This window comes from Aegilops tauschii, chromosome 1 (genome assembly GCF_002575655.3).
Source record: "Aegilops tauschii subsp. strangulata cultivar AL8/78 chromosome 1, Aet v6.0, whole genome shotgun sequence".
Classification (NCBI taxonomy): Eukaryota; Viridiplantae; Streptophyta; class Magnoliopsida; order Poales; family Poaceae; genus Aegilops; species Aegilops tauschii.
The window spans coordinates 39,552,707-39,624,546 of record NC_053035.3 but is presented as its reverse complement, the minus strand read 5'-3'; the positions used below and the strand labels follow the sequence as shown (position 1 = coordinate 39,624,546).

Sequence of the window (71,840 nt, the reverse complement as noted above, 5' to 3'; positions counted from 1 at the left end):
AGAAAAAGCACTCTGTCGTCTGCTCGGTGGACTCCTCTCTGGCTCTCGCTAGCCCTAGCTAGGTATCCCCGCCCGGCACCTCGCCTCGCCGTCGCCGTGTTGGTTGGTTCGAAATCCAAACTGGAATTTGAGCGAGCGCCGGTTTGCGGGGGTTCCCCAAATTAATACGTAGAGCGAGCGAGAGAGGAGGCAGCTGGGCCTGCAGGAGACCCAGGAATATCGTCGTCGACGCACAATGGACCTTACCATGCCCATCCCATTACCAGGTACTCTATCGCCGTTTCATCCCTCCATGGGGCTCATTACTGGAACAAAAGAAATTTTTATAGCGACCTTGTGTTGATGTGCATCATATATAAATTAGATAGTGGAAACGAATACAATCTCTGTTTTTTTTACTGGATTGCTTTCTTCTAGTGTCTGCATAATTAACTCATGATATGTAGTAATTTCAGGTATACCGATGGTTTCATCAGTGGCTAAGACGACGAGGCCATCCTGTGAACAAGATGGCTTTTCTGAACGCACCAAAATAATGCGATATTCAGGGCCAGACCTTCCGGAGGTACGACATAGAATAAAATTCAGAAAACGCAATACTTGTACTGCTAGATATAGTATATGTTTCGTTACTGAAACCTTGTATTCGGTTCTTGCCATAGAAAATTCACTTAGGCATTTCTACCTTCTAGCACACCTTACAGATGGGATTGGTTTCGTCAGACAAATTCAGACACCAATTTTAATTCACTAATTCTCAGGACAGGTTTAGCCAAATTTCTTCTCCAAGATCGTTTATGCCAAAGCTTTTACCAATCCAATATTTAAACTCCCCTCTTAAATAAACAATTTGTTTAGGTAATTCACACACTTCAGGATCACAACTTTTCGTGCTTTTCACCCATCCCATACAAACGTCTTCTCTTCTGTTTTACAACATCCTCTACAGACTTTTGTTAGACGCGTATTTTTTTTTCATTGGCATTCGATCTTATCCGCTCTGAAATAGATAACGGTCTACAGTGTGTGCAATCAAACTTCTCTATGTTCGACAATGTTCTACAGTATGTGTTCTATAGTACTTTGCCCTTTTCTAAATCACAAAATGAAAGCCTCCCAGTTCAGCAATTCTGACAAAATCTTGGTCGATGAATAAAAAATAAACATGTCATGTAACCTATTTGAAGCTACTTCAGAAAGAAGAAATCAGCTTAGAACTGCAATAAGTATGCTCATTCAAACTAGCAATTGGTTAGCTTCGATAAATTTGAGCATAAGTCCGATACTTCAGTACATTCTTGAAGCATTGTACTTTAACCAAGTTTCTGCAAAGGTAAAAAGAAGAGACTCTGCTTCCTCTGTACTTTTCTGCTAGATTCAAAGTTCACACTAGAATATTGATTTCACTGTTGTGCATTTTAGGAATAAGTAATAATTTGTTTGGGAATCAGGTGACCTTTTTAAGAAACAACTAATGTTAATAAGTAATATTCCCACCACAACCGCATTCGACTCTGTGGCTATTTTACTTTATAATCTGTCACACTTTGCACTGAATGCCTGGTGTGTAATTTATTTCATCAATTAACTTTTTATTACATACTTTCTAAGGACATTTGGTGTCATATACATGCCCTACTACCACTGCCGGATGCTGCCCGAGCTGGCTGCGTGTCTCGTGAATTTTTACGTTGCTGGAGATGCCGTCCCAATCTCACCTTCAGTCAGGAAACACTGGGCATGAATCTCACCTTCTTTGAGAGACTACTGAGACTTGCATGTGAACAGGATAAACTAGCTTTGAAGTTCACCGAAATAGTTGACCAAATTATGAAAAAACACACAGGCAGTGGTGTGAAGACATTCAAGCTTGAATGCTGTGGTTCTCGTATCTACGCCAGTCGTCTCAAGAGTTGGCTTAAGATTGCTGTTAATCCACAGCTTGAAGAACTTGTAGTTTCGCTGCCTGTAGTATACGATGCAAAGCACTACAACTTCCCCTGCCCACTTTTATTCAATGGAAGTGGAAAGTCAATTAGCTATCTAAAACTCAAAGGATGTGCCTTCCAGCCCATGGCTGGACTTGGTTGCTTGAGAAAGATGCATCTGTCTGAGGTACATATTACAGGGGAGGATTTGGGGTGCCTTCTTTCCAATTCTTTTGTTTTGGAGGAGCTGGATCTTAGCAAATGCAATAATATCACTTGCCTGAAGATACCGTCCCTGCTAAACCAGTTCAACCACCTGACAGTGTCTAGATGCAAAACACTGGAAGTGATAGAGAACAAAGCTCCGAATCTTTGCACGGTTCGTATTGATACTACTCTCGTACGACTTCCATTTGGAGATTCATTGCGAGTGAAGAACCTAGAGATGTTGTGGCCCTTTGAGTATAACCTCGTTTATTATGCCCGTGCCGAGCTTCCACAGATTATGCCAAATCTTGAAACTCTTGGCATTTCTTCAGCTGCTGAGGTACATTAAACTCTATATTTATTATTTGAAGGGTAACTAGCACTATTATTTGATTAGCCATTGTTGATGTTGATGTTGCTGTTGTAGTAATAAGCATGTCTTAGAATATAATTAATCTACATGCTTTTATGCAGGTTCTTAATACACCAATCGTACCTGCCAAATTCCTGCACCTCAAGCTGTTGGAGATTTGTCTTTCTGTTGCAGAAGGGGCCTTTTCCCCAGCTTATGATTACTTGTCTCTAGCTTTTTTCCTGGATGATTGCCCTGTGTTGGAAACTTTCGAATTGTCTGTAAGTCGCTCTTCTGTCTTGTGAAGGTATCTTATACCTCCTCCGTCCCAAAATATTATATTTTGGGGCGCAGGGAGTATATGAGAAACCGGTAATTCATGTCTGTTTACCTGCAGGTATGCCAGACTCGCATGAAGCATGATTCTGTATCTGGAGATTACTCGCTTCTGAGAAAGATGCCAGAACACCACCACGTCAGTATCAAGAACGTGAAGATCGATGGCTTTTGCTCTGCAAAAAGCATGATTGAGCTAACATGCCATATTCTTGACAGTGCAACATCACTCGAGAATCTTACACTAGACACCATATATGGTGCTGATTATGAGCATGTTGATAGGTTGGCTGTCCACGAAATTGGTGGTTGCAGCTCTCCTATAGGAAAACGTATGATCAGAGATGCCCACAAGGCAGTTCTGGCTATCGAAAAATACATCGTGGGGAAGGTCCCCTCTAATGTTAAGCTAAATATCAAGAAGCCATGCAGTCAGTGTCATTCTGTCAAATGATTTGTGACTATCCAGTGTTTTTATATTATATATTGTTGTATGGGTTGCGCCTTTCCCCCCTCATTAGTTATATCAACTGTTAATTCTCAAGCCTTGTAATCATGAACTTTGCTGTATTTTTTCAACTATTAGAGTTGGCGGGTGTAATATGACAACATTTTTTTTGAGAAACCGTAATATCACAACTGACAGGTGTGAATGGTGCATCTTGCGGAGGCGCATGGTCAAAATACAACAGTTGTATAAATGGCTCTTTCTTCTCGACCTCCTAACTATGATTGCCAAGGATTTTTCTATTTTTCTATGTAAACTACAAAAACATCTTATATTTAAAAACAGAGGTAATGCGAAGTACACCGCACCACATATTCATTCAGTACAGTCCGTGACTGTCTAACTGTGGTTTGGTCAATCAAACCAAATCGAACCAAAGAGCTTTGATAAAATTATCCCAGCAACATAAGAAATTACCCGTCGGTCCACGGACCGGTCCGGTTGTCTGAAATCCCGCAAACAAGGGATGCTTTGCGGGAGTTCGGACATCCGGCACATCGAATTCCGATACCCCCTGCACACTCAAAAACAAGGCGGAGCCCGCGCATGTGGAGTGGCCGACTGTTTCTGCACCAACCCTCCTTTCTCCACCCTCTCCGCTCTGATCGTTGCCACTCTCCACCCAAATTCCCCCCTTTTTCGCTTTCCGCCGCTGCATGGACCCGCTCACGAGTTGTCGGACCGGCGGAGGTGGAGGATCCACAGAAAGCAGAGGCCTGGAGGATCAAATCGGGGACGCGACAAGCTCGTTGCCTAAAAAAGAAGGCAAAGGATCAACATGCTGACAATAAGAGCGGTGGGGGCGACCGGAGCTCGTGACGGGGTGCAGGGGTCGGGCATGCCTGAGGGCACGTGGCACCGTCGCAGCAGCCGACCATGCACACGGCGTCCTGGCCGGAACAATATCTGCCGCCCTACTTCTACGCCACCAAGCAGCTTAGCCGACAACAGTAGTCCCGGGACTCCGTCGTCGGGTACGTGCTGTTTTGCGTCGATGTCAACGTGGCGCGCTCCGTTTCCCTGACTGAACCCGCTCACGAGTTGTCGGACCGGCGGAGGTGGAGGATCCACAGAAAGCAGAGGCCTGGAGGATCAAATCGGGGACACGACAAGCCCGTTGCCTAAAAAAGAAGGCAAAGGATCAACATCCCGACAATAAGGGCGGTGGGGGCGACCGGAGCTGGTGACGGGGTGCAGGGGTTGGTGTGACGCCCGGATAATTAAGCTACAGTAATCCTCTACTAATGATGCCACGTCATCATGATTACTGTTGTTAAACTCGCGTTGGTTCGAATCCGGTCCCAATTCGAATTTAAAATAAAGTCAAATTTTAAAGTTTTAAAAATGTCAAAAATAAAATGTTTAAAGTGTGTAAAATAATCTCTAGTTATTTGCCATGTTGGAACCAACCTCTTTTGGATTCCCATGTGTCCCTGGAAATTTATTTAGTTCTCCAGCAACATTTAAAATTGGCCTTTCCAATTTTTAAAAATGGTTAGACAACTCCTTTTGACCCCATACTTTTTGTTACATCTCAATTTATTGCGTTTGATTTATGTGCCAAGTTTTGTTCAAAACAAAACTCATTTGGTACAAAAAGAAAATGCAAAAGAAAAACAGAAAAGTTAAAAGAAAAATAAAAAGCAAGAAACCCCTCTCCTTTGGTCCACCCGGCCCATCTACCTAGCAGGCCGGCCCACCCCCCATCAAACTCTCCCCTCTCCCCTGTTCACGTAAACCTGAACGCCGGCGATGGCCGCCACGGCACAGGGCGATGCCGTGGCGCCCATCCACCGCGCCCCCCTTCCTTTATCTACCCCGGCGCCCGAACCCAACCCTAGCCCTTCTTCCTAGCGCGCCCCTCCCTCTCCCTCTCTACCTCCCCTCCTCAGATCCCCTCCTTCCCGAGCTCCGCCATGGACGCGTCGCCGGCGTAGCCATCACCGCTGACCTCCCCGCTGCCGGAGACCGCGCCAGGGGCACCGACTTCGTCGCCTACTTCGACTACGTGGGCGAGCTCGGGCCGAAAGCCACCCGTGTGCCCGCTGCCTCCCCGTCCTCAACCTCCGTCCGCCCCGGATCGTCGCCGCCTTCTTCGACGCCGGCCACCTCTGCTGCTCCTAAGCCACTCGAAGGGCCTCCTTGTGCCTGCTCGGTGAACACCTCCTCTCCCCTCCCGTTCTTGCGCCGTAGGCCGCCGACCCCGAGCTCGTCCGAGTTCCCGCTTACGCGTACGCGTACGCGCGTGCATCCTGCTAGCTACTCCTGTTGCTGCGATGTTGCTACTGGTGCCACTACTACTCTGCGCCGTTGCTGATGCGCTGCTGCCCGCTCTTGTGCCCCGCTGCTCGCCTCTGGCCGCCCAGCTGCGCTCGTTCGCGCGCGCTACGTCGCGCCCGCGCGTCTGTACCCGCCTTGGCCGCGCCCCGTCCGCGTGGCTGCGTGCCCGCCCGCGCCTGCTGCCACTTTGCCGCCGTCCGCGCACGCCGGCGCTCGCCGCAGCTTCGGTCGCCGCTCGCTAGCTGCGGCTCCTTGCTTGCTGCTTGCCTCTGCTACTTTTCTGCCGCTGTCGCTGCTCGTCCCGCCGTTGCTCTGCTTGCTGCTTAGCTGCTGCTCCGCTGCCAACTGCTGCTGCTCTGCCTTGCCGCTGCGCTGCTGCTTGCAGCTGGCCATGGCAAAGGCCATGGCCATGGTGTGTGTGTGCGCAGCGTGTGAGTGTGTTGTGTGTGTGGTGGCCGGCCGGCCGGCTCTCTCTGAATGAGGCCGGGGCCCTTTAGTTAGCTATAATTAGCACTCCTATACTAGTTAGACTAATTAGTGGTTACATATAGTGCAAATGACATGTGGCCTCCACTTGTAGTTGAAAGATAAAGAAGTTTTAAAATATCTAAGCCTATGGCAGGTGGACCCCTCTCCTCTGTATATCCACTTAAAAGGATAAATGCTAAAATATGTGTGAATGACACTTGGGTCCCACTGGTCCCATTGACTAGTCAAACTGCTGACTAGGATAACCTAGTCAATGACATGCGGGTCCCCTGGGCCCTTTGACTAGTCAACGGTCTCAGTTGACTGCTGACTAGGCAGTCAACTAGATCCCACCTGTCAGCCACTAAAGCCACTGCTGTGTGCACTTCTCTGTGTACACTTGGCAATTAAATATTAATTTATTTTCGAATTAAAATAATTCTTAAATATTGCTAAAACTTTGAAAAATCATAGAAAATAATCCGTAACTCGGTTGAAAAAGTTTTATACATGAAAGTTGCTTAGAACGACGAGACGAATCGGAATACACTGTCCATTCATCCGCCACACATCCCTAGCATAGCGAACATGCAACCGTCCCCTCTCTTTCATCTGTCCGAAAAATGCCAAACTTCGGAAAAACACTCCCGGATGTTTTTCCCCTTCGCCGATATCGTGTAGCACCGCGTTAGAACACCCCTAGCCCTGCGTGTTATCGCCGTCATGCATCTGTGTTGCATCTGTTTGCATTATATTTACTGTTTCTTCCCCCTCTTATTCTCTCCGATAGACCCCGAGACCGCTGCTGATGCCCCTGTGATCGACTAAGTCGACGACGAACCTTCTTCCCTTTCAGCGGAGCTTCCAGGCAAGCCCCCCCTTTGATCATCCCGATATCGCCCATTCCATTATCTCATGCTTGCATTAGATTTTGCTACTGTAATTGATTGCTCCTATTCTGATGCATAGCTTGCTTTTGTACCTGCTATCGTTACCTACCTGCTTATCCTAAACTGCTTAGTATAGGTTGGATAGTGATCCATCAGTGACCTCCACCTTGTCCTTGTTGCCCCTGCTTCATCATCGACGACTCGATCAACGTGATCGACGACCAGAGCCTGACACCTCACACACATCACGCCCCTTTTTGTTGCTCGACTCTGCAGGGTTACCATCGAGTGCCGAGGGTGGAACCTTATACATCACTCCTGATGAGATCTCTGTAGTGTAGCTATTCGGTCGTGGTCATCGAGGGTGATTTCCTCCTTAACCACTTCTGATACGGCTGTGTCGTGCAACACCTCAAATGTGAACCTCAAGGGTGGTTCCTCTTACGTTCACCTTGATGATTACATCGAGTGGAATCCACCGGGGGTGATTCCTCGGGTTTTCCCCTTAATGTCTGGACACACAGTTACCTTGACTTTACTTGAGACCGTTGTGAAAGCCGGGCGGGCCCGGAGAGCACCCGAGGAGTTACGGTGGCGGCTGGCTGTTTAGCGGTATCCACCCCGCGAGGAGTTACGAGGGGTGATAGCTCCAGACTTGTCCCGACAGCCGTCACTACTTTAATTGTTAATGCACTAACAGGTTTGGGTATTTGTTCTGAGTTGGCCTCTGGCCTTTACGCACTAACCACCACGCGGGAATAGTTATGGGCCTCGACATCGCAGTATCAGCCGAAGCTTGTCAGACGTCCAGTTCAGCATGGCGGCACGGTCGGATCGTGCTGGCCACCCGAGGCGGTGCTGGTACCCACCCTGCGCGCAACGACCCGGAGTGCAACGGGCGATGGGCCCAAGACCCCGGGGCGCTTAGGATGTAGACCGACGGGGACCTCTCTGCTGAGCCTAGGTAGGGCTGCGACGTGTTGATCTTCCGAGGCCGGGCATTGACCCCAGAAAGGTGTGTCTGGCCAGAGTGATCGAGCGTGTTGGGTAACGTGGTGCACCCCTGCAGGGAAGACATATATTCGAATACCGTGTCGACGGTAATGGACGTTCAGACTTGTATCCGGATCTTACATAACTAGAAATTGATACTTGAGATATGTGATGGATATGTGGCTCCGGGATTGCTTTCTTGTAGGGAGTCGAGGAAGGATCTCTGGGCGTTAATACTACAACATGCTTGTTAAATATAAACTGCTATTCTTTACTCTTCTACATGCTGCAAGATGCTTGGAGCTGCTTGAAGATGCTAGTCTTCGATAGGCTAGACCTTCCCCTCTATTCTGGCATTCTGTAGTTCAGTCCACTGAGCCCTTCCATTTGATACCAATGCATACTTAGTATAGATCTGATGCTTGCGAGTACTTTGGATGAGTACTCATGGTTGCTTTGCTCCCCCTTTCCCCCCTTCTGATGACCCACAAGTATCGGGGATCTATCGTAGTCCTTTCGATAAGTAAGAGTGTCAAACCCAACGAGGAGCAGAAGGAAATGATAAGCGGTTTTCAGCAAGGTATTCTCTGCAAGCACTGAAATTATAGGTAACAGATAGTTTTGTGATAGGATAGTTGGTAACGAGCAACAAGTAAAAAAAGTAAATAAAGTGCAGCAAGGTGGCCCAATCCTTTCTGTAGCAAAGGACAAGCCTGGACAAACTCTTATATGGAGAAAAGCACTCCCGAGGACACATGGGAATTATCGTCAAGCAGTTTTCATCACGTTCATATGATTCACGTTCGGTATTTTGATAATTTGATATGTGGGTGGACCAGTGCTTGGGTGCTGTCCTTACTTGGACAAGCATCCCACTTATGATTAACCCCTATTGCAAGCATCCGCAACTACAAAAGAAGTATTAAGGTAAACCTAACCATAGCATGAAACATATGGATCCAAATCAGCCCCTTACGAAGCAATGCATAAACTAGGGTTTAAGCTTCTGTCACTCTAGCAACCCATCATCTACTTATTACTTCCCAATGCCTTCCTCTAGGCCCAAATAATGCTGAAGTGTCATGTAGTCGACGTTCACATAACACCACTAGAGGAGAGACAACATACATCTCATCAAAATATCGAACGAATACCAAATTCACATGACTACTAATAGCAAGACTTCTCCCATGTCCTCAGGAACAAACGTAATACTCACAAAGCATATTCATGTTCATAATCAGAGGAGTATTAATATCCATAAAGGATCTGAACATATGATCTTCCACCAAATAAACCAACTAGCATCAACTACAAGGAGTAATCAACACTACTAGCAACCTACAGGTACCAATCCTAGACTTAGAGACAAGAATTGGATACAAGAGATGAACTAGGGTTTGAGAGGAGATGGTGCTGGTGAAGATGTTGATGGAGATTGCCCTCTCCCGATGAGAGGAGCGTTGGTGATGACGATGGCGATGATTTCCCCCTCCCGGAGGGAAGTGTCCCCGGCAGAACAGCTCTGCCGGAGCCCTAGATTGGTTCCGCCAAGGTTCCACCTCGTGGTGGCGGAGTCTCGTCCCAAAAGCTTGCTTCTGATTTTTCTTCGGACGAAAGACTTCATATAGCAGAAGATGGGCACCGGAGGGCCAACAGGGGGCCCACGAGGTAGGGAGGCGCGCCAGGGGGGTAGGGCGCGCCCCCACCCTCGTGGACAGGTGGAGGCCCCCCTGACGTAGATTCTTCTTCCAGTATTTTTTTATTATTTCCAAAAATAACTTTCGTGGATTTTCAGGACTTTTGGAGTTGTGCAGAATAGGTCTCTAATATTTGCTCCTTTTCCAGCCCAGAATTCCAGCTGCCGGCATTCTCCCTCCTTATGTAACCTTGTAAAATAAGAGAGAATAGGCATAAGTATTGTGACATAATGTGTAATAACAGCCCATAATGCAATAAATATCGATATAAAAGCATGATGCAAAATGGACGTATCAACTCCCCCAAGCTTAGACCTCGCTTGTCCTCAAGCGGACGCCGATAACGATAAATATGTCCACATGTTTAGAGGTAGAGGTGTCGATAAAATAAAATATGGACATGAGGGCATCATGATCATTCTTATAACAGCAACATATATGGATATTGTCATATGATTTCTTATGCTCAAGTAATAATCTATTCACAATGCAAAGTATGAATCAGAAACTTTATTGAGAACTAACAAACTATAATCTCAGTCATTGAGGCAATTGCAATTTATCATAACATCAGAAAGAGTCTATGTCAGAGCTTTCTAGCAAGCCCACATACTCAACTATCATTTAGTCTTTCATAATTGCTAACACTCACGCAATACTTGTGGTTACGGAGTTTTAATCGGACACAGAGAAAGATAGGGGCTTATAGTTTCGCCTCCCAACCTTTTACCTCAAGGGTAATGTCAACAATAATAACTCATGCTAACTTACATCCAATTAGATATATATATATATATATATATATATATATATATATATATATATATATATATATATATATATATATATATATATCAGGATCTTTCCAACATACTGTGCTTGCCAAAGGATAAAATGTAAAAAGGAAAGGTGAAGATCACCATGACTCTTGCATGAGGTAGAAGGTAATAATAAAAGATAGGCCCTTCGCAGAGGGAAGCAGAGGTTGCCATGCGCTTTCAGGGTTGGATGCACAAAACCTTAATGCGAAAGAATGTCACTTTATATTGCCACTTGTGATATGAACCTTTATTATGCAGTCCGTCGCTTTTATTTCTTACACGTCACAAGATCGCATAAAGCTTATTTCCTCCACACCAATCAATCATACAATTTAGAGAGAAATTTTTATTGCTTGCATCGATGACAACTTATTTGAAGGATCTTACTCAATCCATAGGTAGATATGGTGGACTCTCATGGCAAAACTGGGCTTAAGGGTATTTGGAAGCACAAGTAGTATCTCTACTTGGTGCAAAGAATTTCGCTAGCATGAGGGGGAAAGGCAAGCTCAACATGTTGGATGATCCATGACAATATACTTTATCTCAGATATAAGAAAACATAACCCATTACATTGTCTTCCTTATCCAACATCAACTCTTTAGCATGTCATATTTTAATGAGTGCTCCCAATCATAAAAGATGTCCAAGATAGTATATCTATATGTGAAACCTCTCTTTCTTTATTACTTCCTATTAATTGCAACGATGACCAAAGCTATGTTTGTCAACTCTCAACAATATTTAATCATCATACTCTTTCTATGTGAAGTCATTACTCTCAATAAGATCAATATGATCTCTTTGTTTCTTTTTATTATTTTCTCTTTTCTTTTATTCACTCAAGATCATAGCAAGATAATCAAGCCCTTGACTAAACACTAATCTTTATTATATAGCTCACAGACTCGATTACATAGAGAGATCATAAAGCAAAACTCAAAACTAGATCACACTAAAACTTTATTCTACTAAATCAAGATACTACTAATAGGATCGAACTAAGAAAAACGGTAAAGATAGGAGTGTGATGGTGATACGATACCGGGGCACCTCCCCCAAGCTTGGCAGTTGCCAAGGGGAGTGCCCATACCCAGGTGATTATGTCTCCTTTGCTGGTGAAGGGATTGTTGATGATGTAGGCTTGTCGTCCATCTTCCAAGGCATAGGCTCACCATCATAGAAGGATGATCGAGTCTCCGGGATCCTTAAATCTGCAGCCAAACTCATCCTCTTGAATCTATATTCATGCTACCTCTTGAGCACTGTGTTGGTTTTCCCTTGAAGAGGAAAGGGTGATGCAGCAAAGTAGCGTAAGTATTTCCCTCGGTTTTTGAGAACTAAGGTATCAATCCAGTAGGAGGCTACGCACGAGTCCCTCGCACCTACACAAACAAATAAATCCTCGCAACCAACGCGATAAGGGGTTGTCAATCCCTACACGGTCACTTACGAGAGTGAGATCTGATAGATATGATAAGATAATATTTTTGGTATTTTTATGATAAAGATGCAAAGTAAAATAAAAGCAAAATAAAAAGCAACGGAAATAACTAAGTGTTGGAAGATTAATATGATGGAAGATAGACCCGGGGGCCATAGGTTTCACTAGTGGCTTCTCTCAAGAGCATAAGTATTTTACGGTGGGTGAAAAAATTACTGTTGAGCAATTGACAGAATTGAGCATAGTTATGAGAATATCTAGGTATGATCATGTATATAGGCATCACGTCCGAGACAAGTAGACCGACTCCTGCCTGCATCTACTACTATTACTCCACACATCGACCGCTATCCAGCATGCATCTAGAGTATTAAGTTCATAAGAACAGAGTGACGCTTTAAGCAAGATGACATGATGTAGAGGGATAAATTCATGCAATATGATAAAAACCCCATCTTGTTATCCTCGATGGCAACAATACAATACGTGCCTTGTTGCCCCTACTGTCACTGGGAAAGGACACCGCAAGATTGAACCCAAAGCTAAGCAGTTCTCCCATTGCAAGAAAGATCAATCTAGTAGGCCAAACCAAACTGATAATTCGAAGAGACTTGCAAAGATAACCAATCATACATAAAAGAATTCAGAAGATTCAAATATTGTTCATAGATAAACTTGATCATAAACCCACAATTCATCGGTCTCAACAAACACACCGCAAAAGAAGATTACATCGAATAGATCTCCACAAGAGATGGGGAGAACATTGTATTGAGATCCAAAAAGAGAGAGGAAGCCATCTAGCTAATAACTATGGACCCGAAGGTCTGAGGTAAACTACTCACACTTCATCGGAGAGGCTATGGTGTTGATGTAGAAGCTCTCCGTGATCGATGCCCCCTCCGGCGGAGCTCCGGAACAGGCCCCAAGATGGGATCTCACGGGTACAGAAGGTTGCGGCGGTGGAATTAGGTTTTTGGCTCCGTCTCTGATCGTTTGGGGGTACGTAGGTATATATAGGAGGAAGGAGTACGTCGGTGGAGCAACGTGGGGCCCACGAGGGTGGAGGGCGCGCCTGGGGGGCGCGCCTGGGGGGGTAGGCGCGCCCCCTACCTCGTGGCTTCCTGGTGGCTTTCTTGACGTAGGGTCCAAGTCCTCTGGATCATGTTCGTTCCAAAAATCACGTTCCCGAAGGTTTCATTCCGTTTGGACTCCGTTTGATATTCTTTTTCTGCGAAACTCTGAAACAGGCAAAAAAACAGCAATTCTGGGCTGGGCCTCCGGTTAATAGGTTAGTCCCAAAAATAATATCAAAGTGAATAATAAAGCCCAATAATGTCCAAAACAGAATATAATATAGCATGGAGCAATCAAAAATTATAGATACGTTGGAGACGTATCAAGCATCCCCAAGCTTAATTCCTGCTCGTCCTCGAGTAGGTAAATGATAAAAACAGAATTTTTGATGTGGAATGCTACTTGGCATAATTTCAATGTAATTCTTCTTAATTGTGGTATGAATATTCAGATCCGAAAGATTCAAGATAAAAGTTCAATATTGACATAAAAATAATAATACTTCAAGCATACTAACTAAGCAATGTCCTCTCAAAATAACATGGCCAAAGAAATTTCATCCCTACAAAATCATATAGTTTTGTCATGCTCCATTTTCGTCACACAAGAATGCTCTCATCATGCACAACCCCGATGACAAGCCAAACAATTGTTTCATACTTTAGTAATCTCAAACTTTTTCAACCTTCACGCAATACATGAGCGTGAGCCATGGATATAGCACTATGGGTGGAATAGAATATGATGATTGGGGTTATGTGGAGAAGACAAAAAAGGAGAAAGTCTCACATCAACGAGGCTAATCAATGAGCTATGGAGATGCCCATCGATTGATGTTAATGCAAGGAGTAGGGATTGCCATGCAACGGATGCACTAGAGCTATAAATATATGAAAGCTCAACAAAAGAAACTAAGTGGTTGTGCATCCAACTTGCTTGCTCACGAAGACCTAGGGCACTTGAGGAGGCCCATTGTTGGAATATACAAGCCAAGTTTTATAATGAAAAATTCCCACTAGTATATGAAAGTGACAAAACAAGAGACTCTCTATCATGAAGATTATGGTGCTACTTTGAAACACGAGTGTGGTAAAAGGATAGTAACATTGTCCCTTCTCTCTTTTTCTCTCATTTTTTGGGCCTTCTCTTTTTTATGGCTTTTCTCTTTTTTTTTTTAATTCCTCACTTGGGATAATGCTCTAGAAAATGATGATCATCACACTTCTATTTATTTACAACTCAATGATTACAACTCGATACTAGAACAAAGTATGACTCTATATGAATGCCTCCGGCGGTGTACCGGGATATGCAATGAACCAAGAGTGACATGTATGAAAGAATTATGAACGGTGGCTTTGCCACAAATACTATGTCAACTACATGATCATGCAAAGCAATATGACAATGATGAACGTGTCATGATAAACGGAATGGTGGAAAGTTGCATGGCAATATATCTCGTAATGGCTATGGAAATGCCATAATAGGTAGGTATGGTGGCTGTTTTGAGGAAGATATAAGGAGGTTTATGTGTGAAAGAGCGTATCATATCACGGGGTTTGGATGCACCGGCGAAGTTTTCACCAACTCTCAATGTGAGAAAGGGCAATGCACGGTACCGAAGAGGCTAGCAATGATGGAAAGGTGAGAGTGCGTATAATCCATGGACTCAACATTAGTCATAAAGAACTCACATACTTATTGCAAAAATCTACAAGTCATCAAAAACCAAGCACTACGCGCATGCTCCTAGGGGGGTAGATTGGTAGGAAAAGACCATCGCTCGTCCCCGACCGCCACTCATAAGGAGGACAATCAAATAACACCTCATGTTTCAAATTTGTTACATAACGTTTACCATACGTGCATGCTACGGGACTTGCAAACTTCAACACAAGTATTTTTCAAATTCACAACTACTCAACTAGCACGACTTTAATATCACTACCTCCATGTCTCAAAACAATCATCAAGCATCGAACTTCTCTTAGTATTCAAAACACTCATAAGAAAGTTTTTACTAATCTTGAATACCTAGCATATTAGGATTATTTAAGCAAATTACCATGTTATTTAAGACTCTCAAAATAATCTAAGTGAAGCATGAGACATCAATAGTTTCTATAAAACAAATCCACCACCGTGCTCCAAAAGATATAAGTGAAGTACTAGAGCAAAAACTATATAACTCAAAAGATATAAGTGAAGCACATAGAGTATTCTAATAATTTACGAATCATGTGTGTCTCTCTAAAAAGGTGTGTACAGCAAGGATGAATGTGGTAAAATAAAAAGCAAATACTCAAATCATACAAGACGCTCCAAGCAAAACACATATCATGTGGTGAATAAACATATAGCTCCAAGTAAAGTTACCGATGGAAGTAGACGAAAGAGGGGATGCCTTCCGGGGCATCCCCATGCTTTGGCTTTTAGGTGTCCTTAGATTATCTTGGGGGTGCCATGGGCATCCCCAAGCTTAGGCTCTTGCCACTCCTTGTTCCATAATCCATCAAATCTTTCACCCAAAACTTGAAAACTTCACAACACAAAACTCAGCAGAAAATCTCGTGAGCTCCGTTAGCGAAAGAAAACAAAAGACCACTTCAAGGTACTGTAATGAACTCGTTCTTTATTTATATTGGTGTTAAACCTACTGTATTCCAACTTCTCTATGGTTTATAAACTATTTTACTAGTCACAGATTCATCAAAATAAGCAAACAACATGTGAAAAACAGAATCTGTCAAAAACAGAACAGTCTGTAGTAATCTGTAACTAACGCAAACTTCTGGAACTCCAAAACATCAGCCAAAATAGGATGACCTACACAATTTGTTTATTGATCAGCAGAAATTGGAATCAATATTTTATCACGTTCTGGTGATTTTTAACAATTATTTTCGTGAACAGAAAGTTTCTGGAAATTTCTGCAAGATCAAATAACTATCATCCAAGAAGATCCTATAGGTTTAACTTGGCACAAACACTAATTAAAACATAAAAACACATCTAATCAGAGTCTAGAACAAAAATTTATTCCTAAACAGAAGCAAAAAGCAAAAAAAAAAACTAAAAATAAAATTGGGTTGCCTCCCAAAGCGCTATCGTTTAACGCCCCTAGCTAGGCATAAAAGCAAGGATAGATCTAGGTATTGCCATCTTTGGTAGGCAATCCATAAGTGGCTCTCATGATAGATTCATATGGTAATTTTATTTTCTTCCTGGAAAAGCGTTCCATGCCTTTCTATAATGGAAATTGGAATCTAATACTCCCTTCCTTCATATCGATAATTGCACCAATCGTTCTAAGGAAAGGTCTACCAAGAATAATAGGACATGAAGGATTGCAATCTATGTCAAGAACGGTAAAATCTACGGGCACATAGTTCCTATTTGCAACAATAAGAACATCATTAATTTTTCCCATAGGTTTCTTAATAGTGGAGTCCGCAAGGTGCAAGTTTAAAGAGCAATCATCAAAATCACGGAAACCTAGCAAATCACACAAAGTTTTTGGAATCGTGGAAACACTAGCACCCAAATCACACAAAGCATAACATTCATGATCTTTAATCTTAATTTTAATAGTAGGTTCCCACTCATCATAAAGTTTTCTAGGGATAGAAACTTCCAACTCAAGCTTTTCTTCATAAGATTGCATCAAAGCATCAACGATATGTTTGGTAAAGGCTTTATTTTGAATATAAGCATGAGGAGAATTTAGCACGGATTGCAACAAGGGAATACAATCTATCAAAGAGCAATTATCATAATTAAATTCCTTGAAATCCAAAATAGTGGGTTTATTAACATCTAGAGTTTTGATCTCTTCAATCCCACTTTTATCAATTTTAGCATCAAGATCTAAAAACTCTGAATTTTTGGAACGCCTTCTAGGTAAAGGTGGATCATATTCAGTCCCATCATTATCAAGATTCATATTGCAAAACAAAGATTTAATAGGGGACACATCAATAACTTTTAGATCTTCATCTTTATTTTCATAGAAATTTGAAGAACACGCTTTCATAAAGCAATCTTTCTTAGCACGCATCCTAGCGGTTCTTTCTTTGCACTCATCAATGGAAATTCTCATGGCTTTGAGAGACTCATTGATATCATGCTTAGGAGGAATAGATCTCAGTTTTAAAGAATCAACATCAAGAGAAATTCTATCAACGTTCCTAGCCAATTCATCAACTTTAAGCAATTTCTCTTCAAGCAAAGCATTGAAATTCTTTTGCGAATTCATAAATTCTTTAACACTAGTCTCAAATTCAGATGGCATCTTATTAAAACTTCCATAAGAATTGTTGTAGGAATTACCATAATTATTAGAGGAATTGCTAGGATAAGGCCTAGGATTAAAGTTTCCCCTATACGCGTTGTTACCAAAATTATTCCTACCAACGAAATTCACATCCATAGATTCATTATTATTCTCAATCAAAGTAGACAAAGGCATATCATTAGGATCAGAAGAAACACTCTTAGTAGCAAATAATTTCATAAGTTCATCTATCTTTCCACTCAAAACATTAATTTCTTCTATCGCATGCACTTTTTTATTAGTAGATCTTTCAGTGTGCCATTGAGAATAATTAACCATAATATTATCTAGGAGTTTAGTAGCTTCTCCTAAAGTGATTTGCATAAAAGTGCCTCCCGCGGCCGAATCTAAAAGATTTCTAGAAGCAAAATTCAATCCGGCATAAAAATTTTGTATAATCATCCACAAATTCAAGCCATGTGTAGGGCAATTACGTATCATTAATTTCATCCTCTCCCAAGCTTGTGCAACATGTTCATGATCAAGTTGCTTAAAATTCATAATATCATTTCTAAGAGAGATGATCTTAGCGGGAGGAAAATACTTAGAGATAAAAGCATCTCTGCACTTATTCCAAGAATCAATACTATTTTTAGGCAAAGACGAAAACCAAGCTTTAGCACGATCTCTAAGCGAAAAAGGAAATAGCTTCAATTTAACAATATCATTGTCAACATCTTTCTTCTTTTGCATATCACACAAATCAACAAAGCTATTTAGATGAGTAGCGGCATCTTCACTAGGAAGGCCGGCGAATTGATCTTTCATGACAAGATTCAACAAAGCAGCATTGATTTCACAAGATTCAGTATCGGTAACAGGAGCAATCGGAGTGCTAAGGAAATCATTATTGTTGGTATTGGTGAAGTCACATAATTTGGTATTATCTTGAGCCATCATGACAAACAAGCAATCCAACACACGAGCATACAAGAAGCGAGCGAAAAAGAGGCGAACGAAAAAGAGAGGGCGAATAAAACGGCAACTGTGAAGTGGGGGAGAGGAAAATGAGAGGCAAATGGCAAATAATGTAATGCGGGAGATATGGGTTTGTGATGGGTACTTGGTATGTTGACTTTTGCGTAGACCTCCCCGGCAACGGCGCCAGAAATCCTTCTTGCTACCTCTTGAGCACTGCGTTGGTTTTCCCTTGAAGAGGAAAGGGTGATGCAGCAAAGTAGCGTAAGTATTTCCCTCAGTTTTTGAGAACCAAGGTATCAATCCAGTAGGAGGCTACGCGCGAGTCCCTCGCACCTACACAAACAAATAAATCCTCGCAACCAACGCGATAAGGGGTTGTCAATCCCTACACGGTCACTTACAAGAGTGAGATCTGATAGATATGATAAGATAATATTTTTGGTATTTTTATGATAAAGATGCAAAGCAAAATAAAAGCAAAATAAAAAGCAACGGAAATAACTAAGTGTTGGAAGATTAATATGATGGAAAATAGACCCGGGGGCCATAGGTTTCACTAGTGGCTTCTCTCAAGAGCATAAGTATTTTACGGTGGGTGAAAAAATTACTGTTGAGCAATTGACAGAATTGAGCATAGTTATGAGAATATCTAGGTATGATCATGTATATAGGCATCACGTCCGAGACAAGTAGACCGACTCCTGCCTCCATCTACTACTATTACTCCACACATCGACCGCTATCCAGCATGCATCTAGAGTATTAAGTTCATAAGAACAGAGTAACGCTTTAAGCAAGATGACATGATGTAGAGGGATAAATTCATGCAATATGATAAAAACCCCATCTTGTTATCTTCGATGGCAACAATACAATACGTGCCTTGTTGCCCCTACTGTCACTGGGAAAGGACACCGCAAGATTGAACCCAAAGCTAAGCACTTCTCCCATTGCAAGAAAGATCAATCTAGTAGGCCAAACCAAACTGATAATTCGAAGAGACTTGCAAAGATAACCAATCATACATAAAAGAATTAAGAAGATTCAAATATTGTTCATAGATAAACTTGATCATAAACCCACAATTCATCGGTCTCAACAAACACAACGCAAAAGAAGATTACATCGAATAGATCTCCACAAGAGAGGGGGAGAACATTGTATTGAGATCCAAAAAGAGAGAGGAAGCCATCTAGCTAATAAGTATGGACCCGAAGGTCTGAGGTAAACTACTCACACTTCATCGGAGAGGCTATGGTGTTGATGTAGAAGCCCTCCGTGATCAATGCCCCCTCCGGCGGAGCTCCGGAACAGGCCCCAAGATGGGATCTCACGGGTACAAAAGGTTGCGGCGGTGAAATTAGGTTTTTGGCTCCGTCTCTGATCATTTGGGGGTACGTAGGTATATATAGGAGGAAGGAGTACGTCGGTGGAGCAACGTGGGGCCCACGAGGGTGGAGGGCGCGCCTGGGGGGGTAGGCGCGCCCCCTACCTCGTGGCTTCCTGGTGGCTTTCTTGACGTAGGGTCCATGTCCTTTGGATCATGTTCGTTCCGAAAATCACGTTCCCGAAGGTTTCATTCTGTTTGGACTCCGTTTGATATTCTTTTTCTGCGAAACTCTGAAATAGGCAAAAAAACAGCAATTCTGGGCTGGGCCTCTGGTTAATAGGTTAGTCCCAAAAATAATATCAAAGTGAATAATAAAGCCCAATAATGTCCAAAACAGAATATAATATAGCATGGAGCAATCAAAAAATATAGATACATTGGAGACGTATCAAGCATCCCCAAGCTTAATTCCTGCTCGTCCTCGAGTAGGTAAATGATAAAAACAGAATTTTTAATGTGGAATGCTACTTGGCATAATTTCAATGTAATTCTTCTTAATTGTGGTATGAATATTCAGATCCGAAAGATTCAAGATAAAAGTTCAATATTTTCATAAAAATAATAATACTTCAAGCATACTAACTAAGCAATATGTCCTCTCAAAATAACATGGCCAAAGAAAGTTCATCCCTACAAAATCATATAGTTTAGTCATGCTCCATTTTCGTCACACAAGAATGCTCTCATCATGCACAACCCCGATGACAAGCCAAACAATTGTTTCATACTTTAGTAATCTCAAACTTTTTCAACCTTCACGCAATACATGAGCGTGAGCCATGGATATAGCACTATGGGTGGAATAGAATATGATGATTGGGGTTATGTGGAGAAGACAAAAAAGGAGAAAGTCTCACATCAACGAGGCTAATCAATGAGCTATGGAGATGCCCATCGATTGATGTTAATGCAAGGAGTAGGGATTGCCATGCAACGGATGCACTAGAGCTATAAATATATGAAAGCTGAACAAAAGAAACTAAGTGGGTGTGCGTCCAACTTGCTTGCTCACGAAGACCTAGGGCAGGGGTGCACCACATAACCCAACACGCTCGATCCCATTTGGCCGGACACACTTTCCTGGGTCATGCCCAGCCTCGAAAGATCAACACGTCGCAGCCCCACCTAGGCACAACAGAGAGGTCAGCACGCCGGTCTAAATCCTATGCGCGCAGGGGTCTGGGCCCATCGCCCATTGCACACCTGCACGTTGCGTACGCGGCCGGAGAGCAGACCTAGCAACCTCCATTTCAAAGGAAGTTGCGTTACGCGGTCCAACCCGGCGCGCGCCGCTCAGTCGCTGACGTCACGAAGGCTTCGGCTGATACCACGACGTCGAGTGCCCATATCTTTCCCACATGGTTGGTTAGTGCGTATAGACCAAATGGCCAGACTCAGATCAAATACCAAGATCTCGTTAAGCGTGTTAATTGATGTAACCGCGGACACCGACCAGGGCCAGGCCCACCTCTCACCTAGGCGGTCTCAACCTGCCCTGTCGCTCCGCCACAAAGATCCACACGGAGGGCCGTCGGGAAAGTATGTCCTTCCAGCCCCCAATCCGTGAATCAACCGCGGGTACTCAACGAGTCGACCCGACTTTAGTCACCACATGTATCATGTATAAAGTATATAGTATATACCCGTGATTACCTCCCGAGTGATCACGGCCCGATAGTATAGCAAGGCAGACGGACAAGAATGTAGGGCCACAGATGGAATACTAGCATCCTATACTAAGCATGTAGGATTGCAGGTAAAGGTAACAACAGTAGTAGCAAGGACAGGCTATGCAGCAGAATAGGATTAACGGAAAGCATAACATGCTACACTACTCTAATGCAAGCAGTATAGAGAAGAATAGGCGATATCTAGTGATCAAGGGGGGGGGCTTGCCTGGTTGCTCTGTCAAGTAGGGGTCGTCGTCGATGTAGTCGATCACGGGGTATCGGCAGCGGTCTCGGGGTCTATCGGAAAGAAGTAAGGGAGGGGGAACACAATAAATAACAGAGCAATCAAAGCAACACAAAGCATAACATGGCAATACGCGGTGCTAGGGGTGACCTAACGCAGTAGGAGGTGATACTGGCGAAGGGGGAAAACATCCGGGAAAGTATCCCAGTGTTTCGTGTTTTCGGACAGATGAATCGGAGGGGGAAAGTTGCATGTTTGCTATGCTAGGGATGTGTGGTGGACGAACGGGCTACGTATTCGGATTCGTCTCGTCGTTCTAAGCAACTTTCATGTACAAAGTATTTTCATCCGAGCTACAGATTATTTTATATTATTTTTCAAAGTTTTATTCATTTTCTGAATTTAATTTAATTCGAAATAAATGTGAATTGCTAGGTGCACCCAGCTCTGGGTACACATAAGTGTGCCAGAGGAGCTGACATGTGGGTCCAAGGGGTCCCAGTTGACCAGTCAAACTTTGACTGGTCAACAGGGGGTGGGGCCCCCTTGTCATACACTGTTTTACTAACCTAACAGATTAAATAGACTAATTAGGTTATTAGATTAACTAACACAAGTTAATTAAGTTAATTAACTCTTTAATTTATTTATTTATTTATTTATTTTCTATTATATTTTTTTAACGTTCTCATGGGGCGGCCCCATATGTCATAGGCCGAAGGCCTTAGCGGGCGCGCGGGCGACGGGTTTACGGGCGCGGGCGCGGGGTCAAGGCCGTAGCCCAAGCGGCAGCCAGCGCGCGAGGGCCACGGTCACGGAAGCGCGCGGCGAGCGTGGACGCCGGCGACGCGGTCATGGACTGCGCGCAGAGGCGGGGGGCGACTGGGGCCGTGGTGGGCGCGGCCGATGGGTACGACCGGACGGGCGGCCAGGGGAGGTCGATGGCGCGCGGCGCGTGCAGCGGGCGTGCGAGGCAGGCAGCAACGGGGAAGCGGGTGGCATGTGAGGGAGGGCACGGTGGAGCAGTAGCAGGGCCACGGTGGCGCGTGGTCGGGGCCCGCGACGGGTGCGCGTGTGCACGACGGCATGAGGAGCAGAGGCGGGTAGCGCGGCGACGTGCGGTGTGCGGCAAGCGGAGCAGGGGACGGGGCGGGGAGCGCACGGTGGGGGAGGAGGTCGATGCGGTGGCGGCGGGGGACGACAATCTACAACGCTGGACATGGAGGGAGATAGAGAGAGGAGGGGTTTCGATGCTCGCTCACAGCGTTGAAGGGAAGCACGCTCAGGGAGGCGCGGGGTGTGGGGAGGACGACGGGGACGACCAGGCGACGTAGGGGAGGCAGGCCGACGAGGTGGCCTCCGGCGACGGTGACGTGGTTCCGGCGGCGGGGTCGAGCGTCGGGGCGCGGTGGCGTCGTCCGGCTCTGCAGCCCCGATCCAGATGGGATCGGGAGAGAAGGGGGGAGTGGGGAACGTGGGAGTGGTGGCTAGGGTTCGGTTTGGGTAGTGGGGGATATGGAGTGGGGGTGGGCTTGGCCGGTTGGGCCGGCCATTAGTTAGGTGGGTCAAAGAGAGCAATAGTTTAGGTCCACCTCTCTTTTCTTTCTTTAATTCTCTTTTATATCTTCTGTTTTCTATTTTGCCACTGTTTAGTATTTTAGTTTAGTACCAAATGACTTTTGTAATAAATGGAATTTAGCACCTAATTCAAGCACAACGTTTAGAGACCACCCACAAATCTTCAGATTATTTTGAAAGGCTTAATTATTGGTTTATTTGAAAAGGCCAAAATAATTGTTGTTAGACCATTTATTATTTTCCTAAGATTTTATCTGTGAGTCTAAGACTGTTGGTTTCTACATGACAATTCCCTAGTGAATATTTTCAACATCTCCAACATTTTAGTTTTTTGCAATTTGAAGAAATTCTGTTTTGACTTTATTTTAAATTTTTGAATTTGAACTCGGTTTGGATTAAGTGAGGTTTAGCAAACTAATTGCGATGATATGGCACCATTAACAGGGGATTACTGTAGCTTAATTATCCGGGCGTCACAATGGCCTCCCCAATGTCCTTGGCATCCAGCTTGTGGTTGTTGGTGAACTCCATGATCATTATGTGATTGGAGTCAAGTCCACGCTCCACCATCTCCTGGCACTTGAAACCTTGTTGCTCCATTGCTTCAAGCCTTGTCTCCACGCTTTCGGTCCTCCTTGGTCCCTCAACATCGCGGATGTGCAGCAACCCATCATGCATCTCAATGGTTTGAGGGTGTTGCAGCACCTCCGCGAGGTAGGGGTTGATGACCTTCTCGAAAAACTTGTCCTTGGGGGCGCTTGGAGACGTCATGATGATCTAGATCTGTCAGCAAAACAGCTCGAAACAAGAACAGAGGATAATTGCGTGATACGGGAGTCAAAACCTTCGGGGTAATATATAATGAATTTTTACCGACCAAAATACGTATCGTGCAAGAAAACGGAGTCCGGAGAGCACACGAGGTGCCCACGAGCCAGGGGGCGCGCCCAGGGGGGTAGGGCGCGCCCTCCACCCTCGTGGAGGCCTCGTGTCCTTCCCGGACTGCTTCTTATTTTTCTATTTTTCTAAATATTCCAAAATGGAGAAATATTGCCATTAGAACTGTTTTGGAGTCGGTTTACTTACCGTACCACATACCTATTCCTTTTCAGAGTCCGAAACGTTCCGGAAAGTGTCCCTTATGTATTCCTCCGGGGTTACGGTTTCAATAACATTAGTTTCAACATTAATAGGATTACCTGAGATATAATGTTTAATTCTTTGACCGTTCACCACCTTCAGATTTGTGCCTTCGAAGTTGTTGATTTTTATGGCACCGGAACGATAGACCTCCTCGATAACGTAAGGGCCTTCCCATTTAGAGAGAAGTTTTCCTGCAAAAAATCTTAAACGAGAGTTGTATAGCAATACATAATCACCTACATTAAACTCATGCTTTTGTATCCTTTTGTCATGCCATCTTTTAACTTTTTCTTTAAACAACTTGGCATTTTCATAGGCTTGGGTTCTCCATTCATCAAGTGAGCTAATGTCAAATAACCTCTTCTCACCAGCAAGTTTGAAAACATAGTTGAGCTATTTAATAGCCCAATATGCCTTATGTTCTAGTTCTAGAGGTAAGTGACATGCTTTTCCATAAACCATTTTATACGGAGACATACCCATAGGATTTTTATATGCAGTTCTATAGGCCCATAATGCGTCATCAAGTTTCTTGGACCAATTCTTTCTAGATCTATTAACAGTCTTTTGCAAAATTAATTTGAGCTCTCTATTACTCAATTCTACTTGACCACTAGACTGCGGGTGATAAGGAGATGCAATTCTATGATTAACATCATACTTAGCAAGCATTTTACAGAAAACACCATGAATAAAATGTGAACCACCATCAGTCATTAAATATCTAGGGACTCCAAACCTCGGAAAAATAACTTCTTTAAGAATTTTAATAGATGTGTTATGATCAGCACTACTAGTTGGAATAGCTTCTACCCACTTAGTAATGTAATCAACAGTAACTAAAATATGTGTCTATCCATTAGAGGCAGGAAAAGGTCCCATATAATCAAAGCCCCAAACATCAAATGGTTCAATAACAAGTGAATAGTTCATAGGCATTTCTTGACGTCTACTAATATTACCAATTCTTTGACATTCATCACAAGATAGGACAAACTTACAGGCATCCTTGGAGTAGGCCAATAAAAACCGGATTGCAATACCTTATGTGCAGTTCTATCTCCAGCGTGGTGTCCTCCATAAGCCTCGGAGTGACACTTGCGTAGGATCTGTTCCTGTTCATGCTCACGTACACAACATCTAATAACACCATCTACTCCTTCTTTATAAAGATGTGGGTCATCCCAAAAGTAATGTCTCAAATCATAGAAAAACTTTTTCTTTTGCTGGTATGTGAAACTAGGTGGTATAAATTTAGCAACAATATAATTAGCATAATCAGCATACCATGGAGCAGTACGAGAAGCATTTATGACATTTAATTGTTCATCAGGAAAGCTATCATCAATAGGTAGTGGGTCATCAAGAACATTCTCTAGCCTAGACAAGTTGTCTGCAACGGGGTTCTCAGCTCCCTTTCTATCAATAATATGCAAATCAAATTCTTGTAGCAAGAGAACCCATCTAATAAGTCTAGGTTTAACATCTTTCTTTTCCATAAGATATTTAATAGCAGCATGATCTGTGTGAATAGTTACTTTAGAATCAACAATATAAGGTCTAAACTTATCACAAGCAAATACGACTGCTAAGAATTCTTTTTCAGTAGTAGCATAATTTTTCTGGGCATTGTCTAGAGTCTTACTAGCATATTGAATAACATTTAATTTCTTATCAACTCTTTGCCCTAGCACAGCACCTACAGCATAATCACTAGCATTACACATGATTTCAAAAGGTAAATTCCAATCAGGTGGCTCAACAATAGGTGCAGAAATTAATGCTTTCTTAAGTATTTCAAATGCTTCTACACAATCATCATCAAAGACAAATGGTATATCTTTTTGTAATAAATTAGTCAGAGGCCGAGAGATTTTCGAGAAGTCCTTAATGAACCTCCTATAAAAACCGGCATGACCAAGGAAACTTCTTATACCTTTGATGTCCTTGGGACATGGCATCTTTTCAATAGCATCAACCTTGGCTTTATCAACCTCAATACCTCTTTCAGAAACTTTATGCCCCAAGACAATACCTTCATTAACCATAAAGTGGCACTTTTCCCAATTCAAGACAAGATTAGTTTCTTCACATATCTGCAAAACTCGATCAAGGTTGCTCAAGCAATCATCAAAAGAGGATCCATAAACGGAGAAATCGTCCATGAAAACCTCACAAATCTTTTCACAAAAGTCAGAGAATATAGCCATGATGCATCTTTGAAAGGTAGCAGGTGCATTACATAAACCAAAAGGCATACGTCTATAAGCAAAAGTACCGAAAGGGCAAGTAAAAGTGGTCTTTGATTGATCATCGACTGACACAGGTATTTGAGAGAAACCAGAATAACCATCTAGAAAGCAAAAATGTGTATGTTTGGATAATCTTTCTAGCATTTGATCGATAAAAGGTAAGGGGTAATGATCTTTTTTAGTAGCTTTATTTAGTTTGCGGAAATCAATTACCATCCTATAACCTGTAATAATTATTTGCGGAATCAATTCATCTTTATCATTAGGAACGACAGTAATACCTCCCTTCTTAGGGACACAATGGACAGGACTTACCCACTCACTATCAGCAACGGGATAAATTATACCTGCCTCAAGGAGCTTTAGTATTTCCTTTCTTACCACTTCTTTCATCTTAGGGTTCAGCCGTCGTTGGTGATCACGAACTGGTTTGGCATCTTTCTCCAAATTTATTTTATGTTGACATAGAGTGGGAGTAATGCCCTTAAGATCATCAAGAGTATATCCAATAGTAGCACGGTGCTTCTTCAGAGTTTTCAATAATGTCTCTTCTTCATGCTCTGAAAGGTTAGCACTAATAATAACAGGATATATCTTTTTCTCATCAAGATAAGCATATTTAAGGGTATCAGGCAATGGTTTAAGCTCAAACACGGGATCACCCTTGGGTGGAGGAGGATCCCCTAGGATTTCAACAGGCAAATTGTGTTTCAGGATGGGTTCCTGTTTAAAGAATACTTCATCTATTTCCCTTCTTTCATTCATAAACATATCATTTTCATGGTCTAGCAAATATTGTTCTAAAGGATCACTAGGAGGCACGGCAATAGAAGCAAGACCAATAATTTCATCCTTACTAGGCAATTCCTCTTCACGGTGTTGTCTACGAAATTTAGAGAAATTAAACTCATGAGACATATCACCCAAAACAATAGTAACAACATCCTTTTCGCAGTCTATCTTAGCATTAATAGTGTTCAAGAAGGGTCTACCAAATATAATGGGACAAAAGCTATCTTGTGGGGAACCAAGAACAAGAAAATCAGCAGGATATTTTGTTTTCCCACACAAGACTTCAACATCTCTAACAATTCCCATGGGTGAAATAGTATCTCTATTGGCAAGCTTAATGGTAACATCAATATCTTCTATCTCGGCAGGTGCAATATCATGCATAATTTCTTTGTATAAGTCAAAAGGTATTGCACTAGCACTAGCACCCATATCACACAAGCCATGATAACAATGATCTCCTATTTTAACAGAAATAACAGGCATGCCTACCACAGGTCTATGTTTATCTTTAGCACAAGGTTTGGCAATTCTAGCAGTTTCATCACAGAAATAAATAACATGCCCATCAATATTATCAGACAAGAGATATTTAACAATAGCAATATTAGGTTCAACTTTAACTTGCTCAGGAGGTGTATAAGTTCTAATATTGCTTTTACGAACCACAGTTGAAGCTTTAGCATGATCCTTTATCCTAAAAGGGAAAGGTGGTTTTTCAACATAAGCAGTAGGAACAATAGGATCATTATAAGTGATAGTCTTTTCTTCAACTTTAATAGGTGCAGCTACTTTTACTTCTATGGGAGGATGATATTGAAACCACTTCTCCTTATAAGTTATAGTCTTTTCTTCAACTTTAATAGGTGCAGCTACTTTTACTTCTATGGGAGGATGATATTGAAACCACTTCTCCTTAGGGAGATCAACATAAGCAGCAAAAGATTCACAGAAAGAAGCTACTATCTCAGAGTTAAGTCCATATCTAGTGCTAAATTTACGGAAAACATCGGTATCCATAAAAGATTTAACACAATCAAACTTAGGTGTCATACCTGACTCCTTACCTTCGTCGAGATCCCAATCTTCAGAGTTGCGTTTAGTTCTTTCCAATAAATCCCATTTGAATTCAATAGTCTTCATCATAAAAGAGCCAGCACAAGAAGTATCGAGCATGGTGCGATTGTTATCAGAAAGCCGAGCATAATTTTTTTTGAATAATTACTTCTCTTGGGAGCTCATGATTGGGGCATGAATATAACATTGATTTAAGCCTCCCCCAAGCTTGAGCGATGCTTTCTCCTTCGCGAGGCCAAAAATTATATATAATTGCGATCATGATGAACAAGATGCATATGATAAAACTTCTGATGAAATTCCAATTTCAATCGTTTGTAGTTCCATGACCCCGTATCATCACATAGCCTATAACATGTCAATGCATCTCCCTTCAAAGATAAAGGGAAGACCTTCTTCTTAATAACATCATCGGGTATACCTGCAAGCTTAAATAATCCACAAACTTCATCCACATAGATTAGGTGCTCATCAGGATGCATTGTTCCATCTCCTGCAAAAGGATTAGCTAGCAGTTTTTCTAACATACCTGAAGGAATTTAAAAGTAGACATTTTCATTTTCAGTAGGTTCGGCAGGTTGTGGAGCAACTCTTTGTTCTACTGGTCGGGGTGAAGATACCCCGAACAAGCCCCTCAGAGGATTACTTTCCATAGTAACAAGTGACAGTAAATTTCAGCATACTATATAAATTTTTCCTTACCAAATTCCACCTACCAAAGGCGCTTCACTCCCCGGCAACGGCGCCAGAAAAGAGTCTTGATGACCCACAAGTATAGGGGATCTATCATAGTCCTTTCGATAAGTAAGAGTGTCGAACCCAACGAGGAGCAGAAGGAAATGATAAGCGGTTTTCAGCAAGGTATTCTCTGCAAGCACTGAAATTATAGGTAACAGATATTTTTGTGATAGGATAGTTGGTAATGAGCAACAAGTAACAAAAGTAAATAAAGTGCAGCAAGGTGGCCCAATCCTTTTTGTAGCAAAGGACAAGCCTGGACAAACTCTTATATGGAGAAAAGCGCTCCCGAGGACACATGGGAATTATCGTCAAGCTAGTTTTCATCACGTTCATATGATTCGCGTTCGGTACTTTGATAATTTGATATGTGGGTGGACCGGTGCTTGGGTGCTGTCCTTACTTAGACAAGCATCCCACTTATGATTAACCCCTATTGCAAGCATCCGCAACTACAAAAGAAGTATTAAGGTGAACCTAACCATAGCATGAAACATATGGATCCAAATCAGCCCCTTACGAAGCAACGCATAAACTAGGGTTTAAGCTTCTATCACTCTAGCAACCCATCATCTACTTATTACTTCCCAATGCCTTCCTCTAGGCCCAAATAATGGTGAAGTGTCATGTAGTCGACGTTCACATAACACCACTAGAGGAGAGACAACATACATCTCATCAAAATATCGAATGAATACCAAATTCACATGACTACTAATAGCAAGACTTCTCCCATGTCCTCAGGAACAAACGTAACTACTCACAAAGCATATTCATGTTCATAATAAGAGGAGTATTAATATGCATAAAGGATCTGAACATATGATCTTCCACCAAATAAACCAACTAGCATCAACTACAAGGAGTAATCAACACTACTAGCAACCTACAGGTACCAATCCCAGACTTAGAGACAAGAATTTGATACAAGAGTTGAACTAGGGTTTGAGAGGAGATGGTGCTGGTGAAGATGTTGATGGAGATTGCCCTCTCCCGATGAGAGGAGCGTTGGTGATGACGATGGCGATGATTTCCCCCTCCCAGAGGGAAGTGTCCCCGGCAGAACAGCTCTGCCGGAGCCCTAGATTGGTTCCGCCAAGGTTCCGCCTCGTGGCGGCGGAGTCTCGTCCCGAAAGCTTGCTTCTGATTTTTCTTCGGACGAAAGACTTCATATAGCAGAAGATGGGCACCGGAGGGCCAACAGGGGGCCCACGAGGCAGGGGGCGCGCCCAGGGGGTAGGGCGCACCTCCCACCCTCGTGGACAGGTGGAGGCCCCCAGGGGGTAGATTCTTCTTCCAGTATTTTTTATTATTTCCAAAAATAACTTTCGTGGAGTTTCAGGACTTTTGGAGCTGTGCAGAATAGGTCTCTAATATTTCTCCTTTTCCAGCCCAGAATTCCAGCTGCCGGCATTCTCCCTCCTTATGTAAACCTTGTAAAATAAGAGAGAATAGGCATAAATATTGTGACATAATGTGTAATAACAGCCCATAATGCAGTAAATATCGATATAAAAGCATGATGCAAAATGGACGTATCACCTTCTTTCTTCTTTCTGGTTGTCGCAACCAGATGGTGGATCCCAGGAGCCAGATGCCACCCCAGTCGACTACTACTACCACCCTGAGGGTGCCCACTACTACGTGGAGACCGCCGACGACTAGGAGTAGTTAGGAGGTCCCAAGCAGGAGGCCTTGCCTCTTCGATCGTTGATGTTTGTGCTAGCCTTCTTAAGGCAAAACTTGTTTAACTTATGTCTGTACTCAGATATTGTTGATTCCGCTGACTCGCTTATGTATCGAGCTATGTATTCGAGCCCTCGAGGCCCCTGGCTTGTAATATGAAGCTTGGATCTTTTCAATTTGTGTTTAGAGTTGTGTTGTGATATCTTCCCGTGAGTCCCTGATCTTGATCGTACACGTTTGCGTGTATGATTAGTGTACGGTTGAATCGGGGGCGTCACAGTTGGGCATGCCCGGGGGCACGTGGCACCGCCACAGCAGCCGACCATGCACACAACGTCCTGGCCGGAACAATATCTGCCGCCCTACTTCTACGCCACCAAGCAGCTTAGCCGATAACAGTAGTCCCAGGACTCCGTCGCCGGGTCGTGCTATTTAGCATCGACGTCAACGCGGCGCACTCCATTTCCCTGATTAGACCCGCTCATGAGTTGTCAGGCCAGCGAAGGTGGAGGATCCATAGAAAGCAGAGGCCTAGAGGATCAAATTGGGAACATGATAAGCTCGTTGCCTAAAAAGGAAGGCAAAGGATCAACATGCCGACAATAAGGGCGGTGGGGGCGACCGGAGCTGGTGACGGGGTGCAGGGGTCGGGCATACCCGGGGGCACGTGGCACCGCCGAAGCAGCCGACCATGCACACGGCGTCCTGGCCGAAACAATATATGCCGCCCTACTTCTACGCCACCAAGCAGCTTAGCCGACAACAGTAGTCCCGGGCCTCCGTCGCCGGGTGCGTATTGTTTTGCTCGACGTCAACGCGTCGCGCTCCATTTCCCTAACTGGACCCACTCACGAGTTATCGGACCGGTGGAGGTGGAGGATCCACAGAAAGCAGAGGCCTGCAGGATCAAATCGGGGACACGACAAGCTCGTTGCCTAAAGAAGGCAAAGGATCAACATGCTGACAATAGGGGCGGTGGGGGCAACCGGAGCTGGTGATGGGTTGCAGGGGTCGGGCATGCACGGGGGCAAGTGGCACCGCCGCAGCAGCCGACCATGCACACGGCGTCCTGGCCGGAACAATATCTGCCGCCCTACTTCTACGCCACCAAGTAGCTTAGCCGACAATAGTAGTCCGGGGCCTCCGTCGCCAGGTACGTGCTGTTTTGCGTCGACGTCAACACGTCACGCTCCATTTCCCTGACTCGTCACCTCTGTCGGACGTGGAACAACTCGGTACCCGCTTTCTATACGCCGGTACGTCTCAACTGGGTGAGCCGGTGTATGTTCACGCAGACAGACATATATTGGAGATGATCCATGACGAAGGTAGAGGCGAAGGCGGAGGCTGCAACGAGGATGGGCAGGTGGATTACTCGGAGCGGGATGTGCAAGCCCAGCTGGGCACACAGTCCTGCACGTACACCCAGCCAAGCACCAAGTTCGGCACGTACATTTTTTTTTGAATTTTCCAAGCATTTTTGGAAAAACTGTTTTTCTAAATCCCGAACATTTTCCATTTCCAAACAAAATTTTAAATTTACAAATATTTTTTGAAAAAATCTAACAAAGTTTGAAATTTTCATACATTTGAAAAAAAAGGAGAAAATGAAAGCCGAAAAATCCATAAAAGAAGACTAGACTGGAATCTGCTGGAAGGTCCTCTAAACTGGATCTTAGTTGCTTCTACTGTCCTACTATCTATTGGGCCAGCCCATTATTACTCGTTTGGCCTATCTATTGTTAGGGTTTCTCGTGCCGCCGCCGTCGTCATCTGAGAAATTTAGGTCCCCTCGCCTCCGGCTGCTATCTTGGCGCTGGGAGGTGGGGGGACCTCGGATCTTCAAGACCTCTGTGTCCTTCGCCATCGTCCAGTGATCATAATAGTGTTGTGAGAATAAATCTCCTCTTGTTCTTTTGGCGTTGCTAGGAGATTAGAGAGTTTTCTGTCCTCGTAGATTCGATTATTCAGATATGATGAGTTTATGTTGTGTCAAGCCTTTTTTGTTGGTCTGATTCTTTGTGGAGGTGAAATCTTTCATCGGCAAATGGTGAAGATATAGTGATTCGACGGCCTGCACTTCTAGGGTATCATTCCCGGTCCAAGTATGTTCATCGATCAAGGCTTTCCGTCTCCACTACAAGAAATCTGTTAATCTGTGACAGAACTAAACTGTCACAGGTCTGCAAAATTCCGTCACACGTTGGCGTCTGTGACAGTCTGAAAATCTGTCATGTATCGCGCATCATAATTCTTCAGCCGTACGTTCAATGACGAACAGCTCATCCGTCACAGATTAGTGACGGTCTAAGCCCGTCATGGATCAGGCCCCAAGCTCCGTTAGGCCCGGCCCGGGCCCTGAATTCAGTGACGGGCAGATCCGTCACAGATACGCATGAAGGGAATCTGCCGTTGCGTCCACGTGGATCTGACGTGGCATCATTTAAGCCCGATCTGCCTTTGGCCCAATATGGTTTTGGCCAAGTTTTTTTGTCCAGCCAGGCTGTAAGCCCAATTTGTTTTAAGGCATATTATCGCATATTTCTCCAGGTTTGGCCCGGTCATTTATGTCCAGCCCATTTTTAAAAAGATTTATCTGTTAGATTGTTTGTGCTGGTCCAGTATGCTGATTTCTGTCGGCCCATTTATTTTTTACCAATCCATCCCATTAGTGTTTTTTCCCATAATTGTTAATTCGTTTCAGCAACCAATTTTGTCCCATGATAATGAAATATGTTCATTTGGTATAGAACAACTTGAAATGTACAGAAAAGAAGCACAATACCACAAAGCATAAATGATAAAAATAAGATAAGTACTGATCCAACATTACATATCCAACATAATTAAACTTCCACGTGCAGATGCACTAACCATCCAGCATAACACGTCCACCACAACTTCCATCAAACAGCAAAATGCATCCAGTTTTGCATCCACCAACATCAGAGGCAGTTTTCCCTACAAAATTACTTCTAGGGAAAGGCAGGTTCCAGCGCTATATCACTTTCACAGCTTCCAGCAGTATTTTGTTTGGACAAACTTACCCTTGAGCTGATCTTGATTGCATCTGCTTTAGCAAAAACTCTATTTTAGCATCCATCTCAGCTTGCTTTTTCCTGTTCTCCTCTTCTTGCTTGGTCCTTGCTTCTTCTGATTCCTTTAAGTGATTGGTCAAGGTTTGAACAAGCATCCGAAGCTCAGCACTTTCCCTCTTCTAGGCCACTTCTGCTTCACCTTCGCTACGACTGGATCTCTCATGCACGTGTTGGATCCCCACATGCTTAAGAAACATTGGCTTCTTAGTGTGCTCAGCAAGCACTTCAGCAACAGCCTTGGTTGAAGAGTTTGATTGTTGGCCATCTTCTGTAGGTTGAGAGGCCTTGTTTTCCATTTCAGTCTAGCAAAGCACAAGAGGAGACAAATAGGTTATTTCCCTTTATGTCTGCCATATTTCCATGTACAGATTTAGAAATGTAGTTGTGCTCTAGTCACTTCATGTATCATGCAAGTACTTTAACACAAGGACATACCGTGGCAAGTATTATAGCACAAGGACGGAACATGGCAAGTATTTTAGCATTAGGACAAAAGATAGCAAGTATTTTTCACTTATTTACCTACTACTAGATCTATATCAAAAGGTTAAAATTTTGATGGTTGGTAGTCTTTGAAAGCTGACTTACAATTGCAGCTTGCACAGCATCGGTGTAGCCTTTCTTTTTGCTGCTATAGTGGCACTCCTTGAATAAATCCAGTGCAGTGAGTTCTTTATCCTTGTATTTTTCTCCCTGAAAACAACAGATATGCAGCAAGCTTACATTTGAGAAGAAACAGCATGTATAGTACCAATATTGAACTTGTATTTAGTTATTCAGGATGAGATACACCATTACATGTAATGGTTGAAGCAAAGGGAGCATGGATCATCATATAGAGTTATATTCATTACTGCTAGCAAACTAAGAAACAATCGTGCATAATAAAGTATAGGATCAGAAATTAATGTATACAAGAACAATAGCAGGAACATCATAGGTCAAATATATTTCGAGCCGAAAATGCTGACCCTTAGCATGCTAGAATGAAAAATTAATATAGACAACAACAACCATAGCCGCCATGGTAATGTTTTCATGAACCTATGGTCAATAACATTTCTCAAGATCACGCAGAAAAATCTCATGAAAATAGTGTTGGGGAACGTAGCAGAAATTCAAAATTTTCTACGCATCACCAAGATCAATCTATGGAGTAATCTAGCAACGAGGGGAAGGGGAGTGCATCTACATACCCTTGTAGATCGCGAGCGGAAGCGTTCAAGAGAACGGGGTTGATGGAGTCGTACTCGTCGTGATCCAAATCATCAATGATCCTAGCGCCGAACGGACGGCACCTCCGCGTTCAACACACGTATGGAGCAGTGACGTCTCCTCCTTATTGATCCAGCAAGGGGGGAGGAGAGGTTGATGGAGATCCAGCAGCACGACAGCGTGGTGGTGGGGGTAGCGGGGATCCCGGTAGGGCTTCGCCAAGCACTAACGGGGGGGAGAGGTGTCACGGGAGGGAGAGGGAGGCGCCAGGGGCTAGGATATTGCTGCCCTCCCTCCCCCCCACTATATATAGGGCCAAGGGAGAGGGGGGCTCAGCCTTGGCCCTTCCTCCAAGGAAGGGTGCGGCCAGGGAGGAGTCCTTCCTCCCCAAGGCACCTCAGAGGTGCCTTCCCCCTTTAGGACTCTCCGTTTTTCTTATCTCTTGGCGCATAGGCCTCTTGGGGCTGGTGCCCTTGGCCCATATAGGCCAAGGCGCACCCCCTACAGCCCATGTGCCCCCCCCCCCGGGGCTGGTGGACCCCCTTGGTGGACCCCCGGACCCCTTTCGGCACTCCCGGTACAATACCGATAAAGTGCGAAACTTTTCCGGCGACCAAAACAAGACTTCCCATATATAAATCTTTACCTCCGAACCATTCCGGAACTCCTCGTGACATCCGGGATCTCATCCGGGACTCCGAACAACTTTCGGGTTACCGCATACTAATATCTCTACAACCCTAGCGTCACCGAACCTTAAGTGTGTAGACCCTACGGGTTCGGGAGACACGCAGACATGACCGAGACGACTCTCCGGTCAATAACCAACAGCGGGATCTGGATACCCATGTTGGCTCCCACATGCTCCTCGATGATCTCATCGGATGAACCACGATGTCGAGGATTCAATCAATCCCGTATACAATTCCCTTTGTCTATCGGTATGTTACTTGCCCGAGATTCGATCGTCGGTATCCCGATACCTTGTTCAATCTCGTTACCGGCAAGTCTCTTTACTCGTTCCGTAACTCACATCATCCCGTGATCAACTCCTTGGTCACATTGTGCACATTATGATGATGTCCTACCGAGTGGGCCCAGAGATACCTCTCCGTTTACACGGAGTGACAAATCCCAGTCTCGATTCGTGCCAACCCAACAGACACTTTCGGAGATACCTGTAGTGCACCTTTATAGCCACCCAGTTACGTTGTGACGTTTGGTACACCCAAAGCATTCCTACGGTATCCGGGAGTTGCACAATCTCATGGTCTAAGGAAATGATACTTGACATTAGAAAAGCTCTGAGCAAACGAACTACACGATCTTGTGCTAGGCTTAGGATTGGGTCTTGTCCATCACATCATTCTCCTAATGATGTGATCCCGTTATCAACGACATCCAATGTCCATGGTCAGGAAACCGTAACCATCTATTGATCAACGAACTAGTCAACTAGAGGCTTACTAGGGACATGGTGTTGTCTATGTATCCACACATGTATCTGAGTTTCCTATCAATACAATTCTAGCATGGATAATAAACGATTATCATGAACAAGGAAATATAATAATAACCAATTTATTATTGCCTCTAGGGCATATTTCCAACAGTCTCCCACTTGCACTAGAGTCAATAATCTAGTTCACATCACCATGTGATTAACACTGACATGTCACATCACCATGTGACCAACATCCAAAGAGTTTACTAGAGTCAACAATCTAGTTCACATCACTATGTGATTAACACTCAATGAGTTCTGGTTTGATCATGTTATGCTTGTGAGAGAGGTTATTAATCAACGGGTCTGAACCTTTCAGATCCGTGTGTGCTTTACGAATATCTATGTCATCTTGTGGATGCTACCACGCGCTATTTGGAGCCATTTCAAATAATTGCTCTACTATACGAATCCGGTTTACTACTCAGAGTCATCCGGATTAGTATCAAAGTTCGCATCGACGTAACCCTTTACGACGAACTCCTTTTCACCTCCATAATCGAGAAAATTCCTTAGTCCACTAGATACTAAGGATAAGTTCGACCGCTGTCATGTGATCCATTCCCGGATCACTATTGTACCCCTTGACCAACTCATGGCAAGGCACACTCCATGTGTGGTACACAGCATAGCATACTGTAGAGCCTACGTCTAAAGCATAGGGGACGACCTTCATCCTTTCTCTCTCTTCTGCTGTGGTCAGGTCTTGAGTCTTACTCAATATTCACACCTTGTAACACAGCCAAGAACTCCTTCTTTGCTGATCTATTTTGAACTCTTTCAAAATCATGTCAAGGTGTGCGTTCTTTGAAAGTATCATCGGGCGTTTTGATCTATCTCTATAGATCTTGATGCCCAATATGTAAGCAGCTTTATCCAGGTCTTCCTTTGAAAAACTCCTTTCAAACAACCCTTTATGCTTTCCAGAAATTTTACATCATTTCGGATCAACAATATGTCATTCACATATACTTATCAGAAATGTTGTAGCGCTCCCACTCACTTTATTGTAAATACAAGTTTCTAACAAACTTTGTATAAACCCAAAAACTTTGATCACTCCATCAAAGCGTATATTCCGACTCCGAGATGGTTGGTCTAGTCCATGGAAGGATCGCTGGAGCTAGCATACCTTTTAGCATCCTTAGGATCGACAAAACCTTTCTGATTGTATCACATACAACCTTTCCTTACGAAAACTGATAAGGAAACTTGTTTTTGACATCCATCTGCCAGATTTCATAAATGCAGCTAATGCTAACATGATTCCGACGGACTTAAGCATTGCTACGGATGAGAAAATCTCATTGTAGTCAACTCCTTGAACTTGTGGAAATACTCTTTGCCACAAGTCGAGCTTCATAGACGGTAACATTACCGTCCATGTCCGTCTTCTTCTTAAAGATCCATTTATCTCGGATTTCATGGCTTCTAACCATTTGTCGGAATATGGGCCCACCATCGCTTCTCCATAGCTCGTAGGTTCAGTATTGTCTAACAATATGATATCTAAGACAGGATCACGTACCACTCTGAAGTAGCACGCATCCTCGTCGTCCTACGAGGTTTGGTAGTGACTTGATCCGAAGTTTCATGATCACTATCATAAGCTTCCACTTCAATTGGTGTAGGTGCCACAGGAACAACTTCCTGTGTCCTGCTACACACTAGTTGAAGTGACGGTTCAATAACCTTATCAAGTCTCCACCATCCTCCCACTCAATTCTTTCGAGAGAAACTTTTCCTCGAGAAAGGACTTGTTTCTAGAAGCAATTACTTTTGCTTCCAGATCTGAAATAGGAGGTATACCCAACTGTTTTGGGTATTCTATGAAGATGCATTTATCCACTTTGGGTTCGAGCTTATCAGCCTGAAACTTTTTCACATAAGCATCGCAGCCCCAAACTTTTAAGAAACGACAACTTAGGTTTCTCTAAACGGTGTCGTCTCAACGGAATTGCGTGGTGCCCTATTTAAAGTGAATGCGGTTGTCTCTAATGCCTAACCCATAAACGATAGTGGTAATTCGATAAGAAACATCATGGTATGCACCATATCCAATAGGGTGCAGCTATGATGTTCGGACACACCATCACACTATGGTGTTCCAGGCGGTATTAATTGTGAAACACTTTCCACAATGTCTTAATTGTGTGCCAAACTCGTAACTCAGATACCCATCTCTATGATCATATCACAGACATTTTATCCTCTTGTCACGACGATCTTCAACTTCACTCTGAAATTACTTGAACCTTTCAATAATTCAGACTTGTGTTTCATCAAGTAAATACACTCAGCATCTACTCAAACCATCTGTGAAGTAAGAACATAACGATATCCACTGCATGCCTCAGCACTCATTGGACTGCATACATCAAAATTTATTACTTCCAATAAGTTGCTCTCTTGTTCCATCTTACTGAAAACGAGGCCTTTCAGTCATCTTGCCCATGTGGTATGATTTGCATGTCTCAAGTGATTCAAAATCAAGTGAGTCCAAACGATCCATCTGCATGGAGTTTCTTCATGCATATATACCAATAGACATGGTTCGCATGCCTCAATCTTTTCAAAAACGACTGAGTCCAAAGATCCATCTACATGGATCTTCTTCATGCGTTCTATACCAATATGACTCAAATGGCAGTGCCACAAGTGTGTGGAACTATCATTACTATTTTATATCTTTTGACACGAACATGTGTATCACTACGATCGAGATTCATTTTAGGTGCAAGACCATTGAAGGTATTATTCAAATAAACAGAGTAACCATTATTCTCCTTAAATGAATAACCGTATTGCGATAAACATAATCCAATCATGCTCAACGCAAACACCAAATCTCGATGGTAGAGGGAGCATGCGATGCTTGATCACATCAACCTTGGAAACACTTCCAACACATATCGTCATCTCACCTTTAGCTAGTCTCCGTTTATTCCGCAGCTTTTATTTCGAGTTACTAACACTTAGCAATCGAACCGGTATCTAATACCCTGGTGCTGCTTGGAGTACTAGTAAAGTACACATTCATATAATGTATATCCTATATACTTCTGTCGACCTTGCCTGCCTTCTCATCTACCAAGTATCTAGGGTAGTTCCGCTTCAGTGACCGTTCCCCTCATTACAGAAGCACTTAGTCTCGGGTTTGGGTTCAACCTTGGGATTCTTCACTAGAGCAGCAAATGATTTGCTGTTTCATGAAGTATCCCTTTTGCCCTTGTAGAAACTAGTGGTTTTACTAACCATCAACAATTGATGCTCCTTCTTGATTTCTACTTTCGCGGTGTCAAACATCGCGAGTTGCTCAAGGATCATCATCTATCCTTGATATTTATAGTTCATCACGAAGCTCTAATAGCTTGGTGGCAGTGATTATGGAGAACCATCACTATCTCATCTGGAAGATTAACTCCCACTCGATTCAAGCGATTGTAGTACTCAGACAATCTGAGCACATGCTCAACGATTGAGCTTTTCTCCCTTAGTTTGCAGGCTTAAGAAACTTGTCAGAGGTCTCATACCTCTTGACGTGGGCACTAGTCTGAAATCCCAATTTCAGTCTTCGGAACATCTCACATGTTCTGCGACGTTTCAAAAACGTCTCTGGTGCCACCATTCTAAACCGTTAGCATTACGCACTGAACTATCACGTAGTCATCAAAACGTGTATGTCAGATGTTTCGTAACATCTACAGACGACGCTGAGGTTCAGCACACCGAGCGGTGCAGCAATGAGGACAATCCTCAGTTTACGGACCCAGTCCGCATAATTGCTACTACCAACTTTCAACTAAATTTTCTCTAGGAACATATCTTAAATAGTAGAACTAAAGCGTATGACATAATTTGTAAAGACCTTTTGACTATGTTCATGATAATGAAGTTCATCTGATTATTGAACTCCCACTCAGATAGACATCCCTCTAGTCATCTAAGTGATACATGATCCGAGTCAAACTAGGCCGTGTCCGATCATCACGTGAGACAGACTAGTCATCATCGGTGAACATCTCCATGTTGATCGTATCTACTATACGACTCATGTTCAACCTTTCTGTCTCTTGTGTTCCGAGGCCATGTCTGTACATGCTAGGCTCGTCAAGTCAACCTAAGTGTTTCGCATGTGTTCCGAGGCCATGTCTGTACATGCTAGGCTCGTCAACACCCGTTGTATTCGAACGTTAGAATCTATCACACCCGATCATCACGTGGTGCTTCGAAACAACGGACCTTCGCAACGGTGCACAGTTAGGGGGAACACGTCTCTTGAAATTTTAGTGAGGGGTCATCTTATTTAAGCTACCGTCGTTCTAAGCAAATAAGATGCATAACATGATAAACATCACATGCAATCAAATAGTGACATGATATGGCCAATATCATTTTGCTCCTTTGATCTCCATCTTCGGGGCACCATGATCATCTTTGTCACCAGCATGACACCATGATCTCCATCATCATGATCTCCATCATTGTGTCTTCATGAAGTTGTCACGCCAACAATTACTTCTACTTCTATGGCTAACGCGCTTAGCAATAAAGTAAAGTAATTTACATGGCGTTATTCAATGACACGCAGGTCATACAAAAAATAAAGACAACTCCTATGGCTCCTGCCGGTTGTCATACTCATCGACATGCAAGTCGTGATTCCTATTACAAGAATATGATCAATCTCATACATCACATATATCATTCATCACATCTTCTGGCCATATCACATCACATAGCACATGCTGCAAAAACAAGTTAGACGTCCTCTAATTGTTGTTGCAAGTTTTTACGTGGCTTGTATAGGTTTCTAGCAAGAACGTTTCTTACCTACGTAAAACCACAACGTGATATGCCAATTTCTATTTACCCTTCATAAGGACCCTTTTCATCGAATCCGTTCCGACTAAAGTGGGAGAGACAGACACCCGCTAGCCACCTTATGCAACTAGTGCATGTCAGTCGGTGGAACCTGTCTCACGTAAGCGTACGTGTAAGGTCGGTCCGGGCCGCTTCATCCCACAATGCCGCCGAAACAAGATAAGACTAGTAGCGGCAAGAAGAATTGGCAACATCTACGCCCACAACTACTTTGTGTTCTACTCGTGCATAGAAACTACGCATAGACCTAGCTCTAATACCACTGTTGGGGAACGTAGCAGAAATTCAAAATTTTCTACGCATCACCAAGATCAATCTATGGAGTAATCTAGCAACGAGGGGAAGGGGAGTGCATCTACATACCCTTGTAGATCGCGAGCGGAAGCGTTCAAGAGAACGGGGTTGATGGAGTCGTACTCGTCGTGATCCAAATCACCGATGATCCTAGCGCCGAACGGACGGCACCTCCGCGTTCAACACACGTACGGAGCAGCGACGTCTCCTCCTTCTTGATCCAGCAAGGGGGGAGGAGAGGTTGATGGAGATCCAGCAGCACGACGGCGTGGTGGTGGAAGTAGCGGGGATCCCGGTAGGGCTTCGCCAAGCACTAACGGGAGGAAGAGGTGTCACGGGAGGGAGAGGGAGGCGCCAGGGGCTAGGATATTGCTGCCCTCCCTCCCCCCCACTATATATAGGGCCAAGGGAGAGGGGGGGCGCAGCCTTGGCCCTTCCTCCAAGGAAGGGTGCGGCCAGGGAGGAGTCCTTCCTCCCCAAGGCACCTCGGAGGTGCCTTCCCCCTTTAGGACTCTCCGTTTTTCTTATCTCTTGGCGCATGGGCCACTTGGGGCTGGTGCCCTTGGCCCATATAGGCCAAGGCGCACCCCCTACAGCCCATGTGGCCCCCCGAGGCTGGTGGACCCCCTTGGTGGACCCCCGGACCCCTTTCGGCACTCCCGGTACAATACCGATAAAGTGCGAAACTTTTCCGGCGACCAAAACAAGACTTCCCATATATAAATCTTTACCTCCGGACCATTCCGGAACTCCTTGTGACGTCCGGGATCTCATCCGGGACTCCGAACAACTTTCGGGTTACCGCATACTAATATCTCTACAACCCTAGCGTCACCGAACCTTAAGTGTGTAGACCCTACGGGTTCGGGAGACACGCAGACATGACCGAGACGACTCTCCGGTCAATAACCAACAGCGGGATCTGGATACCCATGTTGGCTCTCACATGCTCCTCGATGATCTCATCGGATGAACCACGATGTCGAGGATTCAATCAATCTCGTATACAATTCCCTTTGTCTATCGGTATGTTACTTGCCCGAGATTCGATCGTCGGTATCCCGATACCTTGTTCAATCTCGTTACCGGCAAGTCTCTTTACTCGTTCCGTAACTCACATCATCCCGTGATCAACTCCTTGGTCACATTGTGCACATTATGATGATGTCCTACCGAGTGGGCCCAGAGATACCTCTCCGTTTACATGGAGTGACAAATCCCAGTCTCGATTCGTGCCAACCCAACAGACACTTTCGGAGATACCTGTAGTGCACCTTTATAGCCACCCAGTTACGTTGTGACGTTTGGTACACCCAAAGCATTCCTACGGTATCCGGGAGTTGCACAATCTCATGGTCTAAGGAAATGATACTTGACATTAGAAAAGCTCTGAGCAAACGAACTACACGATCTTGTGCTAGGCTTAGGATTGGGTCTTGTCCATCACATCATTCTCCTAATGATGTGATCCCGTTATCAACGACATCCAATGTCCATGGTCAGGAAACCGTAACCATCTATTGATCAACGAGCTAGTCAACTAGAGGCTTACTAGGGACATGGTGTTGTCTATGTATCCACACATGTATCTGAGTTTCCTATCAATACAATTCTAGCATGGATAATAAACGATTATCATGAACAAGGAAATATAATAATAACCAATTTATTATTGCCTCTAGGGCATATTTCCAACAAATAGTTGCGAGTTACTGTCACATAAACAGGTTGCACATCCATAGATACATATTTGACTTACCAGAATATCACATTGCACAGGGTAGCTGCGTGAACCAGTAGTTTGGTGAAACTTGACTTGATCACGGTTATTTTTGTTAATTTTAGATATCCCCTGCATCAAGAGATTGAATAAACGTAAGACACTTTGTGGATTAGCAGGTACTCCTAGAATGCAATAGATTTGTGTCCAGGAAGAAACATACCATCTTTTTCGGATCCTTCCAGCTTTCCACAAGCTCATTCCACTGGTCATCACTCATCGAGTCGACCGAAGATGTTCTCGTTACCAAATTGAGTGGGAAAGGATCTAAATACTTCTACTTGAGCCTGTATCGTTGTTGGCGAATCGCACGTTTCAACATTTGTGTACAAGCCTTCCTAACCGGCACCGCTTTTACGTCCATCTCAAACTTGTTCTAGTCAGATGGAAGAACTTGAGTAAGACTCATGATTGCAAATAATTGAAATAATAGCACAAAATTGACAGGTTGCTAGCCATTTGAGGGAGAAAGGCTTGAACTATGTACTTACACCAACTTTGCCTACAAAGTTCTTGAAGATCCCTTCTCGAACATTTCCCTCTGGGTCCTTGTAATCCTTCCAGTGCTTAAACACAGGCACATGGCCTCTGACTGTAACATTGCATTCAGTTGCAAACTTTGCAGCAAGAAGAGGTGCCTCTGGCCTTAACCTCCCTTCTGGAATGACAAGTGGCAGTTTGGCCCCCAAGCGTCGTCTGATCCTTTCCAGGCCTTTTCCAATATTGGGCCCCCTTTCCCTTGTCTCATCATAGGATTGTGGCCCTACAAAGAAGGTAAAATCAAGAATGGTTTAAGCTCTACGAATTAAGCTCATATGCTTCAGTCTCATTTTAAAGTACTGGTTTAAGCTCTACCAATTGTTAGTTCAGTTTAACAAAAGGTACCACTGCTATAACTCAAGTACTATACTAGAAAGACTTTGGGATTTATAACATGCCTTCAGGATCATTGTCAGGTTCAGTTTGTGTTTGTTGACAAGGTTGGGCAGTACCACCAGCTTCACAATCCATCTAGTTGCTATCACCATGATGGGCAATGAGATCAACTCCATTGGTCATCCAGTAGTCGTCATCACAATGGGCATGGTCGCGATCTTTAAAAAAAACATCCAGTCAGAGTATAATAATCATGCAATGAAAGCTAATAAGCAGGGCTATCAACCCATAAGACAATAGATGAGTATGATGGTACAACTTGCCTTCAACACCAAGTGTGTGGTCATCGGAGTTGGGAACAGTTTCTTCCGCTTCAGGCATAGAAATAGTTGGCTTATGGTGGCAGGTGTTTTTTGTTTAGGATCTGACAGCCCTTCGGTTTGAGGAATTGCATCAGCATCAAGTAATAATCTTTTGTTCGACCTTGTAACTCGCGCATTCATTGGGATGTTCGCATGAACTCTCTTAGGAGGACGAGGCTTAATTCCACCAGGAGGCATGGCGGCAGATCTTTTCTTATTAGCTTCCTGACTTATCTTCTTACAGTCGTTCAATGCTTGATAAAAATGAAAGCATGGTTTAATCAACAAAGTGTAACAAAAATTGTGCTGCAATTACAAACAAGCAACATATCTAGGAATGACTAGATGGAGGATTTTAGCACCTTCGACTTTGAGCTATGAGATGGTATGGACTTTAATTCTTGCAGTGCTTCCCTCTCATCTACTAAATTATCATCAGACGAGTCTCCTTCACTAGTATCGTCCTCGTTAGGATGGTACTCATCTTCAGATTCATCGCGATTATGCTTGGCCTTTTCTTTTTCAGGTGAAATGATAGCTTTGTTTGCAAACATTGATGATAATGTAGGAAGTCCAAGTTCTTGCAGCCTTGCATTGTTCTCATGCACTTTTGGAGGCGCAACACATCCATAGGATGTAGTGGTGATTCTAACACACATGAAAACAAATTACCATGTGTAGAACAGTATCTAGTAACAAATTACTATTTTTTTGTGATTGAGTTTGCATCTATTAGGGACCCAGATCTACACTTGAAAGCGCAAGACCCAACTCTAATAAACCAGAAGCACTAGCAATTGAAATCAAAACAAGGAAAAACTCTGTTTGACCACCCAAATATGCATGCACGCGAACGAACAGGAGACAACCAAGTATTGGGTTGGGTTAGGAATATACCTGCTATCTTGCGTTCTCGGGATCTCTTTGCTGCAATCTTCTTCCCCATCAGTGTGCTGCTGGAGATGTCCTAGGGTTCGATGGAGCAGAGGGTGAGGGGGGAGGATTCTTGGCCGGCAGTGGGGTGGGGCTGTGACCTGCGGTGGATGCGGAAGAGGGAGGGGAATCTTGCTCAGCGGTGAAGGAGGTGACGGGGTAATCTAGGGTTCAGTGGAGGGGGTGACGGGGTGATCTAGGGTTCGGTGGAGGCGGAGGGTGGAGGCGAGCGGTGGAGGTGGGGTCGCGGTTGCGGTGGGCGTGGAAGATGGAGGGAGGGAGTCGTTCTTGCCGGTGGGAGAGGTAATGGAGTCGTGCTCGGTGGTGGAGGAGGTGAAGCCGTGGCCGGCGGTGGAGGCGGAAGGGGAAGGGGGAAGGGGATTTGGCGATTTGCGGCTAGGGGCGGGTGTGCGGAGGGGATTAGGAATTTCTCGCGTGTAAATTACTAGCATGCCCTTTTCTTGTTACTGGTGGTAAAGTGGTTGTGTCTAATTGTCAGGAACCTTGATGGGTAATAGTGTCAATTCATGACTGTGGACTTTTGGCTTGGCGCTGTTGGAATGAAAATTGTACATGTGAGCGGGTTTTCTTGGCGCCAAACAATATTTAGAACATTCCAGAGAATTAGTAAGGCATATGTTTGATTGTACACTATTTTTTGTAAGTAATTACTAGAATGAGTAAGACATACGTGCTGATTTTTTTCCGAATCATGATGTAAACCGGCTGAACTGTGTACTACTGGAATGAACTTAGTAAGCAGACCGGGCGGCAGGTGGCGTCGTACCGTACCCGGAGCCACCGCCTGTATCGAGCCGCGACCGCTCGAGCACGATACGGATCATCAGCCCCTTCTCGTCTCTGAAGCGTCGGGGAGCGGAGCGGAGCGATCTAGAGTTTCTTCCGGACGAGGGATTTTGTGGGGTCGAGGTGGGCCAGCGGTGGGCCGGGCTGACGTGGCAGATGCGCCCGGGCATGCCTAGGCCGCCTCATGTCCGCCCTACATTTGGGATGGGATATGAGGGGTACGGTTAGCCCGGGCGTTTGAGGCATGTTTGAGTGCTCCGACTGGGTCGGTTTTTTATGAACGGTGAGTGACCGGAGGACCTGCCCGGGCGTTTGTGAATCTGAATACCTGAACAAGAAGACGAGAGTCAACTTGATTGCCCCTTGCACCTTCGGATTGGTATGACGACACTTGGCATGCAAGGGAGGAGCATGAGAAGGTTATTGTCACTGGGCCACCCGCCGAGCGATAAAGGGATGATCATCAAACATGTTCGTCGCCGCAGATGAGGAGACACGTATAGTTTTGGGATCGCCAGCCCATGCCGATGTTGTGAATCTGAAAACCCAAACAAGAAGACGATAGTCAACTTGATTACCCTTTGCACCTTCGGATTGGTATGACGACACTTGGCATGCAAGGGAGGAGCATGAGAAGGTGGCAAGCAGACCGTGGCTTCCCACACTCGGATGTTGTAGTAGGGAGAGGCTATTATCACTGGGCCACCCGCCGAGCGATAAAGGGATGATCAACAAACATGTTCGTCGCCACACATGAGGAGACACGTACAGTTTTGGGATCGCCAGCCCATATCGATGTTGCGAACCTGAATAGCCGAACAAGAAGACGAGAGTGGACTCGGAGGTTGTAGTAGGGCAAACAGGCTCCGTGCAGTTCATCGAAAAGCAATTCCTTCTATCAATAAATTGAATAATTGCATTTTCCTTTATAACCATAGAGCCAACAAATGCTACCTACACTATCTTGTAGAGGAGTTCAAATTTAAAATGTTACAAAAATAATGAGGTCATTTGGATTTGTGGTTAAAAAATTGCAGCCGGTCAAATTATGGTCAACAGATTTACTGTTTTCTTTTTAAACCAAAAAAAAAAAACAGGAACGGGCCACGTAGATCGCGGCTTTCACAAATACGCCACCGGCCGGAACACGACGGCGGCGGTGCTGGGCTCACCGGCGTCGATGCGGTCGTCGTTGGTGACGGTATAGTGAGCGGAGGGAGGTATAGGACTTCTAGAGCTCGATCGAAGAGCTCGGGCACGGAGCTGACGGTCTTGGGAAGCTCGAGGCAGAGCTGCGGCCGTGGGCTAGGGTTTCTGGCAGCGGCCGGCACGGCGGAGCATCTCCCGTCGGCTCCAAAAGTTGGGAAAGATAGCGGGGGCGGTAGCAGTCTACAGGCGAGAGGGTTGGGCGAGTCGGGGCCTGGGTCGCTCGTGGCGCCGTGGGCCGACGCACAGAGCACCGTTATGGCATGCTTGGTCAGTGGTCACCACGCGCTCTCCCTCTCTATGTATTTGTTTCATAGACCGACCGTGTCACAGCATGCCTCTGTGCTCAATTAGAGTATGCAAACGAGATAGAGACCAATGGCTAAGGATAGATGCACTGCTTTGATGAAAATCAGTTCCTGCAGCAAACTTTGATGGTTGATGCAATGGCCTTGCACAGGGTATTTTGTCCAGAGGTTTTGGGTACATGGCTAGGGTAGTAAGGTGTGTAATTCTGCTAAGTTACGCGGCCAGAACTGCTCTCTTGCTTGGGGTTGCTTGATGACATCTCTGAATTTGGAACTGATTACAACAATACTGAACTGAAAAGTTCAGAATAGCACACACCAAAATACACTGTACAACTTCATGATATCTCTGAATCACAGTACTGAATAACAAGTGTACATCATCCAGGACTACAAAATCACTCTCATATACTCCAGGACAACATCATGTAGTGCATAAAATAGCAAGAGTAAATAGCAGTAGGTAAAGATAACAATATCTTGCAGTAAACAGCACTAGGCAAGAGTAAATATCAGTAGGCAAATATAGCAATATCTTTCAGTAACACAAAAGTGCACACACTTGCCCCTGAATAACAACATCCAGCGAGGACCAACAGAAAATCTCTCTGTGAGTTCTTCTAACAACATTGTTCCATAATCACGAGAGTACAAAAAAACACAACATACTATGATGATAAAAATGGCATGCTGTATGTTTCAGCAAGTCAGTTTCCCCGAAGTCTGACACAAAATCAGTTAGTTCTACTCGTCATCGCTGTCGACATCCATCATGCCACCTCCTTCGTCTTCGCTGCAATACTCCAGACCTGTATCATCTTCGTCTTCATTGCCACCTTCATACACTTCTGTGCTTTTTTCTTTCATCAAGCGTGCAACTACATCAGCTTCAAAAATAATGCCTTGCTCATTGTCTCTATGCAAAGGCTTCTCAGATGTAAGGTCAGAAACCGACGTTCTCCTACCTCGCCTCATCACAGCTCTCCTCCTCTTGATATGCAGGACCAGCAAAAGGTGCACCCTCATTTTCACTAATATTGAAGAGATGCCTATGATCAAACGTTTGCACAACTTGCCAATTTTTCCCATACTTCGTGTCTGGCAAATAAAAGACCTTTGTAGCCCGAGTAGCCAGAATGAGAGAATCGTCCTTGTACCATAAACTTCCAACATTGATGCTTTTAAAAAAACGATCATTTCGTAGCCCAGTATTCTTGCCATCAAGTTTAAACCAGTCACATTTAAACAGAACAACTGACCTGTCATCCAAGTTGTAGTCCAACTGAATGATCTCTTTCAAGGTTCCATAAAAATCTATGACCTGACCGTTATGTTCACCTTCGGCCATGACTCCACTGTTCTGCAATCTCTTGTTGCTATCACGGTCAACAGTGCTATATCTAATGCCATTCACTATGCACGATGAGTATTTCCTGACTCTCCGATCAGGACCGCATGCCAAGGCAAAGACATCTTCGTCTACCTCTTCACTATGCTCATCCGCAGCCTCATCATCTACAAAGCACAAACACATAGATTAGAATCTGTAGTAAAATCTAACAACCAAAAATTATAACTAGATGGGAATGAAACTAACATAGTTCTTGAACCATGTCTGAAATTCTTTCCGAAGCTCTTTATCAACATTTGGCACCCCTTTTCTGTTTAACCCATCTCTGAACATTCTGCCAAATTAGATAAAGCATATTAGTCAATAGATCACATGTGTACAACACAAATGCAACATACACAAGTTCAGAAGTGAGAACATACTCGATATATTTCTGAGCTTGCCCACAATTGTTCAACACATACCACATCATCTGATCAAATTATTTTTTCTCGTTAACATATTGATATTCATATCCTGAAGTAAAATTTACTCCATGCCCAAAAACATCAACACCATAAGCTTCTTCATCTGAGAAACCTATATTTCTTGCTTCTCGATTTAATATAATTTCAGAATCATCCATGTACTTGGAGCAAAATGTCAGGCATTCATCGGCAATGTATGACTCAGCAATTGAACCTTCTGGACGTGCCCTATTCCTCACATATCGCTTTAAAGTATACAATCTCCTTTCAACTGGGTACATCCACCCATATTGTACGGGTTCGGAGCAAAGCCTCTTCGGGTAAATGTATGGCAAGGTGCACCATCACATCAAAGAAAGCCGGGGGGGGGGGGGGGGGGGGGGGGGGGGGGGGGGTTCTCAAGCTTGCACAGAATTACAGGGATTTCTTTCTTCATTCCAGCCAACACATCCCTGTTAAGAGTTTTGCTGCACAGTTCCCTGAAAAACTTGCCTAACTCAGCTATTGCTTCATATATATCACTGTCCAGAAACCCTCTCATGCCAGCGGGTAAGATTCTTTGCAAAAGAATATGACAATCATGTGTTTTTAGGCCTTGTACCTTGGTTCCGCCGGCACTTGTACATCTTGAAATGTTGGAAGCAAACCCATCTGGAAACTTTAACTCTCGTAAAAATTGACAAAATGCAACAACTTGTTCTTTAGACAAGGTATATCGGGCCCGAGGCATCTCATATGAGTTTCCATTCTTCCTCAAATGCAGCTCCTCTTTAATATTCGAATCCTGGAGATCAAGCCTAGCATTTAGTGTGTCCTTTGTCTTACCCTCCATGCCCAGAATTGTCCCAATGAGGTTTTCACATATGTTTTTCTCGATGTGCATGACATCAAGATTATGTCTCAGCTTCAAGTCACCCCAATACTCCAAATCCCACAAACAAACCCTCAGGCTCCAAATTGGCACATGAACCTTTTCCTACTTTCTTGTTGTTGCCCGGGTCTAACCTTCTCGAATTCTACTTGCAGCTCTTCCTTGGAGAATTTACCCGGCTCATCATTGCGTTCATGAAGACCAACAAATTCATTGTTTCTTCGCAAACGATGTCCCTTTGGAAGAAAACGGTAGTGTCCAATATATCCATTTTTGCTCCTTAGGCCGTACGAAAGAGGGTGTTTGTCACAATGAATACATGCAGCATAGCCTCTTGTAGTACGCCCTGAAAGAGTGCTCAGCGCTGGGTGATCGTGAATGCACCATAGAACTGCAGCATGAAGATCAAACATTTTTCCGCTATAAGCATCATATGTACGCACACCCTTCCAAAGCTCAAGTAAATCTTCTACAAGTGGCTGTAGAAAGACATCGAAGTGCTTGCCAGGTGATTTGGGACCTGGAATTAGAAGAGCCATCATGAAATTTGACTGATCCATGCATGCCCAAGGTGGAAAGTTGTATGGCACAACAAATACAGGCCACATACTATAGCTTGTGTTGAAGTTTCCGAAAGGATTGAACCCATCAGTGGCAATGCCAAGCCTCATGTTTCTGGCATCTTCTGCAATTTTTTTATATTTTTTATCGAAATCCTGCCACGCATCACCGTAGGCCGGATGACTCATTTCCTTCTCGCTGGGCTACCTCTTTAGCTTGTGCCACTGCGCTTCTTCTGCTATTTTTCTGGAAAGGAACATCCTCTTCAGCCTAGGGACCAATGGGAAATGCCTCAAAACTTTCTGTGGAATCTTCTTTCTAGCAGGGTCTTTCCACCTTGACATGCCACAAACTGGGCAGTTGTCATGCTTGGCATATTGCTTTCTGAACAGAACGCAGTTATTGAAGCACACATGTATAGACTCATACCCAAGGCCTAATTCCTTCAGAAGATTTTTTGCTTCCTCATACGACTTTGGGAGTGTATTTGGTTGAGGGAAAGCTTCAGCCAATAGCTTCAATATGTCAGTAAATGCACTATTTGTGATCCTATGGGATGACTTCAAATGAAGAAGCTTCACCACAAATGAGAACCTTGAAAACTTGGTACAACCATGATAAAGGTGTCGCTTAGCCTCTTTCTTCACGTTCGCCAGAAAAGACTCATTCTCAGAAGGGTTTGCATCGTTGTTACCATCTTCATCTTCAGTTTCCTTCTGACCTTGTTGTACTGCTATGCATAGGTCTCCAAACATCTCATCAAATCGGTCATCACCATTGTTACCATCCTCGGTCTCATGCACATCAACAGGATGTTCAATAACATCTGCATCGAAGTCTTCTCCGTGATATATCCAACGAGTGTATGTAGTTTCCATGCCATTTGTCAATATGTGCTTGTTCACAACGGCCTGATGCCAGTATTTGTGATTAAGGCATTCTCTACATGGGCAGAGTATTTTATCATCCTCACTAAATTTCTCTTGAATGAGGTTCATAAACTCTTTGACACCATTAATGTACTCACGACAGAACAGTGTACCACGAATCCAACGTCTATCCATCTGCATTGCAGAAAAAGAACCAACTTTTGATGGTCAGATAAATAAATTAGCTACAAGTTACAACAGAAAAATTGCTAAGTAAAATACAAACTATTTCCAGATAGCCAAATATAACCACTGAATGGTAAACTACAGCCTCAAAACTCAACCACTAGTCTATCTTACTGTCATTTCAACTACTGTTCTCTCCTTACTGTGGCAACATTACATGGACATTTTGACCTCTACAGACTGAGTTCTAAACCACTTTGTTTCAATGGCTCACCCACTAGTCCAGTATACCATAGTTCAGTAGTTGCAAACAACAATTCAGTACTACAGCCTGCAGCCAAGCTCTTATGCCCCCTGTACTATTTATTGGCCAATCACTAATTGCTTCTTGCCTTCTTATCTTGTGTACATGGGCAAATTGAGCCACAACTGCATCAAGCTAAAGCATGTACAAATAAATTGCAGATTAAGCTAAAGGTAACTGGAATTGTGAGCTATAGGAATTTGATTTTCAACTGCATCACTGGAATTTCTCTCTGTATGGAATAAGAATCCAAATAATATTCAGCTCAATCGATTCAACTACAACGGAATAACAATACTAAGGATGGGAAAACCATCTTAATTTCTCTCTGTATGCTCAAGCTAACAAAAACAGAACAAATTTCAGAGTTCTTTTTTCTGCCGGAAACGTACCTCGCTGCAGGCCGGCGTTGAGGCAGGGGAGTGTATGCTGCAGCAACGGCGGGTGGTGGCTTGATCTTCAGCGCGGCAATGGAGGGCGGCAGTTGGCTCGCCGGCCCAGCAATGGCGGACGGTGGCTGCCTCTTCCGCAGTTCGCGAGGGCAATCCGGGCTCAGAAGGGATCTTTAAGATGATGCCCTCGCCAGATCTAAGCACCCTGGTCCGATCTAAGTACCCTCGCCCGGGTAATCGTCGACGGCGCCGGCGGCGCCGGCCGCCGACGGGATCAGGATTTGAGCGATTTGCTTTTTTTTGTCTAGCTTGTTTGAGGAATCGGTACTGTTTTCAGTTTTATTTTGACACAAGGCACTCTTTTAATCCAACTGACATGTGGGCCAAACACGGGGCACATATGCAACATCAGCAGAAGTCGTGATCCATGACGGTTCGGCTCTTCTAAAAGAAAAAAACTAGGCCCGACGAGGCCCAGTTGGTCGGTCCTTGACAGTTTCTGTGATAGTACCACGACAACCGTCCACGAGGGGCTGCCCTTATTAGGCCCATCCGCGTCTTGCAGATTGGTGACGGATTTACTGACAGCAGTAGGTAATCCGTCACAATCTGTGACGAATACCAGAAACATCACCAGCAATCTGTCACAGATTACCAGGTGTCTTGTAGTGCTCTTTGGATGGGCGACTCAAGACGCTTTCAAAAACCATTACTGGTAATGTGTCGTGCGGGTGAAAGAGTGGTCACATCGTTGCTCCAGTCAAATTGCAGTCTCTGTAGCGAAGTCTTTGGAGTATTTCTTCGAGCAGAGATCGACGTCGTGAAGAAGGTGTTTTAAAGAGATTTCATTGTAATTCTTAGTCATAAGAGTTACTTGCATTTTCTTGAATTTTATGTCTAAATCAGTGTACATGTAATTGTTACGAGTATGAATAAAATTACAGGCGTTTGTGAAAAAAAATAACAATGACGCAGTGAGTGTCAAATATGAAACACCGGATGAGCGGGATGACGAGAGTTCCTATTTGCCGCTTGCAGGCTGCAAATAATGGAGGCTTGCTGAAGCCTGGAGGGAATAGGGCGGCCCATTCTGCCTGCGAGAGATTTTTAATTTCTTCTTCTTCCTTTTTAGTTGGTTTAACTCCACACTGTAGCATCTGGTTTACTATATCGGATTGGTCTTTTGGTTGTTTTTTTATTTTGAACATTTTGAAACTATAAATTGAACACTTTCTAATATACCTTGAACATTTTCTTAATATATGATGAATATTTTAATAATGCATTCTGAACTTTTTGTAATATACCATGAAAGTTTCTTAAATTCAGTGATCTTTTTGTAATATACGGTTATTTCTTTTAAATGCAAACTGAGCATTTCTGAAATATACGATGAACATTTTTTAATACATGATGAACATTTTTATAATTTATGATGCTCTTTTTCATAATATACGGTGAACATTAACTTAATATACGGTGAACATCTTTGTAATGTGTTGTGAACTTTTTTTTATATATATGGTGAACATCAAATCAGCAGCATGGCAAGGTCACCACCTGAAAAACAAGGCAAATGATCAAGCGGCCAGCAATAAGGCGGCGGGGTGGCGGTCGGGGCTGGGGACGGGGTGTAGGGGCCATACAGGGCGGGGACACGGGGCATTGCCGCTGCAGCCGACCATGCACACGTCGTCCTTGTTGGAAATATGCCCTAGAGGCAATAATAAATGGTTATTATTATATTTCTGTGTTCATGATAATAGTCTATTATTCATGCTATAATTGTATTGTCCGGAAATCGTAATACATGTGTGAATACATAGACCACAACCTGTCCCTAGTAAGCCTCTAGTTGACTAGCTCGTTGATCAACAGATAGTCATGGTTTCCTGACTATGGACATAGGATGTCATTGATAACGGGATCACATCATTAGGAGAATGATGTGATGGACAAGACCCAACTTAAGCATAGCATAAAAGATCGTGTAGTTTCGTTTGCTAGAGCTTTTCCAATGTCAAGTATCTTTTCCTTAGACCATGAGATCGTGCAACTCCCGGATACCGTAGGAGTGCTTTGGGTGTGCCAAACGTCACAACGTAACTGGGTGACTATAAAGGTGCATTACGGGTATCTCCGAAAGTGTCTGTTGGGTTGGCACGGATCGAGACTGGGATTTGTCACTCCGTGTAAACGGAGAGGTATCTCTGGGCCCACTCGGTAATGCATCATCATAATGAGCTCAATGTGACTAAGGCGTTAGTCACGGGATCATGCATTGCGGTACGAGTAAAGAGACTTGCCGGTAACGAGATTGAACAAGGTATTGGGATACCGACGATCGAATCTCGGGCAAGTAACATACCGATTGACAAAGGGAATTGCATACGGATTGATTGAATCCTCGACACCGTGGTTCACCCGATGATATCATCGTGGAACATGTGGGAGCCAACATGGGTATCCAGATCCCACTGTTGGTTATTGACCGGAGAGGCGTCTCGGTCATGTCTGCATGTCTCCCGAACCCGTAGGGTCTACACACTTAAGGTCCGGTGACGCTAGGGTTGTAGAGATATATGTATGCGGAAACCCGAAAGTTGTTCGGAGTCCCGGATGAGATCCCGGACGTCACGAGAGGTTCCGGAATGGTCCGGAGGTGAAGAATTATATATAGGAAGTCCAGTTTTGGCCACCGGGAAAGTTTCGGGGGTTATCGGTATTGTACCGGGACCACCGGAAGGGTCCCGGGGGTCCACCGGGTGGGGCCACCTGTCCCGGAGGGCCCCGTGGGCTGAAAGTGGAGGGGAACCAGCCCCTAATGGGCTGGGGCGCCACTTTGGGCCTCCCCCCATGCGCCTAGGGTTGGGAACCCTAGGGGGGGGAGTTTCCCCTTGCCTTGGGGGGCAAGGCAACCCCTTCCCCCTTGGCCGCCGCCCCCCCTTGGAGATCCCATCTCCAAGGGCTGCGCACCCCCCCTTGGGGGCCTATATAAAGGGGGGGGAGGGAGGGCAGCACACTACAGCCTTTGGCGCCTCCCTCCTCCCCTGCAACACCTCTCTCTCACGCGCAGAAGCTCGGCGAAGCCTTGCCGGAGAGCCGCTACATCCACCACCACGCCGTCGTGCTGTTGGATCTCCATCAACCTCTCCTCCCCCCTTGCTGGATCAAGAAAGGAGGAGACGTCGCTGCACCGTACGTGTGTTGAACGTGGAGGTGCCGTCCGTTCGGCACTCGGTCATCGGTGATTTGGATCACGGCGAGTACGACTCCGTCATCCACGTTCATTGGAACGCTTCCGCTCGCGATCTACAAGGGTATGTAGATCCACTCCTTTCCTCTCGTTGCTAGTAGACTCCATAGATGCATCTTGGTGAGCGTAGGAAAATTTTAAATTATGCTACGATTCCCAACAGTGGCATCATGAGCCAGGCCTATGCGTAGTTACTATGCACGAGTAGAACACAAAGAAGTTGTGGGCGTTGATGTTGCCAATTCTTCTTGCCGCTACTAGTCGTTTCTTGTTTCGGCGGCATTGTAGGATGAAGCGGCCCGGACCGACCTTACACGTACGCTTACGTGAGACAGGTTCCACCGACTGACATGCACTAGTTGCATAAGGTGGCTAGCGGGTGTCTGTCTCTCCTACTTTAGTCGGAACGGATTCGATGAAAAGGGTCCTTATGAAGGGTAAATAGAAATTGGCAAATCACGTTGTGGTCATACGTAGGTAAGAAATCGTTCTTGCTAGAAACCTACAAACCACGTAAAAAACTTGCAACAACAATTAGAGGACGTCTAACTTGTTTTTGCAGCAAGTGATATATGTGATATGATATGGCCAGAAGATGTGATGAATGATATATGTGATATATGAGATTGATCATATTCTTGTAATAGGAATCACGACTTGCATGTCGATGAGTATGACAACCGGCAGGAGCCATAGGAGTTGTCTTTATTATTTTGCATGACCTGCGTGTCATTTGAATAACGCCATGTAATTTACTTTACTTTGTTGCTAAACGGTTAGCCATAGAAGTAGAAGTAATCGTTGGCGTGACAACTTCATGAAGACACAATGATGGAGATCATGATGATGGAGATCATGGTGTCATGCCGGTGACGAAGATGATCATGGTGCCCCGAAGATGGAGATCAAAGGAGCATGATGATATTGGCCATATCATGTCACTATTCGATTGCATGTGATGTTTATCATGTTTTTGCATCTTATTTGCTTAGAACGACGGTAGCAAGTAGGATGATCCCTTATAATAATTTCAAGAAAGTGTTCACCCTAACTGTGCACCGTTGCGAAGGTTCGTCGTTTCGAAGCACCACGTGATGATCGGGTGTGATAGATTCTTACGTTCGCATACAACGGGTGTTGACGAGCCTAGCATGTACAGACATGGCCTCGAAACACACGCAATACACTTAGGTTGACTTGACGAGCCTAGCATGTACAGACATGGCCTCGGAACACGGAGGACCGAAAGGTCGAGCATGAGTCGTATAGAAGATACGATCAACATGGAGATGTTCACCGATCTTGACTAGTCCGTCTCACGTGATGATCGGACACGGCCTAGTTGAGTTCGGATCATGTTTCACTTAGATAACTAGAGGGATGTCTATCTGAGTGGGAGTTCATTAAATAATTTGATTATATGAACTTAATTATCATGAACTTAGTCTAAATCTTTACACTATGTATTGTAGATCAAATGGCCCACGTTGTCCTCAATTTCAACGCGTTCCTAGAGAAAACCAAGCTGAAAGATGATGGCAGCAACTATACGGACTGGGTCCGGAACCTGAGGATCATCCTCATAGCAGCCAAGAAAGATTATGTCTTAGAAGCACCGCTAGGTGAAGCACCAATCCCTGAGAACCAAGACGTTATGAACGCTTGGCAGCAGCGTGCTGATGATTACTCCCTCGTTCAGTGCGGCATGCTTTACAGCTTAGAACCGGGTCTCCAAAAGCGTTTTGAGAAACATGGAGCATATGAGATGTTCGAGGAGCTGAAACTGGTTTTTCAAGCTCATGCCCGGGTCGAGAGATATGATGTCTCCGACAAGTTCTTCAGCTGTAAAATGGAGGAGAACAGTTCTGTTAGTGAGCACATACTCAGAATGTCTGGGTTGCACAACCGCTTGTCTCAGCTGGGAGTTAATCTCCCGGATGACGCGATCATTGACAGAATCCTCCAGTCGCTTCCACCAAGCTACAAGAGCTTTGTGATGAACTACAATATGCAGGGGATGGAAAAGACCATTCCCGAGGTGTATTCAATGCTGAAATCAGCTGAGGTAGAGATCAGAAAAGAACATCAAGTGTTGATGGTGAATAAAACCACTAAGTTCAAGAAGGGCAAGGGTAAGAAGAACTTCAAGAAGGACGGCAAGGGAGTTGCCGCGCCCGGTAAGCCAGTTACCGGGAAGAAGTCAAAGAATGGACCCAAGCCCGAGACTGAGTGCTTTTATTGCAAGGGAAGTGGTCACTGGAAGCGGAACTGCCCCAAATATTTAGCGGACAAGAAGAAGGCCGGCAACACCCAAGGTATATGTGATATACAAGTAATTGATGTGTACCTTACCAGTACTCGCAGTAGCTCCTGGGTATTTGATACCGGTGCGGTTGCTCATATTTGTAACTCAAATCAGGAACTACGGAATAAACGGAGACTGGCAAAAGACGAGGTGACGATGCGCGTCGGGAATGGTTCCAAGGTCGATGTGATCGCCGTCGGCACGCTACCTCTGCATCTACCCACGGGATTAGTTATAAACCTCAATAATTGTTATTTAGTGCCAGCTTTGAGCATGAACATTGTATCTGGATCTCGTTTAATTCGAGATGGCTACTCATTTAAATCTGAGAATAATGGTTGTTCTATTTATTTGAGAGATATGTTTTATGGTCATGCCCCGCTGGTCAATGGTTTATTCTTGATGAATCTCGAACGTGATGCTACACATGTTCATAGTGTGAATACCAAAAGATGTAAAGTTGATAACGATAGTCCCACATACTTGTGGCACTGCCGCCTTGGTCACATTGGTGTCAAGCGCATGAAGAAGCTCCATGCAGATGGACTTTTGGAGTCTCTTGATTACGAATCATTTGACACGTGCGAACCATGCCTCATGGGTAAGATGACCAAGACTCCGTTCTCCGGAACAATGGAGCGAGCGACCAACTTATTGGAAATCATACATACCGATGTGTGCGGTCCAATAAGCGTTGAGGCTCGCGGAGGATATCGTTATGTTCTCACTCTCACTGATGATTTAAGTAGATATGGGTATGTCTACCTAATGAAACACAAGTCTGAAACCTTTGAAAAGTTCAAGGAATTTCAGAGTGAAGTCGAGAATCAACGTGACAGGAAAATAAAATTCTTACGATCAGATCGTGGTGGAGAATATTTAAGTCACGAATTTGGTACACACTTAAGGAAATGTGGAATAGTTTCACAACTCACGCCGCCTGGAACACCTCAGAGAAATGGTGTGTCCGAACGTCGTAATCGCACTCTATTGGATATGGTGCGATCTATGATGTCTCTTACCGATTTACCGCTCTCATTTTGGGGTTATGCTTTAGAGACTGCCGCATTCACTTTAAATAGGGCACCGTCTAAATCCGTTGAGACGACACCGTATGAATTATGGTTTGGGAAGAAACCTAAGCTGTCGTTTCTAAAAGTTTGGGGATGCGATGCTTATGTCAAGAAACTTCAACCTGAAAAGCTCGAACCCAAATCGGAAAAATGCGTCTTCATAGGATACCCTAAGGAAACTATTGGGTATACCTTCTACCTCAGATCCGAAGGCAAGATCTTCGTTGCCAAGAACGGGTCCTTTCTAGAGAAGGAGTTTCTCTCGAAAGAATTGAGTGGGAGGAAAGTGGAACTTGATGAGGTGATAGTCACCCCTTCCGAACCGGAAAGTAGCGCAGCGCGGGAAAATGTTCCTGTGGTGCCTACACCGACTGGGGAGGAAGTTAATGATGATGATCATGAAGCTTCAGATCAAGTTACTGAACTTCGTAGGTCCACAAGGACACGTTCCGCACCAGAGTGGTACGGCAACCCTGTCCTGGAAATCATGTTGTTAGACAACGGTGAACCTTCGAACTATGAAGAAGCGATGGCGGGCCCGGATTCCGACAAATGGCTAGAAGCCATGAAATCCGAGATAGAATCCATGTATGAAAACAAAGTATGGACTTTGACTGACTTGCCCGATGAGCGGCGAGCCATAGAAAACAAATGGATCTTTAAGAAGAAGACGGACGCAGATGGTAATGTGACCATCTACAAAGCTCGACTTGTCGCTAAGGGTTATCGACAAGTTCAAGGGGTTGACTACGATGAGACTTTCTCACCCGTAGCGAAGCTGAAGTCCGTCCGAATCATGTTAGCAATTGCCGCATACTATGATTATGAGATATGGCAGATGGACGTCAAAACGGCATTCCTTAACGGCTTCCTTAAGGAAGAGTTGTATATGATGCAGCCGGAAGGTTTTGTCGATCCTAAGAATGCTAACAAAGTATGCAAGCTCCAGCGCTCAATCTATGGGCTGGTGCAAGCATCTCGGAGTTGGAACGTTCGCTTTGATGAGATGATCAAAGCGTTTGGGTTTACACAGACTTATGGAGAAGCCTGTGTTTACAAGAAAGTGAGTGGGAGCTCTGTAGCATTTCTCATATTATATGTGGATGACATATTATTGATGGGAAATGATATAGAATTCTTGGAAAGTATAAAGGCCTATTTGAATAAATGTTTTTCAATGAAGGACCTTGGAGAAGCTGCTTATATATTAGGCATCAAGATCTATAGAGATAGATCAAGACACCTCATTGGTCTTTCACAGAGTACATACCTTGACAAAATATTGAAGAAGTTCAGTATGGATCAGTCCAAGAAGGGGTTCTTGCCTGTATTGCAAGGTGTGCAATTGAGCACGGCTCAATGCCCGACCACGGCAGAAGATATAGAAGAGATGAGTGTCATCCCCTATGCCTCGGCCATAGGGTCTATTATGTATGCCATGCTGTGTACCAGACCTGATGTAAACCTTGCCGTAAGTTTGGTAGGAAGGTACCAAAGTAATCCCGGCAAGGAACACTGGACAGCGGTCAAGAATATCCTGAAGTACCTGAAGAGGACTAAGGATATGTTTCTCGTCTATGGAGGTGACGAAGAGCTCGTCGTAAAGGGTTACGTCGACGCTAGCTTCGACACAGATCCGGATGACTCAAAGTCACAGACCGGATACGTGTATATTTTGAATAGAGGAGCAGTAAGCTGGTGCAGTTGCAAGCAAAGCGTCGTGGCGGGATCTACATGTGAAGCGGAATACATGGCAGCCTCGGAGGCAGCACAGGAAGCAGTCTGGATGAAGGAGTTCATTACCGACCTAGGGGTGATTCCCAATGCGTCGGGCCCAATGACTCTCTTCTGTGACAACACTGGAGCTATTGCCCTTGCGAAGGAGCCCAGGTTTCACAGGAAGACCAGGCATATCAAGCGTCGCTTCAACTCCATTCGTGAAAGTGTTCAAAATGGAGACATAGATATTTGTAAAGTACACACGGACCTGAATGTAGCAGATCCGTTGACTAAACCTCTCCCTAGGGCAAAACATGATCAACACCAGGACGCAATGGGTGTTCGATTCATCACAATGTAACTAGATTATTGACTCTAGTGCAAGTGGGAGACTGTTGGAAATATGCCCTAGAGGCAATAATAAATGGTTATTATTATATTTCTGTGTTCATGATAATAGTCTATTATTCATGCTATAATTGTATTGTCCGGAAATCGTAATACATGTGTGAATACATAGACCACAACCTGTCCCTAGTAAGCCTCTAGTTGACTAGCTCGTTGATCAACAGATAGTCATGGTTTCCTGACTATGGACATAGGATGTCATTGATAACGGGATCACATCATTAGGAGAATGATGTGATGGACAAGACCCAACTTAAGCATAGCATAAAAGATCGTGTAGTTTCGTTTGCTAGAGCTTTTCCAATGTCAAGTATCTTTTCCTTAGACCATGAGATCGTGCAACTCCCGGATACCGTAGGAGTGCTTTGGGTGTGCCAAACGTCACAACGTAACTGGGTGACTATAAAGGTGCATTACGGGTATCTCCGAAAGTGTCTGTTGGGTTGGCACGGATCGAGACTGGGATTTGTCACTCCGTGTAAACGGAGAGGTATCTCTGGGCCCACTCGGTAATGCATCATCATAATGAGCTCAATGTGACTAAGGCGTTAGTCACGGGATCATGCATTGCGGTACGAGTAAAGAGACTTGCCGGTAACGAGATTGAACAAGGTATTGGGATACCGACGATCGAATCTCGGGCAAGTAACATACCGATTGACAAAGGGAATTGCATACGGATTGATTGAATCCTCGACACCGTGGTTCACCCGATGATATCATCGTGGAACATGTGGGAGCCAACATGGGTATCCAGATCCCGCTGTTGGTTATTGACCGGAGAGGCGTCTCGGTCATGTCTGCATGTCTCCCGAACCCGTAGGGTCTACACACTTAAGGTCCGGTGACGCTAGGGTTGTAGAGATATATGTATGCGGAAACCCGAAAGTTGTTCGGAGTCCCGGATGAGATCCCGGACGTCACGAGAGGTTCCGGAATGGTCCGGAGGTGAAGAATTATATATAGGAAGTCCAGTTTTGGCCACCGGGAAAGTTTCGGGGGTTATCGGTATTGTACCGGGACCACCGGAAGGGTCCCGGGGGTCCACCGGGTGGGGCCACCTGTCCCGGAGGGCCCCGTGGGCTGAAAGTGGAGGGGAACCAGCCCCTAATGGGCTGGGGCGCCACTTTGGGCCTCCCCCCATGCGCCTAGGGTTGGGAACCCTAGGGGGGGGGAGTTTCCCCTTGCCTTGGGGGGCAAGGCAACCCCTTCCCCCTTGGCCGCCGCCCCCCCCCTTGGAGATCCCATCTCCAAGGGCTGCGCACCCCCCCTTGGGGGCCTATATAAAGGGGGGGGAGGGAGGGCAGCACACTACAGCCTTTGGCGCCTCCCTCCTCCCCTGCAACACCTCTCTCTCGCGCGCAGAAGCTCGGCGAAGCCTTGCCGGAGAGCCGCTACATCCACCACCACGCCGTCGTGCTGTTGGATCTCCATCAACCTCTCCTCCCCCCTTGCTGGATCAAGAAAGGAGGAGACGTCGCTGCACCGTACGTGTGTTGAACGCGGAGGTGCCGTCCGTTCGGCACTCGGTCATCGGTGATTTGGATCACGGCGAGTACGACTCCGTCATCCACGTTCATTGGAACGCTTCCGCTCGCGATCTACAAGGGTATGTAGATCCACTCCTTTCCTCTCGTTGCTAGTAGACTCCATAGATGCATCTTGGTGAGCGTAGGAAAATTTTAAATTATGCTACGATTCCCAACAGTCCTAGCCGGAACAATATCATCGGCCCTACTTCTAGGCCACCAAGCAGCTTGGCAGACAGTAGCAGTCCCAGGCCTCCGCCGTTGGGTACATTTTCTGAAATTCATGAACTTTGTTTGATGAACATTTTTGTGAAATGAACGATTTTTTTTGAATTCATGGACATGCTTTGAATCATCGGGCATTTATTGAATGGATAATGTTTTTTTCTAATTCAATGTTTTTTTAGATATTTGTTAACATTTGTTCAACTTCCCACAAAAAATAATACGCGAACAATTTTTAAAAATCATGAACATTGTTGATTTCCTGAACATTTGTTTTCAAAATCATGAACATTTTTTTGAATCCGTGAAAATTTTATGATTTTAGCTTTTCTTTTAATATTCATGTTTTTTAAATTTGGATATCTTTTGAGACCCCGTATTAATTTAAAGGAAAATGCTTCCCCTCATCCCGCTGATTACAGCCTATGCATCAACCGGTTGGGCTGCTTGACATGTGTCCCCTTGAGCCACACATTCTTGGTGCTGAACATTATCCCCTCACACCTTCATCTCCAGGAAATCTCTCTCAACAGCAAGCGCCACCAACCTTTCTTCCTTCACTTTCTCTGTCCCAACTCCCATCTAGTGCCGCCGGAGGACGCCGCCGCCAGCCCCTTTCTCCTTTCCTCCTCCCTTCTCCTTAACTCTCTCTCTCCCAACTGAGCTCCCATGGCGCTCCGCCGCCAGCCCCTTTCTCCTTCCCACCTCTCTCCTTACCCCTTTCTCTCTCTCAACAAACGAGCTCCCATGGTGCTCTCTCCTCGGGTGCTTTTCTGCAACAAGATCTATGTTGCAAAATATTTATGCAACAAGAGCTATGTTGCGAAAATTTTGTAAAAAAAATTCTGCAAGGTTGCAAAAATTTTGTAACAAGGCTTCTGTTGCAAAAAAAAATTCTACAACGAAATATCTGTTGCAAAACTTTTCTGCAACTAGACCAATGTTACAAAAAAAATCTGCAACAAGACTTGTGTTGCAATGATGGAGCCACCGCTCATCCGCTCGATGCGCTAGATCTGACGGCTCGCGGCCCGGCGGATCTTTTAGAAAAAAAAGGAAAAACAAAAAGGAAAAACTTAAATAGAAAAATAGGGGCGTCCCGCCGCGCACATTGGGCGGCCCAAAAGGGTGGGCGTTGGCTTGTTCGCGCGCACTAAATAGGAGATCGAGCCAATCGAGCCAGAGCAACAGCAGCAGGCCCATCTCGGAGTTGCTTAGGGTTTGGTCTCCCACTGCGCTATGCCCCATCCTGTCCCTCTGCGCGGCGGACTCCTGCCCTGTCCTGAGTCCTGACCCCCGCTCCCCGCGCGACACAATCCTCGCCTTGTTTGTTTGAAATCCAAAGCGAGCGAGCGAGCGAGCGAGAGAGAGAGAGAGAGAGAGAGAGAGAACAACCCAGGTACATCGTCTTCTCACAATGGAACTAGCCGAGCTCATCATCGCCATGAAGAAGCGTCGCCGCCAAATCCAGGCAGACAGTAAGCCGGCAAACCCCACACCAGGTACAGTGCTCTATCGCCGTTTCATCATGGAATCTAAAATACGGGATAAAATAAGAGAGCTCTTTCTTTTGTTATCCCACGCGATGTTAGATCTTATTTTTAGTCCATTGTACTCTGCAGTACAATCTTATTTGTCGGAGAGCAAGTTTGTTCCCCCATCTTTCAGGGAGTGTTTATTTTTTTAACCGGGCTAACCCTCTTTCAATCACTCACACGATGACTGGAATACACTGTCCATATAATTTTGCTGATATCTGTCAGGAAGCAGCAAAAGGAAGAGAGCGAGTTCAAAGAACTATCAGGAAACAAGTGCGCCTGCCCGCAATTGGCACCAGCACCATAATGCTGCACCAAAACTAGACCTAAGAGCAAGCAAAAGCAGCAAACGTTTACAGAAAATTCAGTCCTACCGCAGAGGGCACTCCCAGAGATTACAAAATATTACGGTTGTAGAGCTAGTAGAGCTTGGAATCATCAGATTGATTGCATATGTAGCACTGTTCTGCACCTCACCGCGGACCTTCATAATGTTGATCACGGTAGTCTTCAGCTCAGACGAATCACCAGCTTTCTGGAGAGTGTTTCGGTGGGCTAGTCCTCCAACGCAGCGACTTTTGAACCCCAGATTGCATTTTTTAACTCATTCGGTGATAAAGTATTGATTGTCTATTGTTGTTTTGTGATGAGATAGCAATATACCCTCAAACAACAGACCCAAATATAGTGAGCAACTGAGCATCATAGAGATTTCAGAGCTGCTGCCTGCCATCACGGTAGCCCATGACTCTACTAGTTCTGAGATGAAGCTAGGGAGTGAGTAGAGCATGAGTCATCAGATTGTAGATGTGGTACTGTTCTGCACCCCACCACGGATCTTCATAATGTTGATTGCGTTAGTCTTCAGCGCAGTCGAATCACCAGCTTTTTGAGTAGCCCAAGAGAACAAAGAAGTACAAATGGCAAAGACAGGTTCTATAGGACGGCGGTTCGACCAGCAATGTTGCATGGCGCTGAGTGTTGGCCGACTAAAAGGAGACACGTGCAACAGTTAGGTGTAGCGGAGATGCGCATGTTCAGATGGATGTGTGGCCACACAAGAAAGGATCGGCTCCGGAATGAGATTACGTGAGAGAGTTGGGGTAGCACCGATTGAAGAGAAGCTTGTCCAACATCGTCTGAGATGGTTTGGGAATATACAGCAGAGGCCTCCAGAAGCTCCAGTGCATAGCGGACGCTTAAAGCGTGCTGATAATGTCAAGAGAGGTCGGGTAGACCAAACTTGACATGGGAGGAGACCGTGAAGAGAGATCTGAAAGACTGGAATATCACAAAAGAACTAGCCATGGACAGGGGTGCGTGGAAGTTAGCTATCCACGTGCCGGAACTATGAGTTGGTTTCGAGATCTTATGGGTTTCAGCTCTAGCCTACCCCGACTTGTTTGGGACTAAAGGCTTAGTTGTTGTGTTGCTATGCAAAAGTTAGATGATGGAAACAAGTAGAATCTCTGTGTGTCTGCACTTATGTGCTTGAGTTTAATTTGTTGCTTTCTTCTAGTGTTTGCATAATTAATTCATGATCATGCATGATGTATTAATTGTAGGTACATCGATTGCTTCAGTGGCTAAAAGAACGAGGCCATCCTGTGAACAAGATGACTATTCTCAAGGCACCAAAATAATGCGATATTCAGGGCCAGAACTTCCAGAGGTACGACATAGAATGCTGAAGATGGAATACTTGTCTTGCAATAAGCATGCTCATTCAAACTATAGTAGCCTATGTAAAGGTACTTCAGAAAGAAGGAAGTAATCTTTCAGCCTTTGGACTGCAATAAGTATGCACATTCAAACTAACAATTGGTCAGTTTTGATAAATTTGAGCATAAGTCCGATACTTCAGTACATTCTTGAAATATTATACTCTAACCAAGTTTCGGCAAGGAAAAGAAGAGTCTATTTCCTCTGCACTTTCTGCTAGCTTGAAAGTTCACACCAGAGTATTGATTTCACTATTGTGCCTTTTAGGAATAAGTAATAACCCTGTTAGGGACAGGTGACCTTTTTGGGAAAACACTTGTTGATGTAATACTTAGTTTTCCCACCACAACCACATTCAACTGATATTTTACTTTATAATCTGTCACACTTTGCACTGAGCGCCTGGCGTGTATAATTTACTCCATCCATTAACTTTTTCTTCCGTCCTTATATTTTTGAAGGACATCTGGTGTCATATACATGCCCTACTACCACTACCTGATGCTGCCCGAGCTGGCTGCGTGTCTCGTGAATTTTTACGTTCCTGGAGATGCCACCCCAACCTCACCTTCAGTCAGGAAACACTGGGTGTGAAACGCACCTTCAGTGAGAAAATATGTGGAAGTGATACACTAGCTTGGAAGTTCACCAAAATAGTTGACCAAATTATGGAAAAACGCGCAGGCATTGGTGTGAAGATATTCAAGCTTGAACACTGTGGTTCTCGTATCTACACCAGGCATCTCAAAAGTTGGCTTCAGGTTGCTGTTAACCCAGGGCTTGAAGAGCTTGTACTTTCGCTGCCTGTAGTATACGATGCAAAGTACTACAACTTCCCATGCTCACTTTTATTCAATGGAAATGGAAAATCAATTAGTTATCTAAACCTCAAAGGTTGTGCCTTCCATCCCGTGGCTGGACTTGGTTGCTTGAGAAAGCTGCATCTGTCTCGGGTACACATCACTGGTGATGAGTTAGGGTGCCTTCTTTCTAATTCTCTTGTTTTGAAGGAGTTGAATCTTAGCCAATGCAATAAGATCACTTGCTTGAAGATACCGTGCCTGCTAAACCAGTTCAACCACCTGACAGTGTTTGGATGCAAAACACTGGAACTGATAGAGAACAAAGCTCCGAATCTTTGTACAGTTCGTATTGATACTACTCTCGTACGACTTCCATTTGGAGATTCATTGCGAGTGAATAACCTAGAGATGTTGTGGGCCTTTGAGTATAACCTCGTTTATTATGCCCGTGCCGATCTTCCACGGATTATGCCAAATCTTGAAACTCTTGGCATTTCTTCAGCTGGCGAGGTACATTGAACTCTATATTTATTATTTGAAGAGTAACCAGCACTATTATTTGATTAGCCATTGTTGATGTTGCTGTTGTAGTAATAAGCATGTCTTAGAATATAATTAACCTACATGCTTTTATGCAGGTTCTTAATACACCAATCATAACTGCCAAATTCCTGCACCTCAAGCTATTGGAGATTTGTCTCTCTGTTGCAGAAGGGGCCTTTTCCCCAGCTTATGATTATTTGTCTCTAGCTTTTTTCCTGGATGCTTGTCCTGTGTTGGAAACTTTCAAATTGTCTGTAAGTCGCTCTTCTGTCTTGTGAAGGTATCTTATACCTCCTCCATCCCAAAATCTTATCACGAGGAACCGGTAATTCATGTATGTTATACCTGTGCAGGTATGTCAGACTCGCATGAAGCATGATCCTGTATCTGGGGATTCCTCTCTTCTCAGAAAGATGCCAGGACACCACCACGCCAGCATCAAGAACGTGAAGATCGATGGATTTTGCTCTGCAAAGAGCATGATTGAGCTAACTTGCCATATTCTTGACAATGCAACATCACTTGAGAATCTTAAACTGGACCCCATATATGTTGGTGGTTATGAACATGTTGATAGGTTAACTGTCCACGAAATTGGTGATTGCAGCCCTCATACAGGACAGCGTATGATCAGAGAAGCCCACAAAGCAGTTTTGGCTATCGAAAAATACATCGTTGGGAAGGTCCCCCCTAATGTTAAGCTAAATATCAAGAAGCCATGCAGTCAGTGCCATTCTGTCAAATGATTGTGACCATCCAGTGTTTTTATTTTATATAATGATGCTGTATATATGGATTGTGCCTTTTTTTCCCGTAGTTATGTCAATTATTAATTCTCAAGCCTTGTAATATTTATTACTACATGAACTTTGTTTTACTTTTGAACTATATTAGTGTTGCTGGGTGTAATATCACAACTGGATAGTTTGTGTTAACAGTAGCTAGCTTACCCATCTCTCTCTCTCTCCCTGTACGTGCGCACGTCATGCATGCACGATCCCACGATCCATGCACGTCGCCACACCCCGGCGCTCCGCGCCCTGTTGTAACCGGCTATATATACATGAGTATACACCGGAGAGCACCTAAGGTGCGATCTCCCTCTTCCTCCACTATTCTACATGGTATCAGACGCTGGGCTTCTCCCTCGCGTGTAAACCGCTCCACTCCGCTTCCGCAAACCTGCGCTCGCCGGCGCCATGTCGACGCCGCCGCCGCCGCCTCCCCCACCTACACCACGTCCGGGCTCTCTCTCTGGCGGCTCGCCCGTCACACCTCCCTCCTCTCAGACCATGCACCAGCCCCTCCTCACCCCATCTGCACTTGCCCACGGGGCTCTCTTCGCTCCAGACCCCACGGCCTCCTCCTCCATGACGCACCAGCCGCTCGCCTCCCCACTTGCCGGCGTCTTCATCAACCAGCACGTCCCTCTTGTGCTCACCCTGAACCCACCCAACTTCTCCCACTGGCGCACCCTCTTCGAAGTCACCTTCCAGAAGCTCGCTGTCGCAGATCACCTCACCGGACCGCCGCGTCCCCGCGACCCTGCCTGGGCGCAAGACGATGCTCATCTCGTCTCCTGGTTGTACAACCGAGTTAGCCCGGAGGTGTTCGGGCTCGTCCACCAGCGCGGCGCCACCGCCGCCGTTCTCTGGGCGGCCATCTGCACCCTCTTCCTCGAGAACGCTGAGCACCAGGTGGTGTTCCTCTTCACCGAGTTTTGCCGCATCGAGCAGGGGAGCTCGTCCATCCTCTCCTTCTTCGCACGGCTCAAGGACTGCGCCGATCGCCTCGCCGAGCTCGGCGCGCCCATCACCGACCGCGACCAGGTACTCAACATGTTCCGTGGTCTGCACCCGCGTTTTCGCTACGCTGTGCCCATTCTGACGATGCAGACTCCCTTCCCGGCGTTCCTCCGATGCCGTGCATTCCTGCTGCTCGAGGAGAGCCGTCTGTCCGCCGACGCCAACACTGAGACTGCCCTACACGCTGCACGTGTGCCCAACACCAACACCAGCAGCGGCTCGGGCGGGCAGAATGGCGGCCACGGGCGCAACGGCGGCGGGAACGGGCGCTACAAGGGCAAGGGCAAGGCCAACAACTCCGGCGGGGGCCAGGGCTCAAACTCCGGCGGGGGTCAGGGCTCGTACTCCGGCGGGGGCGGCCACATGACTCGCCCTCCCACTCCTTCTGCGGCTCCATGGACCGGTATGGTCCACGCCTGGCCGATGCCTTGGCGTCCCCATGCACCTGGCGCCGGCATCCTTGGACCCCGACCCGGTGGGAGCACGCCGTTCGCCGGCACTGCATCGCACTACGCCGCCGGGCCAGGCGTTCCAGCGCACGCACCTCCTGTGGTCTGGCAACCAGGGGTCGTGCCCGCTCACCCCCTGTACGGCGCACTGATGAACAACTCCACCAACCCTCCTGGTCCTTCCTGGGATCAGAATGCGCTCATCCACGCCCTAAACTCCATGTCGATGCAGCAGCAGCAGCCGGCGCCACCAACGGCCGACTGGTACCTCGACACCGGAGCAACATCGCACATGGCGTCTTCGTCAGGTATGCTCTCCTCCTCAGTCCCTTACAGTTCATCTCGCATCATTGTCGGCGACGGGAGCACGCTAGCGGTCACGCACACCGGGCACACCACCATTCCCACCAGCGGCTCCCCCATCTCTCTTCGCAATGTCCTCGTCTCCCCGCACCTGATTAGGAATCTCATATCAGTTAAAGCTCTTGCCCGTGACAATCCTCTCAATGTCGAATTTGATGATCTTAGTTTTTCTGTCAAGGAACGAAGAACGAAGAAGGTGATCCTCCGCTGTAATGCCGCCGATGATGACCTCTTTCCCTTGACGCCCACACCTGCGCTGCCACATGGTCACCACGCCCTCACCGCCACTTCGCGAGATGTGTGGCACCAACGCCTAGGCCATCCAGGCGGGGATGCCCTCAGCCGCACCCTCCGTCTCTCGGGCGTCGACCACACCCCAAGCCAACCCACTATCTGTCAAGCTTGTCAACTAGGAAAGAGCACTAGGCTCCAGTTCGGTTCATCCGATCATGTATCTTTCTTTCCCTTTCAATTAGTGCACTGTGATGTATGGACTGCTCCAGCCCAAAGCAACTCTGGTTGCCAGTATTACCTATTACTTCTCGATGATTATAGCCATTTTGCCTGGACATTCCCATTACGCCACAAATCGGAGGTGCTTCCCGCCATTCACACGTTCTTTCACTTTGCACGCACTCAATTCAACCTTCCCATCCTCACTGTCCAGACTGACAATGACAAGGAATTTGAGAACGCCGCCTCCCACGCCCTGTTCTCCTCCCTTGACACACAGATCCGCATGTCATGCCCGTACACCTCGCCCCAGAACGGGCGCGCAAAACGAGCCCTGTGGACACTCAACGACATCACCAGATCGCTGCTTGTCCATGCTCACATGCCCTACTCGTACTGGGCTGAAGCGCTTCAGACGGCAACCTTCCTCCTCAACCGGCGCCCGTGTCGCCCCCGCCACGATCACACGCCGTTCTTCCTTCTGTACGGCGTCCACCCCGATTACACAGCCCTTCGGGTGTTCGGCTGCCTATGCTATCCAAACCTCAC

At 45.0% G+C, this 71,840-nt stretch overlaps 3 protein-coding genes and 1 long non-coding RNA gene across 6 annotated transcripts; 2 read left to right on the top strand and 2 right to left on the bottom strand.

The window, feature by feature from the left end:
• Positions 1-31: 31 nt before the first annotated feature.
• On the top strand, positions 32-3,462 carry LOC109782029 (putative FBD-associated F-box protein At5g53635). Its single transcript, XM_020340614.4, has 5 exons — positions 32-266; positions 456-565; positions 1,612-2,475; positions 2,610-2,768; positions 2,885-3,462. Exons 1-5 carry the CDS (start codon positions 236-238, stop codon positions 3,275-3,277), a joined length of 1,557 nt encoding a protein of 518 aa, XP_020196203.1. The 5' UTR covers positions 32-235; the 3' UTR covers positions 3,278-3,462.
• A 30,034-nt stretch (positions 3,463-33,496) lies between these two features.
• Positions 33,497-46,133, bottom strand: LOC123494751 (uncharacterized). Of its 3 annotated transcripts, XM_045231060.2 has the most exons (7): positions 45,743-46,133; positions 45,208-45,493; positions 44,099-45,099; positions 43,771-43,983; positions 43,587-43,679; positions 34,519-34,623; positions 33,497-34,232 (listed from the first exon to the last, which is right to left on the bottom strand). In XM_045231060.2, exons 4-7 carry the CDS (start codon positions 43,825-43,827, stop codon positions 34,050-34,052), a joined length of 438 nt encoding a protein of 145 aa, XP_045086995.1. In that variant the 5' UTR covers positions 43,828-43,983; positions 44,099-45,099; positions 45,208-45,493; positions 45,743-46,133; the 3' UTR covers positions 33,497-34,049. The 3 variants fall into 3 exon arrangements, with proteins under 3 accessions (XP_045086995.1, XP_045086973.1, XP_045086982.1); XM_045231038.2 differs by having other exon boundaries at positions 44,099-45,493; XM_045231047.2 differs by lacking the exon at positions 45,743-46,133 and having other exon boundaries at positions 45,208-45,577.
• A 2,446-nt stretch (positions 46,134-48,579) lies between these two features.
• LOC109782031 (uncharacterized) lies at positions 48,580-53,435 on the bottom strand. Its single transcript, XR_006666560.2, has 4 exons — positions 53,101-53,435; positions 49,873-52,413; positions 49,697-49,784; positions 48,580-49,614 (listed from the first exon to the last, which is right to left on the bottom strand). It is a non-coding gene; the product is annotated as an uncharacterized lncRNA (long non-coding RNA).
• An 11,389-nt stretch (positions 53,436-64,824) lies between these two features.
• On the top strand, positions 64,825-69,130 carry LOC109784296 (uncharacterized). Its single transcript, XM_020342894.4, has 5 exons — positions 64,825-65,117; positions 66,719-66,825; positions 67,337-68,188; positions 68,317-68,475; positions 68,575-69,130. The coding sequence occupies exons 1-5, from the start codon at positions 65,033-65,035 to the stop codon at positions 68,965-68,967; spliced, it is 1,596 nt and encodes a 531-aa protein (XP_020198483.1). The 5' UTR covers positions 64,825-65,032; the 3' UTR covers positions 68,968-69,130.
• Positions 69,131-71,840: the final 2,710 nt, after the last annotated feature.

Bases quoted from the DNA above. Each gene is read 5' to 3' on its own strand.
- LOC109782029 (XM_020340614.4), top strand. From the start codon at position 236: ATGGACCTTACCATGCCCATCCCATTACCAG. The intron at 267-455 runs GTACTCTATCGC...TAGTAATTTCAG, and splicing joins CATGCCCATCCCATTACCAG to GTATACCGATGGTTTCATCA. The intron at 2,769-2,884 runs GTAAGTCGCTCT...GTTTACCTGCAG, and splicing joins TGGAAACTTTCGAATTGTCT to GTATGCCAGACTCGCATGAA.
- LOC123494751 (XM_045231038.2), bottom strand. From the start codon at position 43,820: ATGACCAGTGGAATGAGCTTGTGGAAAGCTGGAAGGATCCGAAAAAGA. The intron at 43,680-43,770 runs GTATGTTTCTTC...CTCTTGATGCAG, and splicing joins GGAAGGATCCGAAAAAGATG to GGGATATCTAAAATTAACAA. The intron at 34,233-34,518 runs GTAAGTCAGCTT...GTGCTTTGCTAG, and splicing joins ATGCTGTGCAAGCTGCAATT to ACTGAAATGGAAAACAAGGC.
- LOC109784296 (XM_020342894.4), top strand. From the start codon at position 65,033: ATGGAACTAGCCGAGCTCATCATCGCCATGAAGAAGCGTCGCCGCCAA. The intron at 65,118-66,718 runs GTACAGTGCTCT...TATTAATTGTAG, and splicing joins GCCGGCAAACCCCACACCAG to GTACATCGATTGCTTCAGTG. The intron at 66,826-67,336 runs GTACGACATAGA...ATATTTTTGAAG, and splicing joins CAGGGCCAGAACTTCCAGAG to GACATCTGGTGTCATATACA.